The sequence below is a fragment of the Oncorhynchus nerka genome, linkage group LG27, assembly GCF_034236695.1.
Source record: "Oncorhynchus nerka isolate Pitt River linkage group LG27, Oner_Uvic_2.0, whole genome shotgun sequence".
NCBI lineage: Eukaryota > Metazoa > Chordata > Actinopteri > Salmoniformes > Salmonidae > Oncorhynchus > Oncorhynchus nerka.
In genome coordinates this window covers 95,707,029-95,779,117 of record NC_088422.1, presented here as the reverse complement: position 1 = coordinate 95,779,117, position 72,089 = coordinate 95,707,029, and the positions used below count along the sequence as shown (strand labels likewise).

Below are 72,089 nucleotides of genomic sequence, written 5' to 3'. Positions count from 1 at the left end.
AGGTGGCGTTGGGCAGGCAGGTCCTCTGGGGGCTGCCAGTCAGTGTGTAGGGTGGGTGGCACAGGTACTGAACAGCCAGGAGCTCATCCTCCAGGCCGTACACAGAGAGGAGCTCCCCGTTCACGGGCCTCGCTGGCAACACACACACCTGACTCCTAGCAACTGGAAGGCAGAGAGAGTGTTGTCTGTGTAGAAATATTATATCAACCATCCCCAGTTTGGTCTGGACTCCTGAAATGACCCGTAGCCTTTTCCTGCAGTCAGTGACCAATAGCGCCCCCTTTTGGCCTCATGGGTGGAATGTTATATTTTAAATAAAAGATTTACAAAGAAATTTAACTGATGAAAATCTGGTGTTTCTATGTCAAACAGTTTTGTTATATGTCAGTCTCCTGTGCATATAAAGTGCTGACTGACAGACCTGCCTGATTTAAATCATCTTGGCCAAAATGTAACCATATAAGGACATGCAACATCTATGCTAAAGTCTTGTTCATAAGGGCAATAAAACCTGCCTGTAGCTACCTGAGATCTGCTGAAAAGCGGCAAAGAAGCCATCAAAGTTGTTGTAGCCATCTGAGACAAACAGGACGTGCAGCCTGCTTCCAGAGGTTCTGATTGGTGGAGGCAGCTCATTCCCACAAAACCGGCCAATGACGGGGGAGCTCAGGCTGTCACCATCTCGCAGCTCCACGTAGTCATAGTGACAGTTGTGGTCAGGCTCTAGACTAAGCATGGAGAACCTGGGCGGATCCAAACAAGGTCTTTGTTATCATCATGTTTGGCTGTTAAGTAGGATAAGATATTAATCTATATAGTGTCCATACTAGGACATCATCTTACTAAAAAAATTCAGTACGGATCCATGAAAGCTGCGACTGGATTGAGACAGACAACTTCCTCATAGAATAACATTCAACTTCATGAAAGCAAATGAGAGATTCAATGAATTTGACAGTGTGGTACAGTATAATCAATTCAGGGACCCACCTGAGCTCCACGTTCTCCCCTTTCTCTACCTGCACCCTCCACTCACAGTGCGCATTGATGGGGTAACTCTCCAGCATGATGTGGCCCTGGGCTCTACGAATCACTCCTCCACATGCTAGGGACAAGAACACATACTCTGAGCTCCCATAATGCAACACAAAATAACTAGAGATTAGAACATAGATGTTTGTAGCAAGTCATTCAAGTCGATGTGTAATGAACAGCGTTGGGGAAGCTCCTCTGAAAATATAGTTCACCAAGCTACCAATTACATCACATCGGCAGAGGTTGAGCTACACTGAAGTTATAAACACAGCTTTCTTAACTGAACTTACTTTTGATTTGATTTGATACACTGTATAAATATAAAATGTCATAGAATACAAATTGCAAGAACAGATCACACTAGAGTCAGAAGATAACATAGTGTTTAATTTAGCCTATTAAACATACAAACTATGTTTCAAGTGAGAATTAGACAGGTCAGATGAATTTGACAGGTAGGATGCCAAAAAAGTAAGAAAATGATTGCCTACTTCACACATTTTCTTTTAGCAAAAAAAGTAGTGTGTAGTTCCAGTATTTAGATACACCACTATATGGCTAAAAAGTAATTAACTACTGAAATGTTACCAACATTTCAATGTAGTTCACTACTCCCCAACACTGGCAATGAAACAAGTGAAAAACTCCCAAGGACTGTAATTTAGAAAATGCTCTACCCCTGAAACAGCTGACTCACTCTTGCAGTCTCCACCTGCCCAGCCCTGACGACAGTCCGTACAGAATCTCCCTCGGATGAAGAAATCATCCTTGGCCTCCCACGTCCCATTGTGACAGGTTTTACAGTTCTCAAACAGACTGCAGCCTGAGGGAAGAGGAGAAACAGGGGAGCCAGGAGATCAGGTCAGTGTTCTGCAAGCAGCTAAATGACATGTAATTTCAACCAATGTTTAATCACGTTCAATGTTTTGGTTCAGTTAAACGTTAATAAATCTGTAAGAAAAGTGAATCCTTGTAATTACATCTTAACGTTAAAGCATTATCAACATGTGAAGAATAAGAAGACAAATGTCAGTGTGCAAACAGTTTGGGTAAGAAAGCTGGAAGGGAGAAACAGAGAAGCAGTAGAGGGCACAGATTAAATAGAAGGAGACAGATGTCTCACAGGATGTAGAAATCTGAAGCGTCCGTTTACAGCTTCTTCTCACCACCAAATTTGGTGATGGGAGGAAGTCCAGGGGCGGAACGTGGGAGAAAATGGAGCTAAATGAAACTTGGTGTCAATACAGTTCTCTTCCCAAATTACAATCTGTTATGAACAGAGTGAACTAAGTTTTGTGTACTTGACCCTTTACCAAAGTTCCCAAAAATGGTTTTGTTTACAAGGAATGCAACGGCGAATTGAATTATTGCACATGAACACTTCACAAAGAAGGTGTTACCTAGCAGAAATATGCAAATATATGCTAAAACATGACAACAGGATCTCGCTAGGTCGTGCTTGGTTCTGCCCACCTCCATGCCTGTTCTGCCCAACATGCTTAATTTGCTCCCACTGGAAATGACAACGATGAGATATTTGGGGGTTAGTTACCAGTATCTTTGGTAGAGGTCTGATAGGTTGTTTACCAGGGTGGATGATGCAGGGGTCACACTGGTCCAGTTGGTTGCGGCAGCAGGGGACGGAGTAGCCCACCCGTGCCCCCTGGGAAGGACATCTACACTGGATCAGCTGGTACTCACAACAGTCCCTACACATGTGGTTCCACTCTGAGCTGGGACACTTGTCATCCACCACACCTCTGGAATCTAAAATCAATCAATCAGTCAATCAAATGTATTTCCTAAAGCCCATTATAGCGGTGGCAAGTAGCCTAACGGTTAGAGCATTGGGTCATTAACCGAAAGGTTGCTAGATCGAATCCCCGAGCCCGGCAAGTTGAAGAATGTGCCCTTGAGCAAGGCACTGAACCCTAATTGCTCCAAGGTCACTGTTGACAATCGCTGACCCTGGTCGTGACCCCATTCCCTGAGGGTGTCTCAGGGAGAGTTGGGATATGCAAAAAGAAACACATTTCCAATTCACACATGTATTAACACATACCTGCACAACACATGATACCCAGCCTAAACTCAAAACAACAAGCAATGTCGTATCAAGGGAGTTTCACATAGAGAGACTGGCATGTTGTGAATCAAGGTATCCTAGTGGTTAGAGTGTTGGACTTGTAACCAGCAGGTATCCTAGTGGTTAGAGTGTTGGACTTGTAACCAGCAGGTATCCTAGTGGTTAGAGTGTTGGACTTGTAACCAGCAGGTATCCTAGTGGTTAGAGTGTTGGACTTGTAACCAGCAGGTATCCTAGTGGTTAGAGTGTTGGACTTGTAACCAGCAGGTATCCTAGTGGTCAGAGTGTTGGACTTGTAACCAGCAGGTATCCTAGTGGTTAGAGTGTTGGACTTGTAACCAGCAGGTATCCTAGTGGTTAGAGTGTTGGACTTGTAACCAGCAGGTATCCTAGTGGTTAGAGTGTTGGACTTGTAACCAGCAGGTATCCTAGTGGTTAGAGTGTTGGACTTGTAACCAGCAGGTATCCTAGTGGTTAGAGTGTTGGACTTGTAACCAGCAGGTATCCTAGTGGTTAGAGTGTTGGACTTCTAACCAGCAGGTATCCTAGTGGTTAGAGTGTTGGACTTGTAACCAGCAGGTATACTTGCCAAAATAATATTTAGCTACAGTTTGAATGCAACACAAAACAAGGACGCCTCGTCTGTACATACATTTGAAAGCAACACAAAACAAGGACGCCTCGTCTGTACATACATTTGAAAGCAACACAAAACAAGGACGCCTCATCTGTACATACATTTGAATGCAACACAAAACAAGGACGCCTCTTCTGTACATACATTTGAAAGCAACACAAAACAAGGACGCCTCGTCTGTACATACATTTGAAAGCAACACAAAACAAGGACGCCTCATCTGTACATACATTTGAATGCAACACAAAACAAGGACGCCTCGTCTGTACATACATTTGAAAGCAACACAAAACAAGGACGCCTCGTCTGTACATACATTTGAATGCAACACAAAACAAGGACGCCTCCTGTACATACATTTGAATGCAACACAAAACAAGGACGCCTCGTCTGTACATACATTTGAATGCAACACAAAACAAGGACGCCTCCTGTACATACATTTGAAAGCAACACAAAACAAGGACGTCTCGTCTGTAGTCGCAACACAAAACAAGGGACGCCTCGTCTGTACATACATTTGAAAGCAACACAAAACAAGGACGCCTCGTCTGTACATACATTTGAATGCAACACAAAACAAGGACGCCTCGTCTGTACATACATTTGAATGTTTCCTCTCTGTACTGGAATAATGTTTTTTGGGGATGAAGATCTGGTTATCATATTCGTTTGACTAGGGCTCTATAACGCTACGTTAAACCTGGCAGACCAATTCTAATATATATTTTGTCCACTAATGTGTCTTTTGACCAATCAGATCAGCTCTTTTGCCAATGATTAGGGCAAAATATCAGAATTGTGCTCCCTGTGTAAACGCAGCCATAGCTACATTAGCAGTTTGGGTCCTGGATGCTGAAACAGCCTTCTAGCAGTGTGTATAACAGACAATATGCCACGGGTATGATGCAAAACTAATTTGTGTTGGTAAACAGTTTATAATGGCAATATGGCACCTCAGGGGTTTGTGGTATATAGCCAATGTATCACTGCTAAGGGCTGTGTCGTAAGAACAGACTTTAGGTGTGGTATATTGGCCAAGATATAACAACTCCTCGGGCCTTATTGCTTAAGTATAGCATGTGTACACTGGAGGAGGGTTTAGGGTAGCAATCCTCTGTGAGACTATAATTGGTTAGATACCTCTCATCAACTTCCAGATGCCTTGTGGCAAGTTCTATGTGATTCTATGCTGTGATTCTACAGTTCTCTGGTGACTAACTCTGCTGAGTGGGTTCATCCTATTGGAACAGGGCTAATGTGCTTGAATCATAAATTCATGGTTCACAGTTCACATCGTGCTCCCCCAGGGGTCATTACAATAGCAAGAAACCCCCCCAAACCCAATCTGACCTTGTCTCGTGATGGTTCCAAAGGCATGTCTTTAACCCTCTACAGACTAACCCCTGTCTAATCTGGGGTTCTACTATCTATGTGGAATTGTTTTAAAAAGGTCACACCAAGGGTCATTTATCTATTTGATTAGACATTTTAAGACCCCTTGAAGTATAAAATACAATATAAAAACAAATAGTTTATGAAAAAATGTATTTGGCCAAACTGCTCGTACAAACACATCGAATAACAGATTCACTACATGGAACAACAGATGGTCCCCCCCCAAAAAAAAAATCTAAAGGAAGTTTGTTCTGAAGTGTCTGTCATTTGTTGTTGTTTTAGCATTAAGTCTCCATATATACTTCCATTCATTTTTCAACTGTTACCGGGGGACCTTCAGGAAGGTCTTGTGAGGCCTGTGGGGGTCCTAGAGCATAACAACCACATGTACGTGTTCATGGGAGTCTCACATCCTATTAGTGTGTAGCCCAAACTGTTGGGACGCTACAGACAGAAGTCTGGTGTCCTACTTCCGGGTTGGAGCGAGCGGTTGCATCCGCACTTCGGTCCGCAGGTTGTATAACTTTTCATTACATTTCATTACATTTCATTATAGTACAACGGTTTGATTTGTCTAATCTTAGCAATTTCTTCCTAGCTAGCTACATAGCCGTCTTTGTATCAAAGATAATTGCGTAATTATCGTATTTTCGTGCCTAACGTAGTCAACTGCTATCTGCCCAGCAGCTAGCCAGCTAGCCAGCTAGCAAACGCCCATCGTCTACCGAATAGCAGCACTGTAAAAACTATTACACTCAACTGAACGACTTGATTAGTGTAGTGTTAGCTAGCTACATAGTTGTCTTTGCTGTCTTCGTATCAAGATAATTGTGTAGTTTAGAGTGTGTAGTTTTAGAGTGATTATCTTAATTTACAAAGGTTAGCTAGCCAGCTATTTGTCGTCTTAACGTAGGAGGCACTGCTAGCTAGCCAACAGCTAGCCAACGTCTACCGAATAGAACTTCCTCACTCAACAACAAGGATTCCGCTCGCTCCACAGGTAGTATCACATTTTCATTTCATTTCATTACAGTACAACGGTTTGATTTGTTTGATCGTAGCTAGCTACATAGCCGTTTTGTATCAAAGATAATTGTGTAGTCTAGAGCGATTTTCTAGGTTAGCTAGCCAGCTACAGTCGTTCTTTTAACGAACGCAACGTAATCAACACTGCTAGCTAGCCAGCTAGCCCCGAATAGCAGCACTGTAGAAACTATCACACTCAACGGAACGACTTGATTAGTGTAGTGTCAACAACGCAGCCACTGCCAGCTAGCCTACAAAGTCAACAACGCAGCCACTGCCAGCTAGCCTACTTCAGCAGTACTGTATCATTTTAATCATTTTAGTCAATAAGATTCTTGCTACGTAAGCAACTTTCTGAACATTCGAGACGTGTAGTCCACTTGTCATTCCAATCTCCTTTGCATTAGCGTAGCCTCTTCTGTAGCCTGTCAACTATGTGTCTGTCTATCCCTGTTCTCTCCTCTCTGCACAGACCATACAAACGCTCCACACAAAACAAGGCCGCGCCACCCTAATCTGGTGGTCCCAGCGCACGACCCACGTGGAGTTCCAGGTCTCCGGTAGCCTCTGGAACTGCCGATCTGCGGCCAACAAGGCAGAGTTCATCTCAGCCTATGCCTCCCTCCAGTCCCTCGACTTTGGCACTGACGGAAACATGGATCACCAAGACAACACCGCCTCCTACTGCTCTCTCTTCGTTTGCCCATGTTCTCACACACCCCGAGAGCTTCTGGTCTGGTGGCACCGGGATCCTCATCTTCCCAAGTGGTCATTCTCTCTTTCTCCCCTTACCCATCTGTCTATCGCCTCCTTTGAATTCCATGCTGTCACAGTTACCAGCCCTTTCAAGCTTAACATCCTTATCATTTATCACCCTCCAGGTTCCCTCGGAGAGTTCATCAATGAGCTTGATGCCTTGATAAGCTCCTTTCATGAGGACGGCTCACCTCTCACAGTTCTGGGCGACTTTAACCTCCCCCACGTCTACCTTTGACTCATTCCTCTCTGCCTCCTTCTTTCCACTCCTCTCCTCTTTGACCTCACCCTCTCACCTTCCCCCCTACTCACAAGGCAGGCAATTCGACCTCGGCTGACCTCATCTTTACTAGATGCTGTTCTTCCACTAACCTCATTGCAACTCCCCTCCAAGTCTCCGACCACTACCTTGTATCCTTTTCCCTCTCGCTCTCATCCAACACTTCCCACACTGCCCACACTGGATGGTTTCGCGCCGTCCCAACCTTCGCTCTCTCTCCCCGCTACTCTCTCCTCTTCCATCCTATCACCTCTTCCCTCTGCTCAAACCTTCTCCAACCTATCTCCTGATTCTGCCTCCTCAACCCTCCTCTCCTCCCTTTCTGCATCCTTTGACTCTCTATGTCCCCTATCTTCCAGGCCGGCTCGGTCCTCCCCTCCCGCTCCGTGGCTCGACGACTCATTGCGAGCTCACAGAATAGGGCCCGGGCAGCCGAGCGGAAATGGAGGAAAACTCGCCTCCCTGAAAACCTGGCATCCTTTCACTCCCTCCTCTCTACATTTTCCTCTTCTGTCTCTGCTGCTAAAGCCACTTTCTACCACTCTAAATTCCAAGCATCTGCCTCTAACCCTAGGAAGCTCTTTGCCACCTTCTCCTCCCTCCTGAATCCTCCTCCCCCTCCCCCTCCTCCCTCTCTGCAGATGACTAGTCAACCATTTTGAAAAGAAGGTCGACGACATCCAATCCTCGTTTGCTAAGTCAAACGACACCGCTGGTTCTGCTCACACTGCCCTACCCTGTGCTCTGACCTCTTTCTCCCCTCTCTCTCCAGATGAAATCTCGCGTCTTGTGACGGCCGGCCGCCCAACAACCTGCCCGCTTGACCCTATCCCCTCCTCTCTTCTCCAGACCATTTCCGGAGACCTTCTCCCTTACCTCACCTCGCTCATCAACTCATCCCTGACCGCTGGCTACGTCCCTTCCGTCTTCAAGAGAGCGAGAGTTGCACCCTTCTGAAAAAACCTACACTCGATCCCTCCGATGTCAACAACTACAGACCAGTATCCCTCTTTCTTTTCTCTCCAAAACTTTTGAACGTGCCGTCCTGGCCAGCTCTCCTACAGTATCTCTCTCAGAATGACCTTCTTGATCCAAATCAGTCAGGATTCAAGACTAGTCATTCAACTGAGACTGCTCTTCTCTGTATCACAGGCGCTAATGCTAAAGCTAACTCTCTCTCCTCTGCTCTCATCCTTCTAGACCTATCGGCTGCCTTCGTTGTGAACCATCAGATCCTCCTCTCCACCCTCTCCGAGTTGGGCATCTCCCGCGGCCCACGCTTGGATTGCGTCCTTGACAGGTCGCTCCAACCAGGTGGCGTGGCGAGAATCTGTCTCCTCACCACGCGCTCTCACCACTGGCGTCCCCCAGGGCTCTGTTCTAGGCCCTCTCCTATTCTCGCTATACACCAAGTCACTTGGCTCTGTCATAACCTCACATGGTCTCTCCTATCATTGCTATGCAGACGACACACAATTAATCTTCTCCTTTCCCCCTTCTGATGACCAGGTGGCGAATCGCATCTCTGCATGTCTGGCAGACATATCAGTGTGGATGAGGGATCACCACCTCAAGCTGAACCTCGGCAAGACGGAGCTGCTCTTCCTCCCGGGAAGGACTGCCCGATTCCATGATCTCGCCATCACGGTTGACAACTCCATTGTGTCCTCCTCCCAGAGCGCTAAGAACCTTGGCGTGATCCTGGACAACACCCTGTCGTTCTCAACTAACATCAAGGCGGTGGCCCGTGTAGGTTCATGCTCTACAACATCCGCAGAGTACGACCCTGCCTCACACAGGAACACAGGTCCTAATCCAGGCACTTGTCATCTTCCGTCTGGATTACTGCAACTCGCTGTTGGCTGGGCTCCCTGCCTGTGCCATTAAACCCCTACAACTCATCCAGAATGCCGCAGCCCGTCTGGTGTTCAACCTTCCCAAGTTCTCTCACGTCACCCCGCTCCTCCGCTCTCTCCACTGGCTTCCAGTTGAAGCTCGCATCCGCTAAAGACCATGGTGCTTGCCTACGGAGCTGTGAGGGGAACGGCACCTCAGTACCTCCAGGCTCTGATCAGGCCCTACACCCAAACAAGGGCACTGCATTCATCCACCTCTGGCCTGCTCGCCTCCCTACCACTGAGGAAGTCCAGTTCCCGCTCAGCCCAGTCAAAACTGTTCGCTGCTCTGGCCCCCAATGGTGGAACAAACTCCCTCACGACGCCAGGACAGCGGAGTCAATCACCACCTTCCGGAGACACCTGAAACCCCACCTCTTTAAGGAATACCTAGGATAGGATAAAGTAATCCTTCTCACCCCCCTTAAAATATTTAGATGCACTATTGTAAAGTGGCTGTTCCACTGGATGTCATAAGGTGAACGCACCAATTTGTAAGTCGCTCTGGATAAGAGCGTCTGCTAAATGACTTAAATGTAAATGTAAATGTAAGTCGGCAGATCGTCTTTACCGACTTACGACGAGTTCTAATACTTTTGTGGGGGTTGTAGAGCAAAACGGAGAACACCACCGTGTTCGTTAGAGTATCATCTTTCCATAGAGGGGTCAGGCCAAACTCTTCGGATGCTACAGACAATTTTGTGAGAAGACCCATTTTTGGGATGTCTCATGGTCTGACAAATATCTAGCTCTAGCTCTGTCACCTTTCACCTTTCACCTTTCACCTTTCACCGCAGATTCGGAAGTGCAACATTGGCGGATTGAAATATATCTAGGTGAACAGATATCTCTAGTTTAAACTGACGTCTTTTTACAGGGATTATTTTGTTATGCTAATTCGATTTCTAGGGGGTTTAATAGAGTACTACAGTCATACATATTCTCATTACAGTCTGGTCAAAATGAGTGTTACAATACATAGAAAATGTCCTCAGCTTTCTAACAGAAGGAAATCCAGACTTGACTAGGTCAGTGACGAGAGAAGTTAACTCAGACTTGACTAGGTCAGTGGCTAGAGAAGTTAACCCAGACTTGACTAGGTCAGTGACTAGAGAAGTTAACTTAGACTTGACTAGGTCAGTGACTAGAGAAGTTAAAACCCAGACATGACTAGGTCAGTGACTAGAGAAGTTAACTCAGACTTGACTAGGTCAGTGACTAGAGAAGTTAACTCAGACTTGACTAGGTCAGTGGCTAGAGAAGTTAACTCAGACTTGACTAGGTCAGTGACTAGAGAAGTTAACTCAGACTTGACTAGGTATGTGACTATAGAAGTTAACTCAGACATAACTAGGTATGTGACTATAGAAGTTAACTCAGACATGACTAGGTATGTGACTATAGAAGTTAACTCAGACATGACTAGGTATGTGACTATAGAAGTTAACTCAGACATGTCTAGGTATGTGACTATAGAAGTTAACCCAGACATAACTAGGTATGTGACTATAGAAGTTAACTCAGACATAACTAGGTAAGTGACTAGAGAAGTTAACTCAGACTTGACTAGGTCAGTGACTATAGTTAACTCAGACTTGACTAGGTAAGTGACTAGAGAAGTTAAAACCCATACATGACTAGGTCAGTGACTATAGAAGTTAACTCAGACTTGACTAGGTATGTGACTAGAGAAGTTAACTCAGACTTGACTAGGTATGTGACTATAGAAGTTAACTCAGACATGACTAGGTCAGTGACTATAGAAGTTAACTCAGACATGACTAGGTATGTGACTAGAGAAGTTAACTCAGACATAACTAGGTATGTAACTAGAGAAAGACATGACTAGGTCAGTGACTAGATGGAAAACCCAGACATGACTAGGTATGTGACTAGAGAAGTTAAAACCCAGACATAACTAGGTAAGTGACTAGAGAAGTTAACTCAGACATAACTAGGTATGTGACTATAGAAGTTAACCCAGACTTGACTAGGTATGTGACTATAGAAGTTAACTCAGACATAACTAGGTAAGTGACTAGAGAAGTTAACTCAGACATAACTAGGTATGTGACTATAGAAGTTAACTCAGACTTGACTAGGTCAGTGACTATAGAAGTTAACTCAGACTTGACTAGGTCAGTGACTATAGAAGTTAACTCAGACATGACTAGGTAAGTGACTAGAGAAGTTAACTCAGACATAACTAGGTATGTGACTATAGAAGTTAACTCAGACATAACTAGGTATGTGACTATAGAAGTTAACTCAGACATGACTAGGTATGTGACTATAGAAGTTAACTCAGACATGACTAGGTCAGTGACTAGAGAAGTTAACTCAGACATGACTAGGTCAGTGACTAGAGAAGTTAAAACCCAGACATGACTAGGTATGTGACTAGAGAAGTTAAAACCCAGACATAACTAGGTAAGTGACTAGAGAAGTTAACTCAGACATAACTAGGTATGTGACTATAGAAGTTAACCCAGACTTGACTAGGTATGTGACTATAGAAGTTAACTCAGACATAACTAGGTAAGTGACTAGAGAAGTTAACTCAGACATAACTAGGTATGTGACTATAGAAGTTAACTCAGACTTGACTAGGTCAGTGACTATATAAGTTAACTCAGACTTGACTAGGTCAGTGACTATAGAAGTTAACTCAGACATGACTAGGTAAGTGACTAGAGAAGTTAACTCAGACATGACTAGGTAAGTGACTAGAGAAGTTAACTCAGACATGACTAGGTATGTGACTAGAGAAGTTAAAACCCAGACATAACTAGATAAGTGACTATAGAAGTTAACTCAGACATAACTAGGTATGTGACTATAGAAGTTAACTCAGACATAACTAGGTATGTGACTATAGAAGTTAAAACCCAGACTTGACTAGGTCAGTAACTATAGAAGTTAACTCAGACTTGACTAGGTATGTGACTATAGAAGTTAACTCAGACATAACTAGGTATGTGACTATAGAAGTTAACTCAGACATATCTAGGTATGTGACTATAGAAGTTAACTCAGACATGACTAGGTATGTGACTATAGAAGTTAAAACCCAGACTTGACTAGGTATGTGACTATAGAAGTTAACTCAGACATAACTAGGTATGTGACTATAGAAGTTAACTCAGACATAACTAGGTATGTGACTATAGAAGTTAACTCAGACATGACTAGGTATGTGACTATAGAAGTTAACTCAGACTTGACTAGGTCAGTGACTATAGAAGTTAACTCAGACATGACTAGGTAAGTGACTAGAGAAGTTAACTCAGACATAACTAGGTATGTGACTATAGAAGTTAACTCAGACATAACTAGGTATGTGACTATCGTTAACTCAGACATGACTAGGTATGTGACTATAGAAGTTAAAACCCAGACTTGACTAGGTATGTGACTATAGAAGTTAACTCAGACATAACTAGGTATGTGACTAGAGAAGTTAACTCAGACTTGACTAGGTATGTGACTAGAGAAGTTAACTCAGACTTGACTAGGTAAGTTACTAGAGAAGTTAACTCAGACATAACTAGGTATGTGACTATAGAAGTTAACTCAGACTTGACTAGGTATGTGACTATAGAAGTTAACTCAGACATGACTAGGTCAGTGACTATAGAAGTTAACTCAGACATGACTAGGTATGTGACTAGAGAAGTTAACTCAGACATAACTAGGTATGTAACTAGAGAAGTTAACTCAGACATGACTAGGTCAGTGACTAGAGAAGTTAACTCAGACATGACTAGGTCAGTGACTAGAGAAGTTAAAACCCAGACATGACTAGGTATGTGACTAGAGAAGTTAAAACCCAGACATAACTAGGTAAGTGACTAGAGAAGTTAACTCAGACATAACTAGGTATGTGACTAGAGAAGTTAAAACCCAGACATGACTAGGTATGTGACTAGAGAAGTTAAAACCCAGACATAACTAGGTAAGTGACTAGAGAAGTTAACTCAGACATAACTAGGTATGTGACTATAGAAGTTAACCCAGACTTGACTAGGTATGTGACTATAGAAGTTAACTCAGACATAACTAGGTAAGTGACTAGAGAAGTTAACTCAGACATAACTAGGTATGTGACTATAGAAGTTAACTCAGACTTGACTAGGTCAGTGACTATAGAAGTTAACTCAGACATGACTAGGTAAGTGACTAGAGAAGTTAACTCAGACATGACTAGGTATGTGACTAGAGAAGTTAAAACCCAGACATAACTAGGTAAGTGACTATAGAAGTTAACTCAGACATGACTAGGTATGTGACTATAGAAGTTAACTCAGACATAACTAGGTATGTGACTATAGAAGTTAACTCAGACATAACTAGGTATGTGACTATAGAAGTTAACTCAGACATGACTAGGTATGTGACTAGAGAAGTTAAAACCCAGACATAACTAGGTAAGTGACTAAGAAGTTAACTCAGACATGACTAGGTATGTGACTATAGAAGTTAACTCAGACTTGACTAGGTAAGTGACTAGAGAAGTTAACTCAGACTTGACTAGGTCAGTGACTATAGTTAACTCAGACTTGACTAGGTAAGTGACTAGAGAAGTTAAAACCCATACATGACTAGGTCAGTGACTATAGAAGTTAACTCAGACTTGACTAGGTATGTGACTAGAGAAGTTCAAACCCAGACATGACTAGGTATGTGACTAGAGAAGTTAACTCAGACTTGACTAGGTATGTGACTAGAGAAGTTAACTCAGACTTGACTAGGTATGTGACTATAGAAGTTAACTCAGACATGACTAGGTCAGTGACTATAGAAGTTAACTCAGACATGACTAGGTATGTGACTAGAGAAGTTAACTCAGACATAACTAGGTATGTAACTAGAGAAGTTAACTCAGACATGACTAGGTCAGTGACTAGAGAAGTTAACTCAGACATGACTAGGTCAGTGACTAGAGAAGTTAAAACCCAGACATGACTAGGTATGTGACTAGAGAAGTTAAAACCCAGACATAACTAGGTAAGTGACTAGAGAAGTTAACTCAGACATAACTAGGTATGTGACTATAGAAGTTAACCCAGACTTGACTAGGTATGTGACTATAGAAGTTAACTCAGACATAACTAGGTATGTGACTATAGAAGTTAACTCAGACTTGACTAGGTCAGTGACTATAGAAGTTAACTCAGACTTGACTAGGTCAGTGACTATAGAAGTTAACTCAGACATGACTAGGTAAGTGACTAGAGAAGTTAACTCAGACATGACTAGGTAAGTGACTAGAGAAGTTAACTCAGACATGACTAGGTATGTGACTAGAGAAGTTAAAACCCAGACATAACTAGATAAGTGACTATAGAAGTTAACTCAGACATAACTAGGTATGTGACTATAGAAGTTAACTCAGACATAACTAGGTATGTGACTATAGAAGTTAAAACCCAGACTTGACTAGGTCAGTGACTATAGAAGTTAACTCAGACTTGACTAGGTATGTGACTATAGAAGTTAACTCAGACATAACTAGGTATGTGACTATAGAAGTTAACTCAGACATATCTAGGTATGTGACTATAGAAGTTAACTCAGACATGACTAGGTCAGTGACTAGAGAAGAAAAATGACTAGGTATGTGACTAGAGAAGTTAAAACCCAGACATAACTAGGTAAGTGACTAGAGAAGTTAACTCAGACATAACTAGGTATGTGACTAAAAGACTTGACTAGGTATGTGACTATAGAAGTCAACTCAGACATAACTAGGTAAGTGACTAGAGAAGTTAACTCAGACATAACTAGGTATGTGACTATAGAAGTAACTCAGACTTGACTAGGTCAGTGACTATAGAAATTAACTCAGACTTGACTAGGTAAACTATAGAAGTTAACTCAGACATGACTAGGTAAGTGACTAGAGAAGTTAACTCAGACATGACTAAAGTGATGAGTAGTTAACTCAGACATGACTAGGTATGTGACTAGAGAAGTTAAAACCCAGACATAACTAGATAAGTGACTATAGAAGTTAACTCAGACATAACTAGGTATGTGACTATAGAAGTTAACTCAGACATAACTAGGTATGTGACTATAGAAGTTAAAAAGACTTGACTAGTCAGTCTATAGAAGTTAACTCAGACTTGACTAGGTATGTGACTATAGATAAATAACTAGGTATGTGACTATAGAAGTTAACTCAGACATATCTAGGGTGAGTATAGAAGTTAACTCAGACATGACTAGGTATGTGACTATAGAAGTAAAACCCAGACTTGACTAGGTATGTGACATAGAAGTTAACTCAGACATAACTAGGTATGTGACTATAGAAAGAACTAAAATGACTAGGTATGTGACTATAGAAGTTAAAACCCAGACTTGACTAGGTATGTGACTATAGAAAACTCAGATAAAATGTGACTATAGAAGTTAACTCAGACATAACTAGGTATGGACTATAGAAGTAAAATAACTCAGACATGACTAGGTATGTGACTATAGAAGTTAAAACCCAGACATGAAGGTAACTATAGAGTTAACTCAGACTTGACTAGGTATGTGACTAGAAGTTAAAACCCAGAAACTAGGTAAAATAGAAGTTAACTCAGACATAACTAGGTATGTGACTATAGAAGTTAACTCAGACATGACTAGGAGAAGAAAGTTAAAACATAACTAGGTATGTGACTATAGAAGTTAACTCAGACATGACTAGGTATGTGACTAGAAAGTTCAAAATGACATGACTAGGTATGTGACTAGAGTAGTTCAAACCCAGACATGACTAGGTATGTGACTAGATAAAGACTTGACTAGGTATGTGACTAGAGAAGTTAACTCAGACTTGACTAGGTAAGAAGAAAGATAAAACATGACTAGGTCAGTGACTATAGAAGTTAACTCAGACATGACTAGGTATGTGACTAGAGAGGTTAACTCAGACATAACTAGGTATGTAACTAGAGAAGTTAACTCAGACATGACTAGGTCAGTGACTATGAGTTAACTCAGACTTGACTAGGTATGTGACTATAGAGAAAACCCAGACATGACTAGGTAAAATAGAAGTTAACTCAGACATAACTAGGTATGTGACTATAGAAGTTAACTCAGACATGACTAGGTAAAATAGAGTAGTCAGACATAACTAGGTATGTGACTATAGAAGTTAACTCAGACATGACTAGGTAAGTTACTAGAGAAGTTAACTCAGACATAACTAGGTATGTGACTATAGAAGTTAACTCAGACATGACTAGGTATGTGACTAGAGAAGTTCAAACCCAGACATGACTAGGTATGTGACTAGAGAAGTTCAAACCCAGACATGACTAGGTATGTGACTAGAGAAGTTAACTCAGACTTGACTAGGTAAGTTACTAGAGAAGTTAACTCAGACATGACTAGGTCAGTGACTATAGAAGTTAACTCAGACATGACTAGGTATGTGACTAGAGAGGTTAACTCAGACATAACTAGGTATGTAACTAGAGAAGTTAACTCAGACATGACTAGGTCAGTGACTAGAGAAGTTAACTCAGACATGACTAGGTCAGTGACTAGAAGTTAAAACCCAGACATGACTAGGTAACTAGAGAAGTTAAAACCCAGACATAACTAGGTAAGTGACTAGAGAAGTTAACTCAGACATAACTAGGTATGTGACTATAGAAGTTAACCCAGACTTGACTAGGTATGTGACTAGAGAAGTTAACTCAGACATAACTAGGTATGTGACTATAGAAGTTAACTCAGACATAACTAGGTATGTGACTATAGAAGTTAAAACCCAGACTTGACTAGGTCAGTGACTATAGAAGTTAACTCAGACTTGACTAGGTATGTGACTATAGAAGTTAACTCAGACATAACTAGGTATGTGACTATAGAAGTTAACTCAGACATAACTAGGTATGTGACTATAGAAGTTAACTCAGACATGACTAGGTATGTGACTATAGAAGTTAAAACCCAGACTTGACTAGGTATGTGACTATAGAAGTTAACTCAGACATAACTAGGTATGTGACTATAGAAGTTAACTCAGACATAACTAGGTATGTGACTATAGAAGTTAAAACCCAGACTTGACTAGGTCAGTGACTATAGAAGTTAACTCAGACATAACTAGGTATGTGACTATAGAAGTTAACTCAGACAGTTATGCCCATATGACTCAGAGAGGAAATAAATGACTCAGCAAGTGCAAAAGAAAAACTCTAACAATGGAAGTTGTGTGAACAGTTCAGAATAGGGAGGCTAATACAAGTTACAGCAGGCTTCGTAGAGTCATACATCTGAATGAAATGAGTTGTCGCCAGTATATGATGGAATCATGGCTCTAGCTCTTACCGTGGGGCCAGGCAGTTGCATGAAGGCAGAGTAGAATGACATGGAGAAGAAGAGGCAGGAGGTGTCTGGGTTGCAGATGAGGGGGCATTGTCGTCCTCCCAGTGGGCTGCACCCTCTGGCACACAAGGACCATAGAACTAGGAACCAGAACACACATGATGTCACTGAGGAGTGACAGGAGTCTGGAATCTAAAGTGTTCCTGTTCAGAACACTCCACATCAATCCCACTATCCTCTCGTTCTCTGGGCTCTAGATGCAAAGCAGCTGTTGAGGAGAACACACACTCACCACACTAAAGAGAGAGATTTAACCCTTTCTTTTCACCAGGAGTCACACTGGCATTCTGCTCTCTCTCTCTCTCTCTCTCTCTCTCTCTCTCTGTGTGATGATGGACAAGCTCCATGCATACTCACCATGCATCTGAACTCTCCAGCTTCTGTTTTTACAGACGTGCCATGTTGAGTTCTGGAAGTCCAAAGGAAAAGGGGAGTGGCTGCATATTGGCATGTCGAGAGTGTTGCAGGGAAAAACACTGTCACTTTTAATGGAGAGAACAGAGATGGCGAGTTGATGATACTCCAGGGAAAGATGTTTTCTGTCTGTGTTTGTATGGCGAGGGAATTCAGGGAAGCCTGAATCAGGACGTCATTGTACTGTAAAACCCCCTCAGGCTCTGGCCTGCGAGATCTGCGGGGAGGCCATGCCAACAAACAGTGATAAGCAGAAATAATGTCATTCCTGTTCCTGTTCATAGTTGTCTATAGGAGCGAACCTGGGCAAAGCTTCTATACAGTGTATTCTCTACAAAAGGGCCCCAGGCAATGGGGCGGACAGGCACTGCACAGCTCATTGCAAATCACTGTTTGTTTTTCATTACCTGGCTTGAATACAGTTTCCATGTAAAAAGAAAAACTATTTTTCCAGGCATTGCATCCAGATGGGACTCGGAGTTAAGATTTTAACTGACCATAGGGACCAGACCCATTAGGTTTAATGGACATTTGCCTCCTAGTTCCAGTGAAGGTTGAAAAGAAACCAAAGAAAACCCCCCTATACTTTATGTACTATATATTACAAACCCTAGCCAGTAACCCTTCCACCCTTGTGTACATCTAAGGAATACAGACTTATCAAATGCCTTATCCAAAATCACGTAGATTTTATTTTGAGTGGACCATCCCTTTAAGCAATATGGTAATAGCTTAACATCCCTTTCTGAAGACTAGAGACACCTGGTGGTTACGTATAGAAACAGCATTTAATTAGGAAAAACATATTTTACATTTTACAAATGAAGTCAAAGCACAAATTGATTTAGAATACATCCATTTAAAGAAAGATAAAATGAGTAGTCATGAGGGGTAGGAGAAGAAAGATAAAATGAGTAGTCATGAGGGGTAGGAGAAGAAAGATAAAATGAGTAGTCATGAGGGGTAGGAGAAGAAAGATAAAATGAGTAGTCATGAGGGGTAGGAGAAGAAAGATAAAATGAGTAGTCATGAGGGGTAGGCAAAGAAAGATAAAATGAGTAGTCATGAGGGGTAGGAGAAGAAAGATAAAATGAGTAGTCATGAGGGGTAGGAGAAGAAAGATAAAATGAGTAGTCATGAGGGGTAGGAGAAGAAAGATAAAATGAGTAGTCATGAAGGGTAGGAGAAGAAAGATAAAATGAGTAGTCATGAGGGGTAGGAGAAGAAAGATAAAATGAGTAGTCATGAGGGGTAGGAGAAGAAAGATAAAATGAGTAGTCATGAGGGGTAGGAGAAGAAAGATAAAATGAGTAGTCATGAGGGGTAGGAGAAGAAATATAAAATGAGTAGTCATGAGGGGTAGGAGAAGAAAGATAAAATGAGTAGTCATGAGGGGTAGGAGAAGAAAGATAAAATGAGTAGTCATGAGGGGTAGGAGAAGAAAGATAAAATATGACAGAGTGACTTGGGGAAAGATTACATGAGGGGTAGGACAACACATTGACATGGGTCCAGAAGAAAGCTAAAATGAGACTCATGAGGGGTAGTTTTGAAAGATTTGTCATGCAAACACAGTGACTCTTTAGGAGAAGAAGCAAAATGATGGAACCAGGAGACATATCTAAAATGGTAGTTTATTATAGCAAATAAAATGATATAATAAACTCTATAAAATGAGTCTCATGTGAAGATCCATAAAATGATATCATTCAAAGAATTAAAATTGTATGAGGGGTAGGAAGAATAAAATGTGCTATTTGAGAGATCAATAAACAAATAATTTCAGGATCAGAAGTTAAAATGATAGAACTTGTAGATCAATTTAAAATGAGTTAGTAAAACACAGATGAAAATGAGTAATATGGTTTATATTTGACCCTTTCCTTCATTTATACTGCAGGGGTAGGAATAGCAGATTACCTCTATCATGGGACTGGGAACAACAGCAAAATGTTAGTCATGGGGGTTCAGAAGAAAGATAAAATGAGTAGTCATGGGCCCAGACCAAGAAAGCTGTAATGAGCTGGCCTGGTCATGAACACACCAGATTTGATGGTCACCATGCTGAAAAGGACAAAATGTGTTAGAGCCAGCAGTTTGGGTCATGGGGGTTTCTTTGTTACTGGTTCACACTGCTTCATGGTGAACAGAAAACTCTGTGCTGAGTCAGCACAGATACTCACACCCTGCCACAGATACTCACACCAACAAGTCTGTTTTCAACAAGTAGTGGTGATGGAACATGTAATAAAGTGCTTTATGCAGACTTAAAGTGACAGTTCACCGCCAAAATATAACTTTGTGAGATGTTATTTTGACAAACAAGGAAGTGAGTCAAATACTCTAAGTGCAAACTGAGGCACGCGACAGGGGTGTCACATATTACCCATTAGGTTTCCCTTCATATGCTTTGTCAAAGATACACAGCTGCAGGGTGAGGCTTCCCCTAGTCCCAAACCACACCAGTACAGAATATAACACACACACACACACACACACACACACACACACACACACACACACACACACACACACACACACACACACACACACACACACACACACCTTGGAGACTGAACTGATCACACTTATCAATATGAAAATGGTTACTGATTGTCTAAATAAAACACAGCAGGAAAATGTCAGCAGTACTGAGAGAAACAGCTTGATCAACAGCCTATATAGCACTGAAGCCTTGGTGACAGGTTCATATGGTATTGTGGGCATCGTTCTACTGCAGATCTAACTACCAACTGAGGTTTGTTTCGCTGCCTGGGTTGTTTCTGCAGGTTTTGATGGCGGCTACTGACAGTCGATGGACCTGTGGATGAGGTGAAACGGGGAATGACGCAAGGCTGTGTGTGGAGGGCTCTCCCTCCAATCAGCGTTGAGTCCAGGTGCGTCAACAGTCTGGGGAAAAAAAGATGTGTAGGTGAATACCAAACAGGTTTCCTGATGCAATTCACGGTCAACACTCCAATCTTATCCTCTTCTGTCAAACATCAATGCCTCCCATTTTCTAAACTGCATCACTTTTCAACAGAGTATCTGATAAATCTCTGGTTTCTCCCAACCTGCAATCACCTTAGCACTAGATCAAATGACCCCCTTGGAATCGTAACATTAAGTTCTAATGGGCATTCTGTCAGGTCCGGTTTAAATAAATCACACAGAGTCTTGCTTTGTGACCCACAGGCTCATCAAGGCTGGGACAACAGCTGGAGTTCTGCCTGATCCAACACCTCACACAAAGCCCAATGGTTTAGAAATGCACCATGCAACACACTTTACCACACAAGGCTCTCTGCTGGGTTGGCTGTCAGCTCCAGGAGCTGCAGCCATGGACAACAGCAGGTTGGGGCTTTACCCACAGGCTCTTGCTGCTGGGTTAACCACAAGGGCTGGCCTATTGAGATGCACCATTCAACACACTTTACCCACAGGCTCTCCGCTGCTGGGTTGCACCATGCAACACACTTTACCCACAGGCTCTCTGCTGGGTTAGGATGCACCATGCAACACACACCCACAGGCTCTCTGCTGGGTTAACTGGCTAGGATGCACCATGCAACACACTTTACCCACAGGCTCTCCGCTGGGTTAGCTGGCTAGGATGCACCATGCACCACTACCCACAGGCTGGCTGGCTAGGATGCACCATGCAACACACTTTACCCACCATGCAACACACTTTACCCACAGGCTCTCCGCTGGGTTAGCTGGCTAGGATGCACCATGCAACACACTTTACCCACAGGCTCTCCGCTGGGTTAGCTGGCTAGGATGCACCATGCAACACACTTTACCCACAGGCTCTCCGCTGGGTTAGCTGGCTAGGATGCACCATGCAAATAAATCACACTTTACCCACAGGCTCTCCGCTGGGTTAGCTGGCTAGGATGCACCATGCAACACACTTTACCCACAGGCTCTCCGGTCAGTTACATGCAACACACTTTACCCACAGGCTCTCCGCTGGGTTCTGGCTTGCAACACACTTTACCCACAGGCTCTCCGCTGGGTTAGCTGGCTAGGATGCACCATGCAACACACTTACCCATTTGGGTTAAGTGCATTTAGCCAGAGGCTCTTATCCAGATGCACCATGCAACACACTTTACCCACAGGCTCTCTGCTGATTTAGCTGGCTATTCATGCAACACACTTTACCCACAGGCTCTCAGCTGGGTTACAGGATGTGCATCTAAATCTTTTACAGGCTCTCCGCTGGGTTAGCTGGCTAGGATGGCATTACTTTATCCTAGGCTCTCTGCTGGGTTAGGGCTATTGCATCTTAAAGGCTCTCTGCTGGGTGGGGTTTTTACAGGTGTCTCCGGAAGGTGGTGATTGACTCCGCTGTCCTGGCGTCACTGTGAGGGAGTTTGTTCCACCATTGGGGGCCAGAGCAGCGAACAGTTTTGACTGGGCTGAGGATGGAACTGTACTTCCTCAGTGGTAGGGAGGCGAGCAGGCCAGAGGTGGATGAACGCAGTGCCCTTGTTTGGGTGTAGGGCCTGGAGGTACTGAGGTGCCGTTCCCCTCACAGCTCTCACAGGGTTCAGAAATTAAATGACTGCAGGTTAGTTACAGTTTAGTGGCCTGGGTTCAGAAATGAAATGAATTACTTTTAGAATAGATCCTTGGTAATAACATAAAACAATGTTTCTGCCAAAGTTACTTTTAGAATAGATCCTTGGTAATAACATAAAACAATGTTACTGCCAGAGTTACTTTTAGAATAGATCCTTGGTAATAACATAAAACAATGTTACTGCCAAAGTTACTTTTAGAATAGATCCTTGGTAATAACATAAAACAATGTTTCTGCCAAAGTTACTTTTAGGATAGATCCTTGGTAATAACATAAAATAATGTTACTGCCAGAGTTACTTCTAGAATAGATCCTTGGTAATAACATAAAACATGGCTGAATCAGAGAAGCGTGAGTGGGTCTTGACACACACACATTGATGTTAGATGTTGCATGAGGGATAAAGCTGACTGTTACGCTACCAGCCATGTAATTACATGACGTTACACAACCATAAACTAGCTCAAGGGGAGAGCAATGCAACACAGAGCAATTCATATCACCGCCTGTCAGTCGACCGATGGGAAAAACATCTAGCCGTCAAAGAGTTTCCCAACCAGGTGAATCTGACTGACGTCCTGGCAGCTCTGCTCGGGTGTTCAACGAGAGAATCTGTCAAGTACACTACTGTAGAGGGGCATGTGGGGATTGGACAGCCTGTGTGTGCGCTCTGTGTGTACCTAATGTAGTCTCCGCTGGGGTCAGTCCTCCGGCCGAAGCCTACAGGACAGTAGCAGTGGAAGAACTGCTGGAAGAAGGAGCTGCAGGAGAGCCCACATCCAGCTGCCTGCGTTCACACTCCAGTCTGCATCCAGGAGCAGCTCCTCAAACACCTGCAATACATCACATATAGAAATATAACGCTAATAAACCAGTCACCTGCTTGTCCAGAAGGGATACAGCTTTTGTCAAAATTGACTCTTCCTAGCAGGTAAGGAGAATTAGGTTAAGGTTAGGAGAATTAGGTTAAGGTAAGGAGAATTAGGTTAAGGTTAGGAAAAGGGTAAGGGTTAGCTAAAATGCAAAAAAAAGTCTGTTCCTGTAAGGAAGGGGACAGACCAGAGTCTGTTCCTGTAAGGAGGGGGACAGACCAGAGTCTGTTCCTGTAAGGAAGGGGACAGACCAGAGTCTGTTCCTGTAAGGAGGGGGACAGACCAGAGTCTGTTCCTGTAAGGAGGGGGACAGACCAGAGTCTGTTCCTGTAAGGAGGGGGACAGACCAGAGTCTGTTCCTGTAAGGAGGGGGACAGACCAGAGTCTGTTCCTGTAAGGAAGGGGACAGACCAGAGACTGTTCCTGTAAGGAAGGGGACAGACCAGAGTCTGTTCCTGTAAGGAGGGGGACAGACCAGACTCTGTTCCTGTAAGGAAGGGGACAGACCAGAGACTGTTCCTGTAAGGAAGGGGACAGACCAGAGTCTGTTCCTGTAAGGAGGGGGACAGACCAGAGTCTGTTCCTGTAAGGAAGGGGACAGACCAGAGTCTGTTCCTGTAAGGAGGGGGACAGACCAGAGTCTGTTCCTGTAAGGAGGGGGACAGACCAGAGTCTGTTCCTGTAAGGAGGGGGACAGACCAGAGTCTGTTCCTGTAAGGAAGGGGACAGACCAGAGACTGTTCCTGTAAGGAGGGGGACAGACCAGAGTCTGTTCCTGTAAGGAAGGGGACAGACCAGAGTCTGTTCCTGTAAGGAGGGGGACAGACCAGAGACTGTTCCTGTAAGGAGGGGGACAGACCAGAGTCTGTTCCTGTAAGGAAGGGGACAGACCAGAGTCTGTTCCTGTAAGGAGGGGGACAGACCAGAGTCTGTTCCTGTAAGGAGGGGGACAGACCAGAGTCTGTTCCTGTAAGGAAGGGGACAGACCAGAGACTGTTCCTGTAAGGAAGGGGACAGACCAGAGACTGTTCCTGTAGAGTCTGTTCCTGTAAGGAAGGGGACAGACCAGAGTCTGTTCCTGTAAGGAAGGGGACAGACCAGAGTCTGTTAGTGTAAGGAGGGGGACAGACCAGAGTCTGTTCCTGTAAGGAAGGGGACAGACCAGAGTCTGTTCCTGTAAGGAGGGGGACAGACCAGAGTCTGTTAGTGTAAGGAGGGGGACAGACCAGAGTCTGTTCCAGTCTTCCCCAAAATGTACACCTACTCATTCCAGGGTTCTTCTTTATTTTTTTACTATTTTCTACATTGTAGAATAATAATGAATACATCAAACTATGAATTCATGTAGTACCCAAAAAAAGTGTTAAACAAATCAAAATATATTTTAGATTCTTCAAAGTAGCCACCCTTTGCGTTGATGACAGCTTTGCACGCTCTTGGCATTCTCTCAACCAGCTTCACCTGGAATGCTTTTCCAACAGTCTTGAAGGAGTTCCCACATATGCCGAGCACTTGTTGACTGCTTTTCCTTCACTCTGCGGACCAACTCATCCCAAACCATCTCAATTGGGTTGAGGTCGGGTGATTGTGGAGGTCAGGTCATCTGATGCAGCACTCCATCACTCTCCTTCTTGGTAAAATAGCCCTTACAAAGCCTGGAGTTGGGTTGGGTTTATTGTCCTGTTGAAAAACAAATGATAGTCCCACTAAGCCCAAACCAGATGGGATGGCGTACCGCTGCAGAATGCTGTGGTAGCCACACTAGTTAAGTGTGTCATGAATTCTAAATAAATCACCAACAGTGTCACCAGCAAAGCACCCCCACACCATCACACCTCCTCCTCCATGCTTCACGGTGGGAGCCACACATGCAGAGATCATCCGTTTACCTACTAGGTGTCTCACAAAGACACAGCGAATGGAACCAAACATCTCAAATTTGGACTCCTCAGACCAATGGACAGATTTCCACCCATCTAATGTCCATTGCTCATGTTTCTTTGACCAAGCACGTCTCTTCTTATTATTGGTGTCCTTTAGTAGTGGTTTCTTTGCAGAAATTCAACCATGAAGGCCTGATTCACACAGTCTCCAATGAACAGAGACTGTTGAGATGTGTCTGTTACTTGAACTCCATGAAGCATTTATTTGGACTGAAATCTGAGGTGCAGTTAACTATAATAAACTTATCCTCTGCAGCAGAGGTAACTCTCGGTCTTGCTTTCCTGTGGCGGTCCTCATGAGAGACAGTTTCATCATAGCGCTTGATGGTTTTTGCGACTGCAATTGAAGAAACTTTCAAACTTCTTGAAATTTTCCAGATTGACTGACTGACCTTCATGTCTTAAAGTAATGGACTGTCATTTCTCTTTGCTTCTTTGAGCTGTTCTTGCCATAATATGGAATTGGTCTTTTACCAAATAGGGACATCTTCTGTATACCACCACTACCTTGTCACAACACAACACGATAGGCTCACATGCATTAAAGGAGGAAAGAAATTCCACAAATGAACTTTTAACAATGCACACCTGTTAATTGAAATGCATTCCAGGTGACTACCTGATTGAGCTGGTTGAGAGGATTCCAAGAGTGTGCAAAGCTGTCATCAAGGCAAAGGGTGGTTACTTGGAAGAATCTCAAATCAAAAATACATTTTGATTTGTTTAACACTTCTTTGGTTACTACATGATTCCATGTGTTATTTCATAGCTTGGAAGTCTACACAATTATTCTACAATGTAGAAAATAGTAAAAAATAAAGAAAAACCCTGGAATGAGTAGGTGTGCCCATACTTTTGACTGGTACTGTAGATAAACAGTCATTTTAAGAGTATTTCCTGGCATCTGGCATCTCAGCCCTTGGAAACATCTTCATTCCTTCACACAGCCACAATGGCAGCCAAGGGTTATAATGAAACACAGAGGGAACCTTTTGTAAACAGACAGTCCTGTTCTGAGGACAGGAAGTTTGGGGCAGGGAATCAAGCCTGCACACAGACACACACACAGGAGAGGGAAACGTTTTGAACCAATTTGTTGTTTACCTCAGTACAACAGATGCAGCATGTGCTGTGCCAGAGTGTAATCACAGTTAATACCCAAGTCTGCATCACTGAAGGTCACAGTTTTTTAATGAGCCCAGCGGCACGGCTGCAGTAGCAGACTAGCATTTACAAGTCAACATAATTCAGGACATTCAGATTACTAACGTGCCTGGGACATCTAAAAAGCTTTCCAAGGAAATGTAATCCTGGTAAACTATTGTAGGTGTTTTGGGGGGACTCGGATGGCTTGTAGGCTTTCTGCAAGGTACGTGATGAATGACTGATGTTCTGGGACGCGAACAGGAAAAAAACACTTTTGAAAAACGACAGTTTGAGCAGTGTGTATTTATGAGAGCCTTTGCATGGTCAATCAGACGTCTTCAATGGCTATGCAACATTTACTGTGATATAAGCCTCTGCAGAAGTCAGGGCATTCATACTTCTTGGGCATTGCTGAGCAGCGCAGAGCTGTCGTGAAGGATGTTGTCAAGGAAGTGAGTTTGTGTTAAAACAGGACCTGCCACCCTCGCCTACCGTCAACCAATCATGTCAATGCGGAGCAATACAGGAGCTCTCTACATTGTTACAACATTTGGGAGGTGTACAGCATGTGGTATGGAACTAGATTGGGCCTTTTCATGCCTCCGGAGGCTCCACCATTGTGTCAAACGATCCATAGTACGGCGCCTCTGACCACATTTTCAGATCGAACATAAATTGGCTCTTAAGAACTCCAAACCTTGTCCTTTATAACGGTTATAGACTGTGTTTAATTTAATGGAGGAGGGAGGGTCAACCTTTACTGCCTCAGCCCTTATACAACAGTATCAGTAATGCAGACTGGCTCTACCCCTCCCTTCTCCATTATATTAAACACAGTCTATAAATGAGAAGCTTTGGAGTTCTTAAGAGCCAATTTATACTCGATCTGAAGAGAGAGAGAGCGAAAGACTCAAATGCAGAGAATGAGAAAGAGAGAGAGCAATGGAAGTCATCAGATATACAGAGCAGAGAATAGCTCAGACTAAACAAATCTTTTTCAGAAGTCCTATTGCAGTAAGAAAAACAGACTGAAAGATATTGTGCTGTAGACAGATAGAGCAGGAACACTGGGCACCACTCTAACAGGACAGAGACGCCTTGTCTGGCGCTAGGCAGGCACATGCTGTCCACCATGGCTGACTGCTGCAGAGCTCCCCTCAGCACATGCTGTCCACCATGGCTGACTGCTGCAGAGCTCCCCTCAGCACATGCTGTCCACCATGGCTGACTGCTGCAGAGCTCCCCTCAGCACATGCTGTCCACCATGGCTGACTGCTGCAGAGCTCCCTCAGCACATGCTGTCCACCATGGCTGACTGCTGCAGAGCTCCCCTCAGCACATGCTGTCCACCATGGCTGACTGCTGCAGACATGCTCCCCCAGCACATGCTGTCCACCATGGCTGACTGCTGCAGAGCTCCCCTCAGCACATGCTGGCTGACCACCATGACTGCTGCAGAGCTCCCCTCAGCACATGCTGTCCACCATGGCTGACTGCTGCCTCCCCTCAGCACATGCTGTCCACCATGGCTGACTGCTGCAGAGCTCCCCTCAGCACATGCTGTCCACCATGGCTGACTGCTGCAGAGCTCCCCTCAGCACATGCTGTCCACCATGGCTGACTGCTGCAGAGCTCCCCTCAGCACATGCTGTCCACCATGGCTGACTGCTGCAGAGCTCCCCTCAGCACATGCTGTCCACCATGGCTGACTGCTGCAGAGCTCCCCTCAGCACATGCTGTCCACCATGGCTGACTGCTGCAGAGCTCCCCTCAGCACATGCTGTCCACCATGGCTGACTGCTGCAGAGCTCCCCTCAGCACATGCTGTCCACCAGACTGCTCCCCTCAGCACATGCTGTCCACCATGGCCACCATGGCTGACTCCCCTCAGCTGCTGTCCAGAGAGCTCCCCTCAGCACCTGTCCACCATGGCTGACTGCTGCAGAGCTCCCCTCAGCACATGCTGTCCACCATGGCTGACTGCTGCAGAGCTCCCCTCAGCACATGCTGTCCACCATGGCTGACTGCTGCAGAGCTCCCCTCAGCACATGCTGTCTACCATGGCTGACTGCTGCAGAGCTCCCCTCGGCACATGTTGTGTAGTGTGTCATCCTCTCTCACAACCAGTAAGGGGAGATTATCAGGCTGGGTATGAGACTGTGTAATTGACAGTGTGTGTAGCTTGTTCTTGTTGACTTTGTTGTTGTTGTTGTTGCAGGGTCTCCCTTCATGTCAACAAGAGAAGTACAACTTCCCCTCTCCCTACATCTTCTCTCATCTAACCTAGCCTTTCCCATTAGGACTGGGAATTGCCATGGATCTCACGATATTATACGATAGTGTAGACATACCTGTAGACATACCTGTCTACACATACCTGTCATACAGTTGACAGTGCATGTCAGAGCAAAAACCACACCATGAGGTCGAAGGAATTATCCGTAGAGCTCAAAGACAGGATTGTGTCGAGGCACAGATCTGAGAAAGGCTACCAAAACATGTCTGCAGCATTGAAGGTCCCCAAGAACACAGTAGCCTCCATAATTCTTAAATGGCAGAAGTTTGGAACCACGAAGACTCTTCCTAGAGCTGGCCGCCCGGCCCTACTGAGCAATTGGAGGAGAAGGGCCTTCGTCAGGGAGGTGACCAAGAACCCGATGGTTACTCTGACAGAGCTCTAGAGTTCCTCTGTGGAGATGGGAGAACCTTCCAGAAGGACAACCATCTATGCAGCACTGCACCAATAAAAGGCACATGACGGCCCGCTTGGAGTTTGCCAAAAGGCACCTAAAGACTCTCAGACCATGAGAAACAAGATTCTCTGGTCTGATGAAACCAAGATTGAACTCTTTGGCCTGAATCATAACGTCTGGAGGAAACCTGGCACCATCTCTACAGTGAAGCATGGTGGTGGTGGTAGCACCATGCTGTGGGGAGACGAGTCAGGATCGAGGCAAAGATGAACGGAGAAAAGTACAGAGAGATCCTTAACGAAAACCTGTTCTAGACCGCTCAGAACCTCAGACTGGGGCGAGGGTTCACCTTCCAACAGGACAACTACCCTAAGCACACATCCACGACAACCCAGGAGTGGCTTTGGGACAAGTCTCTGAATGTCCTTGAGTGGCCAAGCCAGAGCCCGGACTTGAAGCCTATCTAACATCTTGAGAGACCTGAAAATAGCTGTGCAGCGACTCCCCATCCAACCTGAAAGAGATTGAGAGGATCTGCAGAGAAGAATGGGAGAAACTCCCCGAATACAGGTCTGCCAAGCTTGTAGTATCATACCCAAGAAGACTCGAGGCTGTAATCGCTGCCAAAGGTGCTTCAACAAAGTACTGAGTAAAGGGTCTGAATACTTATGTAAATGTGATATTTCCGTTTCTAAAACTTGTTTTTGCTTTGTCATTATGGGGAATTGTCTGTAGATTGATGAGGGGAAAAAATATGTAATCTATTTTAGAATAAGGCTGTAACACAACAAAATGTGGAAAAAGTCAAGGGGTCTGAATGCTTTCCCAATGCACTGTAACTATCGATTTCTTCCCCATCATCATTTCCTATAGTACTCTTCCTCCTCGCACTTCCTCCTCTTCCTCGCTCTTCCTTCTCTCCACCAGACCCACTATCAGCCTGAATATCCCCTCATCACCAGACCCACTATCAGCCTGAATCTCCCCTCATCACCAGACCCACTATCAGCCTGAATCTCCCCTCATCACCAGACCCACTATCAGCCTGAATCTCCCCTCAGCCTGAATCTCCCCTCATCACCAGACCCACTCTCCCCTCATCACCAGACCCACTATCAGCCTGAATCTCCCTCATCACCAGAAATCTCCCCTCATCACCAGACCCACTATCAGCCTGAATCTCCCCTCATCACCAGACACACTATCAGCCTGAATCTCCTCTCAACACCAGCCCCACCAATACAGGTGTGCAAAGCTCTTATACACGTACCCAGAAAGACTCACAGCTGTAATCAATTCCAAAGGTGATTCTAACATGTATTGACTCAGGGATATGAATACTTATGTAAATGCCCATGTCATATCGCCGACACCGGTTGGACTTACTCTCATGTGGCAGTATGCATCTCTGAGAGAAACATGCCACTCCACTCAACCATCCAGACACACTGTTTCTTTTTGAGTCACAATCCACTGGAGACACTGGAGGCAACAGAGATGTCAATACAAAAGACTTGCCTGCAATTCAAATCAAATCAAATGTATTTATATAGCCCTTCGTACATCAGCTGATATCTCAAAGTGCTGTACAGAAACCCAGCCTAAAACCCCAAACAGCAAGCAATGCAGGTGTAGAAGCACGGTGGCTAGGAAAAACTCCCTAGAAAGGCCAAAACTTAGGAATAAACCTAGAGAGGAACCAGGCTATGTGGGGTGGCCAGTCCTCTTCTGGCTGTGCCGGGTGGAGATTATAACAGAATATTCAGACCTTGTCAGCTTGTATTGCATCCATCTTTTCTCAGTAGAAGGAAACGCGATACCAGCAGATAGAGAGCCCAGGAAATGATGCAGTGAGGAGCACAGCTGTGCAAAACTGTCAGTCACTCAATGAGGCCAACTGTTACTTTTACAAACTCCATCCCAAAGAAGTGAACCGAGTGAATCAGACATATTAAGGCCATTTCTATCCCTGTAGTTCTCTGTTTTTGGCTTGGATAAATGCTGAAGCGATATTCGTTAATTCTGTCCTGCATTTCAAAGTGCCAGACCAATAATTCATATTGATCTGTGTTTATAAACATCAACAACAAAATGGCAGACCTCGTTGGAGGCAAACACCACTACAGACAAACAGTCAACTAATATCAGATGAGAGCAGCCCCTCAGACAGCACTGGTGGATTAAAAAAGTTGCTCCTAAACACTGATCTGAGGTCAGTCTAGCATTCCCCTCAAATGGTTACAGTTAAGTTGTGGGGATGGTAAGATGATCCTAGATCTGTGTCTAATGGGGAACTTTAACCCAGAGCTCTGCCACTAAGCTGGTGGTGCGGTGCTAAGTGGTGTCATGAGGAGATAAAATGAACTCTGACCTGGCCAGTTTGTAGAGTGTGTGGGAATTTCTGACGCGGGTCTCCACGCCAAACTCCTGTGCCATCTTCAGGATGGTGGTGTCTTTGGCTGTTTTCAAATAGGGCTCTGAGTCAGTGTATAAAACCAGAAAATCTGACATTCTCACTGGAGGGGCAAAGCGGGGGTCATTTTGGTGGTGGGGTAGAGCGTGGTCTTAGATCAGGTGTTTTCTGTAATGACCTTAGTGATCACTGTTTTACAGCCTGTGTTCGTAATGGCTGCTCAGTGAAATGACCTGTCCTGATTTGTCATAGACGCTTGCTAAAAAACTTTAATGAGCAAGCCTTCCTTCATGAACTGGCCTCTGTAAACTGGTATAGAATCAGCTGGATACCCTTTGTTGAAGACGCTTGGACCTTCTTTTTTGATATTTTCAGTGGTATTGATAACAGACACGCCCCCATGAAGAAAATGAGAGTTAAAAACAGGTTCAGCTCCTGGTTCGACTCTGATCTTGCAGAGTTACTCCACCTCAAGAATTGCATTTTGAAAAAGGCTCGGCACATGCATACTCAAGCTGACTGGCTCTCGTTCAGGCAAATTAGAAACAAGTGCATTCAAGCTATCCAGAAGGCCAAAGTTAGTTACTTTAAGGAGCAGTTCTCTCTCTGTGGGTCTAACCCCAAGAAGTTCTGGAAAACGGTTAAAGACCTGGAGAATAAACCCTCCTCATCACAGCTGCCCATGTCCCTTAATGTTGATAATGTGGTTGTTACTGACAAGAAGCACATGGCTGAGCTCTTTAATCACCACTTCATTAAGTCAGGATTCCTATTTGACTCAGCCATGCCTCCTTGCCCGTCTAACATTTCCTCATCTCCCACCCCTTCTAATGCGACTATCACCGATGCTTTTCCCTCTTTTTCCCCCTGTCCTGCTAGAAAGTTTCCACCTGCAGGCAGTCACTGAGTCCGAGGTGCTAAAGGAGCTACTTAAACTTGACCCCCAAAAAACATCTGGGTCAGATGGTTTAGACCCATTCTTCTTTAGGGTTGCAAACCCCTATCATCTAATAAGCAGATGTCTCTCCTTTCTGGGGAGGTTCCCATTGTGGAAGACAGCAACAGTTTGTCCTTTAAAACTGATCTGAGGATCCCAACTGTTATATTCCCTATTTCTAAAATTTGCCCTGTTCAACAAAAGTGTTGGAGAAACTTGTCAATAATCAACTGACTGGCTTTCTTGATTCTCTCAGGTATGCAATCTGGTTTCGACTCAGGTTATGGATGTGTCACTGCAAACTTAAAGGTCCTCAATGATGTCAACATTGCCCTTGATACTAAGCAATATTGTGCTGCTATTTTTATTGACTTGGCCAAAGCTTTTGATACGGTAGACCATTCCATTCTTGTGGGAAGGCTAAGGAGTATTGGTGTCTCTGATGGTCTTTGGCCTGGTTTTCTAACTAACTCTCTCAAAGAGTGCAGTGTATAAAGTCAGAAAATCTGCTGTCTCAGCCACTGCCTGTCATCAAGGGAGTACCCCAAGGCTCAATCCTAGGCCCCACGCTCTTCTCAATTTACATCAACAACATAGCTCAGGTAGTAGGAAGCTCTCTCATCCATTTATATGCAGATGATACAGTCTTATACTCAGCTGGCCCCTCCCCAGATGTTGTGCTAAATGCTCTACAACAAAGCTTTCTTAGTGTCCAACAAGCTTTCTCTTCCCTTAACCTTGTTCTGAAACCTCCAAAACAAAGGTCATGTGGTTTGGTAAGAAGAATGCCCCTCTTCCCACAGGTGTTATTACTACCTCTGAGGGTTTAGAGCAAGTCACCTCATACAAGTACTTTCAGAGTATGGCTTGACGGTGCACTGTCCTTCTCTCAGCACATATCAATGCTGCAGGCTAAAGTTAAATATATACTTTTTCTCCTCTATCGAATTCACTCCCCTTTCCCCCAGCTGCCAAACTAACCCTGGTTCAGATGACCATCCTACCCATGCTAGATTACGGAGACATCATTTATAGATCGGCAGGTATGGGTGCTCTCGAGCGTCTAGACGTTCTTTAACATTCGGCCATCAGGTTTGCTAGAACAGTATCTAAGACTAGTGGTGACTGTTTTAAGAGTTTGATGTGTGTGTGTCTCTCGTGTGTGTACCCGTGTGTGTGTGTGTGTGTGTGTGTGTGTGTGTGTGTGTGTGTGTGTGTGTGTGTGTGTGTGTGTGTGTGTGTGTGTGTTTGTGCACTCTGTACACGACCCGAGGCACCCAGTTACTGCTCTTGCATAATTCATGCCCTTTCAAAAACAGGTCAATGACCCTACCGGAATATTTTATGCAAATATGCGTCTGAATAAAATGCTGAAAAAAACACCTAGACTAGGAGGAGCATCACCAACATTTATCCATTAACTATTGAGTCAGAACCCCGATCCGGACTACTGCAACAGTGGTGTCTGTCTGGGTGTTACCAGGTAGCGGTTCACAGAAGACATGCACAAACACAACTGCCTTGTAGTTCATCTCATTTGGACTGACATGGTTGTGTATCATATGAACACTAATGGCGTTGCCTAGGTGCACAGTGAGGGCAAGAAAGTGTACATGAATTACGGCAGGCAGCCTGTGCCTTTTATTTAGAGTTTAATACCATTTAATCTGGGTGTCATAAGCAATCTGACATATTGAAGTGGTGTGTGAACTGATTGCCAAAGCAGTTAGAAAGGCTATAGCTCAGCGAGCAAGTGCAGCACTGCGAATGAGACAAAGGGCGATGTGGAGATCTGTGTATGTGTCTGTCTGAGTGCTTTTCAGCCTATCTACACATACCACATTTGTCATCCTAGCTGATTTGGTCATTGATTTGACATTTCCTCACCTTGAAAAGTCTTGGAAAGACATCTGTGCGCTGGCCTCGTACTACGAATAGCCTCGAATTTAGTGTCCGCAGGCTTGTGTCGAGGTACTCCAAGGCTTCCAGTAGAAATCTGCATGAGAAGGATAAGGTGACAGATGTGACCTTAACAGAAGTGTAGTTCTTATCAGTATGAGAGTTTGTTTCCTCCTTACCAACAGATATGTTATGTTCTTCTGTACAGTTAGAATGTTAAGCAACATGTAGAGGAATGACCTAACATGACATGGGCTAACTCTGCTAACTCGTGTCTATTTTCAAAGGATAAAGCTATGAACATTATCAACTTCATAGTTAAGAACACTATAATAATATAGAAGAGAAGGAAACATATTCTACATGAACCAGTATCACTCCCTAAAAACACAACCATATGGAACAACTCTTGGATAGCTTTTCAGAATTCACTGATAAATTGGTCCACGTGGAAAACTAAAGGCATAGAAAAGACAACATGGTAACAGGAAATGCATGTATTTCCATGAGGGAATTAAAAAGTAATTTTGGACTGACCAATGCAGATAGTACATGCGACTTACATATCACAAAATGTTGATTCGATCCGAGCAAGCTTGGGGAAATCTTATTTGAATCAGAAAAGGATGTTCATATTATAGGTAAGCCTTACAGAGAGCATATCTAACTGACTATCTCTTAGAAAAAAATATAAATTATTGGAACCAAGATTTAAAAACAACTGATGTTGGCACAAGATGGAGGGAAAGTTGAAGCATAACTAGTTAAACAAAATGTAACAAAAATGTAGGCTTCATCCAATATAAACAAATGTATAGAATGTATTATACAAGAAACAAAATTCACACATTCTACAGCACAAAGGCAGTGTCATGCCTTAAAGCTAACAGTGATTCAATAACCCATGCGTTCTGGGAATGCTATAGTCCAAGAATTATGGGCGGAGCTACAAGAATGTCTGTCAGAATTATTACAATGTAAAGTGATGTTTCATCCACCTGTCTGCATATTTCAATGACATGTGGGAGTGTAGTGAGATAATCATCCAGCCGGTTGGGTCTCTTCTCATCTTGACATGTGGGAGTGTAGTGAGATAATCATCCAGCCAGTTGGGTCTCTTCTCATCTTGACATGTGGGAGTGTAGTGAGATAATCATCCAGCCAGTTGGGTCTCTTCTCATCTTGACATGTGGGAGTGTAGTGAGATAATCATCCAGCCAGTTGGGTCTCTTCTCATCTTGACATGTGGGAGTGTAGTGAGATAATCATCCAGCCAGTTGGGTCTCTTCTCATCTTGACATGTGGGAGTGTAGTGAGATAATCATCCAGCCAGTTGGGTCTCTTCTCATCTTGACATGTGGGAGTGTAGTGAGATAATCATCCAGCCAGTTGGGTCTCTTCTCATCTTGACATGTGGGAGTGTAGTGAGATAATCATCCAGCCAGTTGGGTCTCTTCTCATCTTGACATGTGGGAGTGTAGTGAGATAATCATCCAGCCAGTTGGGTCTCTTCTCATCTTGACATGTGGGAGTGTAGTGAGATAATCATCCAGCCAGTTGGGTCTCTTCTCATCTTGACATGTGGGAGTGTAGTGAGATAATCATCCAGCCAGTTGGGTCTCTTCTCATCTTGACATGTGGGAGTGTAGTGAGATAATCATCCAGCCGGTTGGGTCTCTTCTCATCTTGACATGTGGGAGTGTAGTGAGATAATCATCCAGCCGGTTGGGTCTCTTCTCATCTTGACATGTGGGAGTGTAGTGAGATAATCATCCAGCCGGTTGGGTCTCTTCTCATCTTGACATGTGGGAGTGTAGTGAGATAATCATCCAGCCGGTTGGGTCTCTTCTCATCTTGACATGTGGGAGTGTAGTGAGATAATCATCCAGCCGGTTGGGTCTCTTCTCATCTTGACATGTGGGAGTGTAGTGAGATAATCATCCAGCCAGTTGGGTCTCTTCTCATCTTGACATGTGGGAGTGTAGTGAGATAATCATCCAGCCGGTTGGGTCTCTTCTCATCTTGACATGTGGGAGTGTAGTGAGATAATCATCCAGCCGGTTGGGTCTCTTCTCATCTTGACATGTGGGAGTGTAGTGAGATAATCATCCAGCCAGTTGGGTCTCTTCTCATCTTGACATGTGGGAGTGTAGTGAGATAATCATCCAGCCAGTTGGGTCTCTTCTCATCTTGACATGTGGGAGTGTAGTGAGATAATCATCCAGCCTTCTCATCTTGACATGTTGGGTCTCTTCTCATCTTGACATGTGGGAGTGTAGTGAGATAATCATCCAGCCAGTTGGGTCTCTTCTCATCTTGACATGTGGGAGTGTAGTGAGATAATCATCCAGCCAGTTGGGTCTCTTCTCATCTTGACATGTGGGAGTGTAGTGAGATAATCATCCAGCCAGTTGGGTCTCTTCTCATCTTGACATGTGGGAGTGTAGTGAGATAATCATCCAGCCAGTCTCTTCTCATCTTGACATGGTCTCTTCTCATCTTGACATGTGGGAGTGTAGTGAGATAATCATCCAGCCAGTTGGGTCTCTTCTCATCTTGACATGTGGGAGTGTAGTGAGATAATCATCCCAGTTGGGTCTCTTCTCATCTTGACATGTTGGGTCATCCAGCCAGTTCTCATCTTGACATGTGGGAGTGTAGTGAGATAATCATCCAGCCAGTTGGGTCTCTTCTCATCTTGACATGTGGGAGTGTAGTGAGATAATCATCCAGCCAGTTGGGTCTCTTCTCATCTTGACATGTGGGAGTGTAGTGAGATAATCATCCAGCCAGTTGGGTCTCTTCTCATCTTGACATGTGGGAGTGTAGTGAGATAATCATCCAGCCAGTTGGGTCTCTTCTCATCTTGACATGTGGGAGTGTAGTGAGATAATCATCCAGCCAGTTGGGTCTCTTCTCATCTTGACATGTGGGAGTGTAGTGAGATAATCATCCAGCCAGTTGGGTCTCTTCTCATCTTGACATGTGGGAGTGTAGTGAGATAATCATCCAGCCGGTTGGGTCTCTTCTCATCTTGACATGTGGGAGTGTAGTGAGATAATCATCCAGCCGGTTGGGTCTCTTTTCATCTTGACATGTGGGAGTGTAGTGAGATAATCATCCAGCCGGTTGGGTCTCTTCTCATCTTGACATGTGGGAGTGTAGTGAGATAATCATCCAGCCAGTTGGGTCTCTTCTCATCTTGACATGTGGGAGTGTAGTGAGATAATCATCCAGCCGGTTGGGTCTCTTCTCATCTTGACATGTGGGAGTGTAGTGAGATAATCATCCAGCCATCTTGTTGGGTCTCTTCTCATCTTGACATGTGGGAGTGTAGTGAGATAATCATCCAGCCAGTTGGGTCTCTTCTCATCTTGACATGTGGGAGTGTAGTGAGATAATCATCCAGCCAGTTGGGTCTCTTCTCATCTTGACATGTGGGAGTGTAGTGAGATAATCATCCAGCCAGTTGGGTCTCTTCTCATCTTGACATGTGGGAGTGTAGTGAGATAATCATCCAGCCGGTTGGGTCTCTTCTCATCTTGACATGTGGGAGTGTAGTGAGATAATCATCCAGCCAGTTGGGTCTCTTCTCATCTTGACATGTGGGAGTGTAGTGAGATAATCATCCAGCCAGTTGGGTCTCTTCTCATCTTGACATGTGGGAGTGTAGTGAGATAATCATCCAGCCAGTTGGTTGGGTCTCTTCTCATCTTGACATGTGGGAGTGTAGTGAGATAATCATCCAGCCAGTTGGGTCTCTTCTCATCTTGACATGTGGGAGTGTAGTGAGATAATCATCCAGCCAGTTGGGTCTCTTCTCATCTTGACATGTGGGAGTGTAGTGAGATAATCATCCAGCCAGTTGGGTCTCTTCTCATCTTGACATGTGGGAGTGTAGTGAGATAATCATCCAGCCAGTTGGGTCTCTTCTCATCTTGACATGGGGAGTGTAGTGAGATAATCATCCAGCCAGTTGGGTCTCTTCTCATCTTGACATGTGGGAGTGTAGTGAGATAATCATCCAGCCAGTTGGGTCTCTTCTCATCTTGACATGTGGGAGTGTAGTGAGATAATCATCCAGCCAGTTGGGTCTCTTCTCATCTTGACATGTGGGAGTGTAGTGAGATAATCATCCAGCCAGTTGGGTCTCTTCTCATCTTGACATGTGGGAGTGTAGTGAGATAATCATCCAGCCAGTTGGGTCTCTTCTCATCTTGACATGTGGGAGTGTAGTGAGATAATCATCCAGCCAGTTGGGTCTCTTCTCATCTTGACATGTGGGAGTGTAGTGAGATAATCATCCAGCCAGTTGGGTCTCTTCTCATCTTGACATGTGGGAGTGTAGTGAGATAATCATCCAGCCGGTTGGGTCTCTTCTCATCTTGACATGTGGGAGTGTAGTGAGATAATCATCCAGCCAGTTGGGTCTCTTCTCATCTTGAAAAAAAAACATATATTAAAAACTTGAAATCAATTAATCCAGCCACCATTAACAGAATGGAAAAAAATGTAATGATTTATTATTAAAATAGCGTGGGAGTGACCGAGAAATCATCCAAACCGGTACAATTGAATGCCATGTGACAAACAATAACGCGGCACTAGGGACGGGGCGTGAGCAGAGATGTAGTGGTTGGTTGGGTGCGTCTGTACATTCTTGTTCCTATGTTTGTTTTTGGTGTGAAAAATGTAAATGAAAAGTAGTACTGGTTCTCGTTTAACTTGCTTTAATGATAACGGATAATCATACAGGCCTGATAGTTCACAGCCGTTCTAGTAATGACTTCATTCTTATGAACAAGTAGGGAATCTCACAATATAATTTAGTCTAATCAACTACAGTGCTCAAATCATTAACCATTACTGGCTTGGAGAGAATGGATATTTCCCAGCCAACTGGGCACAGTTTTATAATTGGAATGTGAACCAATTAAGGCCAACAGAGTGCTTTAGGACCATGCTGATGCCTCTGAGAGGTCGGGTGGGCTGTTTCATCTTGACACTGGACTCCACAGAGCGGCTGACAGGCTGTGTGAAGGAAAAGCTTCTGGAAGGCTGTCTGGGACAGCACCGTAGAGATGAGCATAGTGCAGTGATCTTGACATGTGGGGTGTAGTGACGCGTTGTGCTCTTTCACCGAGTTTTAAAATGAATAGAAACGGTCTACTTTAGTTGTGTGATATAGCTGACATGGTAACTGCTGTTTAACTTAAACAGAAAATAACCTGAACTAGTGTTTATTCACAGTGCTGAGCTAGTATTGTAACTGACATAAACGTTAGCTAATATTTCATCCCATCTCGACTGAAGTGAATGAATAAACTACGCTAGTGAGTAACTACCACAGACAGGTCAGCGCCAGCCTCTAGTTATCTGTCAGTTAGCGATATGAGGTGGCTATTATTACTCATATCTGACAGCAGTAGTTTGTATGGACATGTTTTGTAGCCTTTGTTTTGTCACGTTTCAGAAGTAAATTAACTTGGCAAGCTTTCACCAGGTTGATGTACCGCTAGAGAGAGCTGGCCAAAAGTTGGCTTACATGATCTATTCTTTTTTGCCTCAATCAAACTAGATCTGAATCAAACGATGAAACCATCGGCCAATCGATTGAAGATTGATATTCTGACATTGATATTTTCAGTGCAATGTGAGTTGTATTAGTCAGTATGTCAAAGTAACGTTATTGATCTGTCAGTTTCCCTAGCTAATTCCCTAATTTTCCCACACGGATACAGTAATAAAACAGCTTCTGACGTTACAGGCTTCACTGTCATGGTGCACAGTAGAGGTCTGAGCGAAATGAAGAATCCCGCTGGTTTTCTGTCCAACTCCCAGCCGCTACTGCTAGAACTGGTCCCAAACCAAACCAGTTGTCCCATAATGTTATTTTAAGCGTATGTGGCGCAGCTCACTTGCCAGTCATGGTCCCAGCAATTTTGCACCCTATATAGGTCATATCAAAATGCGCCAAAATAATTTAAGAAATAGGTTAAATTACCAGAGATTCTCTTCTCATCCCTTACATTGTATTACTGGGCTATTACAGCCAATATACTAATGTAGATTGAAGAGCGCAGAGACGCAGATACTTGCACTTTCTGTTGAGCTATTTTTATAGCCTACCTTTTAACAGTGGGAAGACGGAGAAAAAGCCAGTTGGTGATCTTCTATTTAGGACTATTTCTAGGCAATGTAGTAAACTATAACCAATCAGTAGGCCTATTTATCTTGACATGTCCTTGTAAAGATAACTGTCCTGTGCTTCTCCATCCAGCCTATTTAATTGAGACCACATGTGCACCTGATCTGGCAGGTATGGCTACTTGAACTGGAGGCAGCCAGAATGAACAGCGACACCTGCTACGTTTTGACAGAGTCCTATATAATACAGCCTACCCTTTCATCTTGACATATGTCAGAGATAATCATCCAGGCCCGTTGGGTCTCTTCCATCCCGACAAGAAGGTTTTTGAGATAATCATCCAGCCTGGGATGATCTTGACATTATTATTAGAACCGGCCCGCAGGGTCTCTTCAGCCCGACAGATGTAGTAATCACGCACCAATTGGGTCTTTCCCACAATGCAAAGGTGAGATAATCATCCAGCAGTAGGCTCTTCATTTGAATATTTATTGGATAATCACAGCAGTCGGGTCAGCATCACAGTAAAATTAACTTTCAGATACCCATCAAAAATAAAAATCCAAGGTGGATTGAGAACCGGGGTTCTCAAACAAGGTGGAGTGTAGTGAGATAATCATCCAGCTGGAAAACCTGTGTCTCTTCTCATCTTGAAATGTGGGAGTGAAAGAGATAATCTCCAGCGTTGGGTCTCTTCTCATCTTGAAACACGCGGACAAAAACAAGAATATGGACATGGAACAAATCTTGACAAAAGGCAGAGATAATCAAAAGCCAAATCTCATCTTGACATGTCTGTTCAAAAATCATCCAAATCACAAGGGTCTCTTCTCATCTTGGCATGTGGGAAGGCATCAGTTTTATTTCTCATCTTGACAGAAGAGATAAAATCCAGCCAGTTGGGTCTCTTCTCATCTTGACATGTGGGAGGGGTGAGATAATCATCAAAAACTGCATGATTAACATTTGTGAGTGTAGTTTGATAATCAGATCCAGCCAGTTGGGTCTCTTTCTTGAATGTGAGTCTGAGCAGAAACACCAGTTGCCTTCTCATCTTGACATGAGTGTAGTGAGATAGCCAGTTGAGTGAGATAATCCAGTTGTCCATCAATCTAAAAGAGCAGCTTGTGAAAAATCAAAAGATTTTATTGCATATTCCTTGGCTGTGGATGAGAGATAATCACCAGCCATTTCTGACATTGCCCAGTTGTGAATAATCATCCAGCCGGTGGGTCAACCTAAGCGTGACAGAGGAGTGTTTGGATTTATCATCCTAGCATGGCACTTCTCATCTTGACATGGGGATGATTTGTATGAAGAGGTGTCAAGATGTTGAATGAGATGGAGCTGCCTTGGAGAAAAAGCCGTTGGGTTTGACTTCTCATCTTGACACCTGCGATGTGGACACAGGAGCGGACTGGTGGCTCTTCTATCTTGAAATGATGGGAGAGTGAGAAATCACCAGCCGTGAGCTGACTCATCTTATCATTGGGAGTGTAGTGATAATCACCAGGAAGCGTTGGGTCTCTAAAGCATCTTGACAATGGAGCATGTAATGAGCAATCATCACGCCACAGTTAACTTTATCTTGAGCCAAATTTTGAATCAATTAATCCGCCAGTTCAAGGCATTTCTGACGGAGTTAGAAACGGAGCATGGTGATTTGCCTTATCACACAGAGGTGCGATGGCTAAGCCAGGGAAAGGTGCTTGAAAGATGTTGTAGTGAGAGGAGATTTGTCTGTTTGTTTTGGAAAAATGCAAATGGGAAAGACACAACACAATGAAACGGATAATGTTTGATGTTCACAGCCGAAATGGCTTTTCTGTGAACAAGTGAATTCACAATATAATTTAGTGCAATAAACTACAGTGCAGCTGCCATTACTGGTTGGAGAGAATGGATCGTGTCATCTCTGAGCACAGTTTTACATTGGAAGTGAACCAATTAAAACCAAACTGAGTCTGTTGGAGACGCTGATGCCTCTGAAGGTCTGGCTGTTTGAGCCACTTTCCCAGCTGCCAGACTGAAAGTGAAGAATCTCTACCAAGTGCTTCCAGCACACAGTTGGCTGATAAAATAGGTATGTGAACGCGTTGACTTTTCGCCGATTTGCTGAAATTGAAGCACAAAAAGCAGGTTGTGTGAACTGCTGGTAACCCATTTGCTGTTGACGTGGAAAGCTAACCACTAGTGTTTAAACCTCCACATGGAGTTGATTGACCTCCAATGCAATGATGCATCTGAGGGCAAAATGAATGCGGCAGTGGGTGCTACCAGTTCAGCGCCAGCCTTCCTCCCCGGCACAATGCCCCAGATGCGATCCAGGCTGCTCAAACGTTGTCTGACATGTAGTTTGTATGGCATGATACCTGTGTGAACAACTGTTTTCTTTCATGAACCTGAACAAAACATCACACAGAAGTCAAGAACTGTACTGCTGAACACCTCCACTCAATTCTGATTTTCCTTCAGCTCAGATCTTAATCAACATTGATGAACTTGTGGAAAAGATGGGACACCACCAAGTATTCACCCTCAACCTTTTCAAACAAGTGAACATTACTGTGCAATCACATATTGATCTAGAGTTTTTACTCAGTTCAAACCAAAAGTAAAATTTAATATTTGTTTTCACGTTGTTACTTCTCACTTAAACAAAGTGTTGTTTTTGAATCCCGATTTTTGCACTTTATTTTTGTATTTCAATCCAATTATATTTTAAAAATATTTCAGTTGAGTGGATGATAGAAAATTGCTATTATTGTTTTTTCTTTGAAGTAAACCAAACCCACTCCCATTGCTATTTTAAGAAAATATGGCGCAGCTACTGATGGTGCCTTGAATACCAGTTTTTTGCATTTAATGTTCATGTTAAAATGCGCCAAAATAATTTATAAATAGGTTAAATTTGTCTTTTGTGTCTGTTGAAAATTAAAGATTATACTAATGTAGATTGAAGAGCCAGAGAAAATATTGCACTTTCTGTTGAGCTATTTTTGAGCCTACCTTTTAACAGTGGGAAGACGGAGAAAAAATTGGTGATCAATATTTAGGACTATTTCTAGGCAATGTAGTAAACTATAACCTAATCATAGGCCTATTTAAAAATTTTTCAAAGATAACTGTCCTGTGCTTCTCCGTCCAGCCTATTTAATAGACCACATGATTTCTTTGGCTATGAACTGGAGGCAGCCAGAATGAGGACAGCGACACCTGCTACGTTTTGCAGAGTCCTATATGATACAGCCTACCCTTTAGCAGGACGATTTACAGGCAAATAAATGGGTAATCCATATTTATTGAAAATGAAAAGGCGCACTTGAACTCAAATGCCAAACTTGGAGAGGTAGGTTACTGAATTTGAAGCAGCGAATTCTGAGTGAATAATGGGAAGACTATGTGATTTTAATACAATAGGTAGGCGAACGCATACAAAGCAGAGAGGACCGTTTCAAAATAATCTGTGGGACAACAAAAATATTTTCATCCCAAAATCGTCTGTCTGACAGCCCGCTCCCGCCTGCAGCATGAACAATGCTGACAGTTCCGCAATGATCTCTGTCGCGACCGCAGACATCCCGCAGGAATTCAGCCTTCTAGTGCTCATCATGTTTTAACAGGATCAGATGATGTCAGGGGTCCCAGCAGGGTCAAACAGCCAGGGAAGACCAGTCTATGGAGCTCAGTGAATTTTGCAGTATATTCAGTGAATAATTCAACGTTCCGTCTTGAATTGATGGGTAGACCTACAGTAGGTACAGGACAGCAGGTTAAGCTTAAAGCTACAGTCTGGGATCTGGGAACAACAGTCATTTCAATTATTGCACCATTGATTCTATTCTTGGATAATATAATGTATAAATGTACACCAAGGTAATTCTTTGTCATGCCTCATTTTAGGAGGATCGGATGGTGACAGGGATCTCAGCAGAGTCAGGCAGCCAGGGAAGACCAGTCTGATGGAGGTGAAGTGAATTTTTGAGTGTGCAAAGCTCTCATGGCAAATGGTGGCTACTTTGAAGAATCTCAAATATATTTGGATTTGTTTAACACTGTTTTGGTTACTACATGATTCCAACTATTTCATAGTTTTGAAATCCTCAAAGAAACCACTACTAAAGGACACCAATAATAAGAAGACTTGCTTGGGCCAAGAAACATGAGCAATGGTCATTAGACTGGTGGAAATCTGTCCTTGGTCTGATGAGTCCAAATTTGAGATTTTTGGTTCCAACCTCTGTGTCTTTGTGAGACACAGAGCAGGTGATCTATCTCTGCATGTGTGGTTCCTACCGCGAAGCATGGAGGAGGAAGTGTGATGGTGACATCGTCTGATTTATTTAGAATTCATGGCACACTTAACCAGCATGGCTACCACAGCATTCTGCAGCAATACATCATCCCATCTGGTTTTTCAACAGGACAATGACTCAACACACTTCCAGGCTGTGTAAGGGCTATTTGACCAAGGAGAGTAATGGAGTGCTGCATCAGATAACCTGGCCTCCACAATCACCTGACCTCAACCCAATTGAGATCGTTAGGGATGAGTTGGACCGCAGAGTGAAGGAAAAGCAACCAACAAGTGCTCAGCATATGTGGGAACTCCTTCAATACTTTTTGAAAAGTATTCCAGGTGAAGCTGGTTGAGACAATGCCAAGTGTGCAAAGCTGTCATCGAGGCAAAGGGTGGCTACTTTGAAGAACCTCCACTATAAAACATATTTGGATTTGTTTACTACATGATTCCATGTGTGTTATTTCATAGTTTTGATGTCTTCACTATCATTCTACAATGTAGAAAATAGTAAAAATAAAGAAAAACCCTTGAATGAGTAGGTGTGTCCAAACTTTTGACTGGTACTGTATATCTTTACAGAAAAATAAATGGGGGATTGAAACTTATGCAGACAATTACATTGATGGAATATTATCGGCAGGTAGCCTAGTGTTTAGAGCGTTGGACTAGTAACAGAAAGGTTGCAAGATCAAATCCTGAGGTAAAAATCTGTCATTCTGCCCCTGAACAAGGCAGTTAACCCACTGTTCCTAGGCTGTTCCTCATTGTAAATAAGAATTTGTTCTTAACTGACTTGCCTATTTAAATAAAGGTTAAATAAAAATAACAAAAATCTGCAATATTAAAGCTGATATACCCCCTAAACATTAATTAGGTAAGGTAAGTCAATTTAGCTTGGAAACAACATACCCTTGCCATGCTACAATGTAACGTTAGCCAAGCTGAATAGAAAACTATGCAGTTAGCTACAGGTTCACTGGCAAGTCAAGTGGGTCCTTCAAATCTTAGTGGGGGGCCAGATAACGTTGCAGGCAGCCATGTTTGACAAGGTTTGTGATTCAATCTCATGTTGTATTTGTCGCTATTGCATTATATTTGACAAATTAACAAACATCTTATGTAAGCTGAATATCATTAACACTTTGGTGGAAAGATACTAAGATAGTGTTCTTATGTGCCAGCATGTTTCCAACATCAAACGTGAGATCAGACGTTCACATAGACAGACAGATGTTTTAGTTTGAGATAGATTTTCTGTAGGAATTTAAGCCAACGAGTTAGCTGTGTCATTGCCCATTGGAACTGTGTGTTGATGTCATGTTAGTTAACTAACTAACTGTAGCTGTCCAAAAAACGATGACAACAAGGCAAGTAACAGTTATTGCCTGGCTATCTTCTTGCAAGGCTTGTCAGCCCTGCCAAATCAAGTCTAGCTCGTAGCTGGCGTATAACATTCAACTCTCTGATCTAAAAGATGTGTAGCTAGCTATATGGTCCCTTACCTCCATCGATTGACTCCAACATTAGCAGAACCAGCAAACCAAGGGTTCAAAATTGTTAAGAGAATTATGTCCTCAATGTTCATAAACCAATTCAAGTATACTACTCAGTCTGCGACCTAGAATTTGTAAGATACTGGTCGAATGAAACAGGCCCAGCTAAAATAGTCAAAAAGGATTATTCACGGGAACGTTCTGGCGTGCACAGTACAAAGACCTTCATTTTATTAGCAACACACATACTTCCACACAAAACATTAGGTATCCTACGCCCACACTGTCCTGCTACCCAGCCGACAGAGATTAGGGGAGTCCGTGAGAATAACTTCTTCCCGCCCTCCCTCGAGATAGAGAGAGACCCTGGGAAGTTCTCAGTGCCCCCAGCCAAGGTTGGCACCAAATCTTGCTCGGCACCAAATCTTGCTCGGCACCGAATCTTGCTCAGACAGTCTGTTATCAAGATACTAGACATATTGTCACCAAAACATTAATTCTGACTAAGAACTACACTACCGGATATATAATTCTACTGACTAAAACCACACACAGCATTACAATAATCTAATGATTCTAATCAATTTCATACAATCATATGGTTTCAGAGTGTAATATTCTAATCATTGATTAAAACGTATCCCACAACACAAGGCACTGTGTCAGCACCGCCCAATGCTTCTTGTAACACTGGATTATCATACAGTCTCAAACCTTTACGAAACCAATGGACAGAATTCACAGACATGATTGAAATAAAATCCCTTCAAAAAGTAACAAAGTTTAATTTAATTATGGCGAAACTATTCCCATATTTTGTGACGAAACTCTTGGCATCCACCACGTTACGTATCAACCTAGTTGTGGAACATTCAACAACACTGGACATGATCCACCCCTTCCCTCTCGTCTTCCATTGGCTGTTGGCATCCACCACGTTACGTATCAACCTAGTTGTGGTACATTCAACAACACTGGACATGATCCACCCCTTCCCTCTCGTCTTCCATTGGCTGTTGGCATCCACCACGTTACGTATCAACCTAGTTGTGGTACATTCAACAACACTGGACATGATCCGCCCCTTCCCTCTCGTCTTCCATTGGCTGTCGGCATCCACCACGTTACGTATCAACCTAGTTGTGGTACATTCAACAACACTGGACATGATCCGCCCCTTCCCTCTCGTCTTCCATTGGCTGTTGGCATCCACCACGTTACGTATCAACCTAGTTGTGGAACATTCAACAACACTGGACATGATCCACCCCTTCCCTCTCGTCTTCCATTGGCTGTTGGCATCCACCACGTTACGTATCAACCTAGTTGTGGAACATTCAACAACACTGGACATGATCCGCCCCTTCCCTCTCGTCTTCCATTGGCTGTTGGCATCCACCACGTTACGTATCAACCTAGTTGTGGAACATTCAACAACACTGGACATGATCCACCCCTTCCCTCTCGTCTTCCATTGGCTGTTGGCATCCACCACGTTACGTATCAACCTAGTTGTGGAACATTCAACAACACTGGACATGATCCACCCCTTCCCTCTCGTCTTCCATTGGCTGTTGGCATCCACCACGTTACGTATCAACCTAGTTGTGGTACATTCAACAACACTGGACATGATCCACCCCTTCCCTCTCGTCTTCCATTGGCTGTTGGCATCCACCACGTTACGTATCAACCTAGTTGTGGCACATTCAACAACACTGGACATGATCCGCCCCTTCCCTCTCGTCTTCCATTGGCTGTTGGCATCCACCACGTTACGTATCAACCTAGTTGTGGAACATTCAACAACACTGGACATGATCCACCCCTTCCCTCTCGTCTTCCATTGGCTGTTGGCATCCACCACGTTACGTATCAACCTAGTTGTGGTACATTCAACAACACTGGACATGATCCGCCCCTTCCCTCTCGTCTTCCATTGGCTGTTGTTCCCACATGTACTTCCTGTATTGGTTTGTTGTTAATAAAAAAAATAAACATAAAAAAATTAAAACAGGCACGCCACCATAAACATTCCAAAATAACCACGGCTGTTAGGATTGAGAGACAGGCACACCACCATAAACATTCCAAAATAACCACGGCTGTTAGGATTGAGAGACAGGCACACCACCATAAACATTCCAAAATAACCATTGAGAGACAGGCACACCACCATAAACATTCCAAAATAACCACGGCTGTTAGGATTGAGAGACAGGCACACCACCATAAACATTCCAAAATAACCTTGGGTGTTGGGATTGAGAGACAGGTCCACCACCATCAACATTCCAAAATAACCTTGGGTGTTGGGATTGAGAGACAGGTCTACCACCATCAACATTCCAAAATAACCTTGGGTGTTGGGATTGAGAGACAGGTCTACCACCATCAACATTCCAAAATAACCTTGGGTGTTGGGATTGAGAGACAGGTCCACCACCATCAACATTCCAAAATAACCTTGGGTGTTGGGATTGAGAGACAGGTCCACCACCATCAACATTCCAAAATAACCTTGGGTGTTGGGATTGAGAGACAGGTCTACCACCATCAACATTCCAAAATAACCTTGGTTGTTGGGATTGAGAGACAGGTCTACCACCATCAACATTCCAAAATAACCTTGGGTGTTGGGATTGAGAGACAGGTCCACCACCATCAACATTCCAAAATAACCTTGGGTGTTGGGATTGAGAGACATGTCTACCACCATCAACATTCCAAAATAACCTTGGGTGTTGGGATTGAGAGACAGGTCTACCACCATCAACATTCCAAAATAACCTTGGGTGTTGGGATTGAGAGACAGGTCTACCACCATCAACATTCCAAAATAACCTTGGGTGTTGGGATGACCGTGAGAAAGCAACTTCAGCCAGATGGTACTTGGACACTATTAGTGTGAGGTACTAATGCTGCTTAGGCAACTAACTACAGCCAGATGGCACCCTCTGACCATACCAGTGTGAGGGACTGACAGGTACTCATTCCTTTATACTGGTGCCATCTAGTGTTAGCTTTGTGTTTAGTAGCTTCTGGACTAAGTCTTCACGGACCGATTCCAATTGGTTTAACTGCGTAGGTCTGACACCATTAACTACCTCAGCTCTTCTCAGTTGACCTAACCCCTAGAAGAGGTGGTTTCTGCTAAGGTTTCTGCTCAGGCATAAGCAAGTGAAGTATTGTTCTGTGTAAAAAATACATCTAAAAAGGAAGATTTATGCTTGATCATGAATACAGATAAAATAACACATTTACAAGAGGCGAGTAACACGTTATGATTAACAGAATGTCCATTTATTTTTCTGAAGTACACATAAAAAAGTCACATTCACTGAATAACTTCATATTTTCTAAAATAAATCTGTATCTTTTCTTAAAAACGCAATCTGGAGAATACCCGTCTATGTCAGCTAACCAGCTTTGAAATCCCATGTACGGTATCTTCCAACGCACTACAAACCCCGAGCAACAAATATATAGAAGAAAAACTGACTTTGTATCAAGTGGACGCAGAAGCAAAACCTGAAATCTGAGAGACCCACATTTTAGGATCTCTCAGATCACCAGCCTTGAGTCTTTCTATGTAAATTCCTTTTCTCGTGTCCCATTTCCTTATTCTGATTGGTCTGAAATGATGACACTACAGAAGAGGACAAGCAGAGAGGACTTTAGGATAGGAGGGTGTTTTAGAGTGCAGGGTCTCAACCCAGCACTGAGACAGGAAGGAGTTATGACATCATAATGATGATGCTCCCGCAGGCCACTTGGCCGGTTACCCAACAGTCTTCCTTAATGATTGAAGTTTCATGACACAGACATTATCTTTAACATTCCTTCTATAATCCGTTACTTTTCAAGACAAAACACACTAAATAAACAGCCATAGAAAATCTCCATCTCAGGGCATAAACAGTTCAGATTACATCCTTTGTTGTCAATTATTCAAAATTGTAGTGCAGAGAGAATCAACCATCTCTTTGACGGTTTTCACTTTTATCACCTACAGTGTCACTGCTTCAAAGATATAACGTAAAGCTGTCCATAAAACCAGCACTGGCTTAATTACTTATTAACTAAGGTGAGCGATTGTAACCTTACAGTCGGTCTCCACCCTCCATATGCAAACTGTATACCCAACATAAGAGCCCCACTTGCCAGAAAACTGTCATATTGCAGTTTTGCGTCACATTACTGATGACACATACAGGCTAACAGGAAAGTCACTTGATTTAGATACTATCCTACGGACATATGAATAATGTTCTGAAAGAAGAGACAGGAATGATTTAGGTTATAATTCATGACCCTCCATACACTGAATAATTAACAGAATTGGACAAAATAACCTTCTAAGGAAATTATAAAACAATAAAAGGTCCCACTGAGTAACAAAACAACCCCGTAGCCTTCCTACACCTCTGTTTGTGTTACTATAGTAACGTTCATTTATATTGACAGCACACAGCCCAACTGTTCCAACAGAACATCCCTGTAGAAACAACTCCATGGTTAGGCCTTAGTGTTTACATTGTCTTCTGTCACCAGCGGGTCACCACCACGGCAGAAGGTCATCCTCATCCCGCTATACCCCCGGGTCACCACCACCACGATGATGATGGAAGGTCATCCTAGTCCCACTATACCCCCGGGTCACCACCACCACCATGATGATGATGGAAGGTCATCCTAGTCCCACTATACCCCCGGGTCACCACCACCACCACAGTGGAAGGTCATCCTCATCCCACAAAACCCCCTGGTCACCACCACCGCGGTGGAAGGTCATCCTAGTCCCACTATACCCCGGCATCACTCTTCTCCCCTAGCAGTTTCTCTTTGGACTCCTCCTGGGGAATATGGACCTTCTTCATCTCCATGCCTTTGACCCAGGTGTAGGCAGAAGACCCACCAAGGACCATCAGGTTACTAGTCCACCACAGGAAACTTTTACTGGACTGGTTATAGACCACAGCGATGACCGTCTGAGCGCAGGCCTTGGCCGTCCCCGACACGTTGTGTGTCAGCGGACTCGTGAACTTGATTTGGAGGCCCGTCACGTAGCCGATGGCGAAACCGAACACGCCGCCCAGCGTCATCATGCCCCAGAACGTAGGGTCACCCAGGCGGCTGAAATGGACGAGGTGGCCGACCTCACCGAAGACGAGGATGAGTGGGAGGAAGAGGATGCAGGCGTTGATGTTGTTGTAGAAGGAGAGCTTCCAGATGTTTCCGTCTACCGCCGGCATGACCCGCTTGGTGAAGATGGCGTTGAGGGAGACGCAGGCGCTGGCCAGCACACCGAAAAACACACCCGTCCACGACAGGGAGCCCGCCACACCTTCCTGGTCCACACCCAACCAGAATCCACCTAATGGGAGGGACAAAGAAAGAAGCATTAACATGGTCCTTCAGCAGCAATACCTTATGTTCAATATATGGCCAATACAGGTGTGGCCCATGTAGGACTGTATTAACCTGTGGTGCAATTATAGAGAAGCGTGAGGTTACTTATTATCGGTTACCTGGGAGGAAGGACGTTATCTAACCAGCCTGGCTTGGGTATATGCCTTAGACATGAGAACTTTCTAGAAAGTCAAAGTACTCGCATTAGGCCAGATATAGGTTAGTTATTATTACCACCTACCTAGAATAATTCCACAACACAGGATGGCGTAGAAGGACGTGGTCTGCTTGAGGATCACGTAGGAGAGTAGAACGTTGAAGACTGTGCTGAGTGACCTGCCGACAGTGTAGAAGGCCACCCCTACATTCTTCAGGCACAAGTTGTTGAAGGTTATCATTCCAATGAACACGATGGACAGGGGTAGAACCTCCCGGCATACCTTTAGGTCGAACTTGACGGAGGGGAAGTCGATGACACCCGGACATAAGTGGGATAGCAAGTGCATGCCATAGCACAGTCCGACAGTCACAAGGCACTGGTAAAATGTCACAAATAGCGGCGCGTCCAAATCTTTACTGTCTAGCAAGTAGTTATTTAAGAACACCATGGTTATTGAAATGAACCAATAAAGTACGACCACACCACCTATTTTGATGGCTTTAAGTAGAAACGTCTCGCCTTTTCCTTCTTCCATGGAGTCCGAGCCTGCTAGAGCCATTCTCAAGATGTTCGAGCGTTTCAACTGCACCCTGTTCATGATTGAAATCATGGAGGAAGGATATAGAATAGGTTAAAGTAAGATAATTGCAACACTCTGCTACAAAGTAACAGTATACCTATTACCTTCGACCTATCGGATACAAACAATGAACGCCGTCCTCCGATTACATGACAACTTCCTGGACAATATGAGGTACATTTTTTTTAAAGAGACAGTGCTACATTAATCCTGCAATGAGAAACAATTCAACTTGAAGCCCGAACGCAATATGCACATGTGAGTTCAGTCAGACAGAGTGTAGCCTAATATCGACTGAACAATACTATCAGAATGACCGGATATGTTTATGCTACATGACACTCCTAGGACACACGTAGCAGCCCATCAATATCAATCGGCCCACATTCCTAGATCACATTCAGACACCTTTTAAATAATGATGAGTTACTGATTTCTCTATATTTGTCTCTACAATATTACGATTCCCATCTCAATTATGCCTTACCTTAGTTGCCGTCAATATCTTTAAAATGTTCACCAGCTGGAGACGTGACTTTTGCCACTATAGGACGAGGAACGAGGAAGTAAACGAATCATACAATATTTCTCGTCTAGTTTACTCCTCCCACAGGTCCGGGTTGAAACACCCCTTTCTTGCTTTTCCTGATTTTCCACCAGTGTGACAGAGACACCTGTGTCTCTATACTACAGCCTAGTCCAGGTATGGGGAGCTCACTCACCCAATTCTCTGTCATTCATGCCTCTCCCTATGGTCATTCACTTCATCCACACACATAAACCCAGTAGGCTATTGTTACGGGAATTCCAGGTTAAGAGATAAAGTCGATCTAATGCAACAATCCAGGGAGACGCCTCCAGAACAGAATCAGAGAATATGTCTATGCCTCTTCACAATAGCACCGAATGTTCTGTAAACACCAGCCCGAGAGGCTTGTAGGGAGCTTTAAGTCACAACATCACCTGCTACGGAATCACAGTGTCACAGACTCACGGATACATTATCAGCGTGTCCTCGAATCCAGTCTGGTATCAACTTTAACAATAACATTCAACCCTGGGAGACGTGATAAGGGCAGTTGTACAGGTCAACGGTAGAACATCAGTAATTAGTTACAACAGATTATTATAGACTAACAAGTAAACAACTACTTTATTACTAAATATGGTATCAATCCATATCTACAGTAAATCAAATACAGGAAAATAATTTATCAAATGATTGCCCATTACAGCTATAAAAAAAAATATGTTGGTGCTTGCTTGACGAAAACGCTAAAACCACAATATTTCCAGATTTAAAAAAGCCTAATGAAATATTACCCGTTAATATTGAATAATGGTATTAATAAAAATGTCTCATCCTAATTATAACACAATGGGGTGTGGCCCCAACCCTCCGTCAGGAGATCCAAACCTCTAAGAGGTTGAATCAAATCAAATTGAATTGGTCACATTCACACGGTTAGTACATGTTAATGCGAGTGTAGCGAAATGCTTGTGCTGCTAGTTCCGACAGTGCAGCAATATCTAACATGTAATCTAACAATTCCACAACAACTACATAGATGTTGGGTTAAGAAAGTCCTTACCCTACCCCCTTCCTTCGGGAGAACGAGCGTGTCCACTCGCTTCTCTATACCAAGTCTCTCACGTATCTCCGATCAACTCGTGGAGCCATCCTACTTCTGAGACCGATGTAGAGAATTCAGGGGTAGTCCCAACAGAGCCTCAAACCAGGCTACTGCGACTGTCAACTCAACACCATAGCCGCTATGCCAAGAGATCTGAACATCTTGATGAAGTCGCTCGGTGTTTCTTTATGTACAGTACAGTATCACATACATTATTACATGACCATTATTTAGCTTGTGAAATGTGATTATCGCTATTTGGCGAAGAGGTCCATTATCAGATGAACTAGTGGAGACCATTTTTATATATCTGCGTGTAGTTTTAAGGAAGTCGCTAACTAAACTAACATATGGAGAGATGCAGGAGGAAGCTTTCAATCGGTCAGTAGTAGAGTAATATGAGAAGAATACCATTTCTGATATATATTTTTTGATGTTCTAAACTAAGTGTTTTGATAACTTTTAAATGTAGTAACAGGTCCATGAGGAATAAACAACTCTTTACATAATACCATAGAAGCCGTGTTCTGCCAATAGAACAATGTGTTCCTTTCATCTTTCATTGTCTTTCCCAGCTGATACAGATACTGTGTCTATCTGCATTTTGTCAGGTGGTAATGAGGCTACCTTGGTAAACATGTCAGAGTGGTCATACCTTCCTGTGTGGTGTCCTGTATACAACAGGAAGTCTCTGGTCCTGGTGCAGAATACACAGTGTTTCCCCCTCCCCATATTGACTGATACCATTACGTGTAATAATAAAAAATACAATTAAAGATTTGACATCAGTATCAAGCCCGTCTGTCAGTCTGGACAACATCACATCATCGTGCAAGTCTCCATGTCCTGGCTCCATACATGTTTCTGTGAACACATACACACATAGTCACTGTTCTAATACCAATGGCAGTTAGAATAGGTGATATCTGACACACAAACAGACTCTATGTTGAAGTATGAACAGGTCAGATGAAACCTACCCAATTGAGGACTCCCCATCAAACGACAGAGGCAGACAACGCATCTCCAGTCCTTCTGTAGAAATAGGCAGAGTTTATAACGTTGTGGATGTGTTGAGTGTCAGGTCTCCTATCTAATTCTGTTCTTCCCATCAATAAATAATCTGTCTAACTCTTCCCACATGTGAACACACCCACATCAAACTACATCCCGAAACCAACTCACATTTGAATTCAGTCAAAGCCGCTAGCATTTCTTAATGAACCAAATCTAAAACTAGGGCAAATCGGGAAGTGCAGTCGCTCTTTATGTAGTGTCTGGGGGCAGCACTATGTGCTTCTACACAATGGTAAACATCTGTCAGTTCAATACAGAAACTTCAGCCATAATGTGGCTTCATCCCTCATCCCTCATCCCTCTCCATCAGCCCCTCAGACAGTATGCAATACTCCTTTATGACCAGTAGATGAGGATATAGTCATGAGCTGGTTTACAAAGTTGTTGTAGGATGACTGAAGCAATGGTTACATGTTGAATACATAGCAGGGCAAGAAAATGATCCCTTTGACACACTTATCAAGAGAGCATCCCTGGTCATCACCTGCCTCTGGTCTGGCAGACTGACTAAACAGAGAGCATCCCTGGTCATCACCTGCCTCTGGTCTGGCGGACTCACTAAACAGAGAGCATCCCTGGTCATCACCTGCCTCTGGTCTGGCGGACTCACTAAACAGAGAGCATCCCTGGTCATCACTACTGCCTCTGGTCTGGCGGACTCACTAAACAGAGAGCATCCCTGGTCATCACTACTGCCTCTGGTCTGGCGGACTCACTAAACAGAGAGCATCCCTGGTCATCACTACTGCCTCTGGTCTGGCGGACTCACTAAACAGAGAGCATCCCTGGTCATCACTACTGCCTCTGGTCTGGCGGACTCACTAAACAGAGAACATCCCTGGTCATCACTACTGCCTCTGGTCTGGCGGACTCACTAAACAGAGAGCATCCCTGGTCATCACTACTGCCTCTGGTCTGGCGGACTCACTAAACAGAGAACATCCCTGGTCATCACTACTGCCTCTGGTCTGGCGGGCTCACTAAACAGAGAACATCCTTGGTCATCACTACTGCCTCTGGTCTGGCGGACTCACTAAACACAAATGCTTTGTTTGTAAACTATGTCTGAGTGTTGGAGTGTGCCCCTGGCTATCCGTTAAATAAAAACTAGAAAATCTTGCAATCTGGTTTGATTATTATAAGTAATTTGAAATAATTTATACTTTTACTTTTGATACTTAAGTATATTTAAAACCAAATATTTTTTTACTTTTACTCAAGTAGTATTTTAAGGGGTGACTTTCACTTGAGTCATTTTCTATTAAGGTATCCTTACTTTTACTCAAGTATGAAGATTGGGTAGTTTTTCCACCACTGTCTTGAACCATGTTTACCAACCCATCCACTCTATCCCCTACTCCAGCACCATGGTTACCAACCCATCCACTCTATCCCCTACTCCAGCACCATGGTTACCAACCCATCCACTCTATCCCCTACTCCAGCACCATGGTTACCAACCCATCCACTCTATCCCCTACTCCAGCACCATGGTTACCAAACCATCCACTCTGTCCCCTACTCCAGCACCATGGTTACCAACCCATCCACTCTGTCCCCTACTCCAGCACCATGGTTACCAACCCATCCACTCTGTCCCCTACTCCAGCACCATGGTTACCAACCCATCCACTCTATCCCCTACTCCAGCACCATGGTTACCAACCCATCCACTCTATCCCCTACTCCAGCACCATGGTTACCAACCCATCCACTCTATCCCCTACTCCAGCACCATGGTTACCAACCCATCCACTCTATCCCCTACTCCAGCACCATGGTTACCAACCCATCCACTCTATCCCCTACTCCAGCACCATGGTTACCAACCCATCCACTCTATCCCCTACTCCAGCACCATGGTTACCAACCCATCCACTCTGTCCCCTACTCCAGCACCATGGTTACCAACCCATCCACTCTATCCCCTACTCCAAAACCATGGTTACCAACCCATCCACTCTGTCCCCTACTCCAGAACCATGGTTACCAACCCATCCACTCTGTCCCCTACTCCAGAACCATGGTTACCAACCCATCCACTCTGTCCCCTACTCCAGAACCATGGTTACCAACCCATCCACTCTATCCCCTACTCCAGAACCATGGTTACCAACCCATCCATTCTATCCCCTACTCCAGCACCATGGTTACCAACACACCACCACTTAATAATGAGGAGTGAAAGTCTCACTTGTGTTTTATTATGACCTGGAATGACATGGCGAGTCATAATGATGATGTCATAATCAAGCTCAAGATAACATCTAATCAAATCAAACACACATATTTAGCAGATGTTATTGCGGGTGTAGCGAAATGTTCCTTTTGCTTCCGTTTGAGAAAGGTTTTGTAACAGTGTAATGAATACACCCCTGGACAAAACCCTCGCTCACAGCAGCTGAAATTCAGTTCAGTACAGCCTTGCTACAATAATCACACCCTGTTGTTGAATTTTCTTGTTTGCGATTCTTTATTTGGCCACTGGGGGTCGCTGTGGTTATATATTTCAGCTGGTTTTAGATTCTATTGTAATTGTTTATATTTAGTGTTGTTGTTTATGTTCTTCCTATGATAGAGATAATCTTTACAACAACTAGTAGCACACCATAACCAGACAAATGTCAACCCGTATCTATGTGGCTGTAATAAACAGGAAATATAAGTGTCCTACATATTCCTGCTGGGGAGATGGCCAGCGTCTTCTGAATAGTTAACCTCTAAGGACTGGCACCTTTTTCATTTTTTTTTAGACTAAAATTACATACCAAAATATAACTGCCTGTAGCTCAGGCCCTGAAGCAAGGATATGCATTTTCTTGGTACCATTTGAAAGGAAACACTTTAACGTTTGTGGAAATGGGAAAGGAATGTAGGAGAATATAACACATTACATCTGGTAAAAGATAATACGAAGAAAAAAAAAATCATATTTTTTTTTGTACCATCATCTTTGAAATGCAAGAGAAAGGCCATAATGTATTATTCCAGCCCAGGTGCAATTTAGATATCGGCCAGCAGTGTATGTGCAAAGTTTTTATCTGATCCAATGAACCATTGCATTTCTATTCAAAATGTTGTATCAAGACTGCCGAAATGTGCCTAATATGTTTATTAATAACTTTTCATGTATCAAAACTGTGCACTCTCCTCAAACAATAGCATGGCATTCTTTCACTGTAATAGCTACTGTAAATTGAACAGTGCAGTTAAATTAACAAGAATGTAAGCTTTCTGCCAATATCAGATATGTCTATGTTCTGGGAAATGTTCTTGTTACTATAACCTCATGCTAATCACATTAGCCTACGTTAGCTCAACTACGTTAGCTCGACCCACCAATACTGAAAAAGTTGTTTAAAGAACTTACTCTTAATAGCTCTGCTCTGCTATTTAATTCTGAAGGGATAGCTCATTCATCTTTTATGGTTTTTACTTCTGCAAGGGAGATGCTAAGAAGAAAGATTAACTTAGGTCTGAGTTTTTGTCACAGTGTAATAGGAAATGCAGTTCTGTCTCTACCTCTCCCCTGGAGCAGAGTGAGCACAGCCTTTCCTCTCTGGGCAGCCAGGTTTGCCTGTGACAACCGGTCTCTATAGCCAGACTGTGCTCCCTGAGTCTGTACCTAGTCAGTGTTTTCCTCAGTTTCTATCAGTCACGGTGGTCAGATAGTCTGCCACCATGTTACTGTCTGTTTAGAGCCAAATAACATTGATGTTTACTTAGATTTTTGGTGGTGTCTTTCCAAAAGGTGATATATTTAGCTTTTTGCTTTCTGATGATGGCTGGGTGCTGAGTGCTGTTTTGAGGCTCTATGGGGTTGGTTTGGGTTAGTGAACTGAGCCTCAGAACCAGCTGGCTGAGTGCTGTCCTGAGGCTCTATGGGGTTGGTTTGGGTTAGTGAACTGAGCCTGAGAACCAGCTGGCTGAGTGCTGTCCTGAGGCTCTATGGGGTTGGTTTGGGTTAGTGAACTGAGCCTCAGAACCAGCTGGCTGAGTGCTGTCCTGAGGCTCTATGGGGTTGGTTTGGGTTAGTGAACTGAGCCTCAGAACCAGCTGGCTGAGTGCTGTCCTGAGGCTCTATGGGGTTGGTTTGGGTTAGTGAACTGAGCCTCAGAACCAGCTGGCTGAGTGCTGTACTGAGGCTCTATGGGGTTGGTTTGGGTTAGTTAACTGAGCCTCAGAACCAGCTGGCTGAGGGGAGTCTTGTCTTGTTTCATCTCTTGACATTGTAGAGCTGTGTGATGGAATGTTTTGGGGTCACTTGTTTTTAGATGGTTGTAAAATGTGATGTCTCATTTTTCTATTTGGATGAGGAGGGGGTAATGGCCCAATTCTGCTCTACATTCCTAATTTAGAGGTTTTCTTTGCGCTTGCAATACAGTCTGGCAAAACTCTGCGTGCAGTATTTCTACTGGATGTTTGTCCCATTTGGTAAATTCATAATTAGAGAGGGACCTCTGAGCGGCAGGTAGCCTAGAGGTTAGAGCGTTAGACTTATAACCGAAAGGTTGCAAGATCAAATCCCTGAGCTGACAAGGTAAAAATCGGTCGTTCTGCCCCTGAACAAGGCAGTTTTATATTTTATTTCACCTTTATTTAACCAGGTAGGCTAGTTGAGAACAAGTTCTCATTTGCAACTGCGACCTGGCCAAGATAAAGCAAAGCAGTTTGACACATACAACAATACAGAGTTACACATGGAATGAACAAACATACATACAATAATATAGTAGAATAATCTATATACAGCATGTGCAAATGAGGTAGGATAAGAGAGGTAAGGCAATAAATAGGCCATGGTGGCAAAGTAATTACAATATAGCAATTAAACACTGTAATGGTAGGGTGTGCAGAAGATGAATGTGCAAGTTGAGATACTGGGGTGCAAGATAAATAAATAAACTATAGGGATGAGGAAGATTGGATGGGCTATTTACAGATGAGCTATGTACAATTGCAGTGATCTGTGAGCTGCTCTGACAGCTGGTGCTTAAAGCTAGTGAGGGAGGTAAGAGTCTCCAGCTTCAGAGATTTTTGCAGTTAGTTCCAGTCATTGGCAGCAGAGAACTGGAAGGAGAGGCGGCCAAAGGAAGAATTGTCTTTGGGGGTAACCAGTGAGATATACCTGCTGGAGCGCGTGCTACGGGTGGGTGCTGCTATGGTAACCAGTGAGCTGAGATAAGGCGGGGCTTTACCTAGCAGAGACTTGTAGTTGACCTGGAGCCAGTGGGTTTGGCGACGAGTATGAAGCGAGGGCCAGCCAACGAGATCATACAAGTCGCAGTGGTGGGTAGTATATGGCACTGTGATAGACGGCATCCAATTTGTTGAGTAGAGTGTTGGAGGCTATTTTGTAAATGACATCGCTGAAGTCGAGGATCGGTAGGATGGTCAATTTTACGAGGGTATGTTTGGCAGCATGAGTAAAGGATGCTTTGTTGCGAAATAGGAAGCTGATTATAGATTTAGTTTTGGATTGGAGATGTGTAATGTGAGTCTGGAAGGAGAGTTTACAGTCTAACCAGACACCTAGGTATTTGTAGTTGTCCACATATTCTAAGTCAGAACCGTCCAGAGTAGTGATGCTGGACATGCGGGCAGTTGCTGGCAGCGATCGGTTGAAGAGCATGCATTTAGTTTTACTTACATTTAAGAGCAGTTGGAGGCCACGGAAGGGGAGTTGTATGGCATTGAAGCTCATCTGCAGGTTAGTTAACACAGAGTCCAACGAAGGGCCAGAGGTATACAGAATGGTGTCGTCTGCGTAGAGGTGGATCAAAGAATCACCAGCACGAGAGTGACATCATTGATGTATACAGAGAAGAGAGTCGTCCCGGGAATTGAATCATGTGGCACCCACATAGAGACTGCCTGAGGTCCGGACAACAGGCCCTCCGATTTTACATACTGAAATCTATCGGAGAAGTAGTTGGTGAACCAAGCGAGGCAATCATTTGACAAACCAAGGCTGTTGAGTCTGCCAATAAGAATGTGATTGTGATTGGCAGAGTCGAAAGCCTTCGCCAGGTCGATGAATACGGCTGCACAGTAATGTCTCTTATCTATGGCGGTTATGATATCGTTTAGGACCTTGAGCGGGGCTGAGGTGCACCCATGACCAGCTCTGAAACCAGATTGCATAGTGGAGAATGTACGGTGAGATTAGAAATGGTCAGTAATCTGTTTGCCTTAGAAAGGCAGGTTAGAAGAGATATAGGCCTGTAGCAGTTTGGGTCTAGAGTGGGTCTAGAGTGTCTCCCCCAGCTTTCCAATCTATGTTAATCTCAGACGATACGAAAGAGAGGTTGAACAGGCTAGTAATAGGGGTTGCAATAATTTTGGCAGATAACTTTAGAAAGAGAGGGTCCAGATTGTCTAGCTCGGCTGATTTGTAGGGGTCCAGATTTTGCAGCTCTTTTAGAACAGAAGGAGAAATGGGGAGGCTTGGGCGGGATGCTGTGGAGGGTGCCTGGCAGTTGACCGGGCTAGGGGTAGCCAGGTGGAAAGCATGGCCAGCCGGTAGAAAAATGATTATTGAAATTCTCAATTATTGTGGATTTATCGGTAGTGACAGTGTTTCCTAGCCTCAGTGCAGTGGGCAGCTGGGAGGAGGTGCTCTTATTCTCCATAGGCTTTACAGTGTCCCAGAACATTTTTGAGTTTGTACTACAGGATGCAAATTTCTGCTTGAAAAAGCTAGCCATAGCTTTCCTAACTTCCCTAAAAAGTTGCATATCACAGGGGCTATTCGATGCTAATGCAGAACGCCACAGGATGGTTTTGTGCTGGTCAAGGGCAGACAGGTCTGGAGTGAACCAAGGGCTATATCTATTCCTTGTTCTAATTTTTTTGAATGGAGCATGCTTATTTAAGATGGTGAGGAAGTCACTTTTAAAGAATAACCAGGCATCCTCTACTGACGAGGTCAATGTCATTCCAGGATACCCAGCTAGGTCAATTAGAAAGGCCTGTTCGCAGAAGTGTTTTAGGGAGCGTTTGACAGTGATGAGGGGTGGTCATTTGACTGCAGACCCATTACGGATGCAGGCAATGAGGCAGTGATCGCTGAGATCTTGGTTGAAAACAGCAGAGGTGTATTTGGAGGGCGAGTTAGTTAGGATGATATCTATGAGGGTGCCCGTGTTCACGGATTTGGGGTTGAACCTGGTAGGTTCATTGATAATTTGTGTGAGATTGAGTGCATCAAGCTTAGATTGTAGGATGGCCAGGGTGTTATTAAGCATGTCCCAGTTTAGGTCACCTAGCAGCACGAGCTCAGAAGATAGATGGGGGGCAATCAATTCACATATGGTGTCCAGGGCACAGCTGGCGGCAGAGGGTGATCTATAGCAAGCGGCAACAGTGAGAGACTTGTTTCTGGAAAGGTGAATTTTTAGAAGTAGAAGCTCAAATTGTTTTGGTACAGACCTGGAAATTAAGATAAAACTCTGCAGGCTATCTCTGCAGTAGATTGCAACACCGCCCCCTTTAGCAGTTCTATCTTGGCGGAAAATGTTATAGTTAGGTATGGAAATTTCAAGGTTTTTGGTGGTTTTCCTAAGCCAGGATTCAGACATGGCAAAGACATCCGGGTTGGCAGAATGTGCTAAAGCAGTGAATAAAGCAACTTAGGGGGTAGTCTTCTAATGTTAACATGCATGAAACCAAGGCTTTTACGGTTACAGAAGTCACCAAATGAGAGCACCTGGGGAGTAGGAGTGGAGCTAGGCACTGCAGGACCTGGATTAACCTCTACATCACCAGAAGAACAGAGGAGAAGTAGGATAAGGGTACTGCTAAATGCTATACGAACTGGCCGTCTTGCACGTTCGGAACAGAGAGTATAAGGAGCAGGTTTCTGGGTGAAAGGCATAGTGTACAGACAAACGTAAGGTGGGATGTGAGTACATTGGAGGTAAACTAAGGCACTGAGTAATGAAGAGAGAGATATAGTCTCTAGAGATGTTTAAACCAGGTGATGCCATTGCATATGTGGGAGGTGGAACAACATGGTTGGTTAAGGAATATTGAGCAGGGCTATAGGCTCTACGGTGAAATAAGACAGTAATCACTAACCTGGACAGTAATGGACAAGGCATATTGATATTAGGGAGAGGCATGCGTGAGCGTATGGGTCCAGTGAGTGGTTGGGCTGGCTGGGGACATGGTGATTCAGACAGTTATCAGGCCGGGGATAGCAAGCAAGCAGTTAGCAGGCCGGGGCTAGCAAGCTAGCATAAGGGCCTTAGAGGGACGTCGCGATGGGGGAAAAGTCTGTTTTTGCCTCCTCGTGCGGTGACGTCGACAGACCGGTCGTGGAATTAGTAGGGTTCCAAGTAGCAGAGGGGTCCAAGTCTAATTGGCAAAATGGGTATAGTGGTCCAAGAAACTGGCCGGTGGATCAGCAGTCCAATATGCTACAGATAGCTAGCAGGCGGTCAGCAGAATGGTCCTTCAGGGGATGTCGCGCCTGAGGGGCCTGTTGGGATCCTCGGGCAGATTATGTCGGTATTCCAGTCGTGAAGGATCGGCGGGGTTCCGTGCCCAGTACCGGCAGTAGAAGGATATTGTAGCCGAGGAGTGAGCTTCAGGAGTAGCCCAGGAGCCCTAGCCGGGAGCTGGGTCAAGCATGGGCTAGCACCAGGCTAGATGGTGCTTGCTCCGGGACGGTAATGTTAGCCAAGAGTAGTCAACCCGGGTTGCGGTTAGCTAGCTGCCACGATCCAGATGAAAGGGTTCAGAGTTTGCGGTAGGAATCCGGGAATATGGAGAGAAAAATAGGCACGGTATGCTCTGGTTTGAAACGCGTTGTACGAACTGGCAAGAGCTTTCAGAGCTAAAGGTTAGCTGACTGATAGCTGGTAGCTAGTTAGCTAGCTAGCTTCAGTTGAGGTATTCCATTTCGGAGGTAAATAGAAATACGTTAGGAGAAAAAAACAGATCCACACCACATTGGGGGAGGCGAGTTGCAAGAGAGTATTTTGAAGTTGAGGTTTAGGAAAAATATTCAAATGGATGTGAAGAAAAGTAAATAAAAAGGTATATACGGTATGCTCTGACAACACAAGACAAAGGTATATACGGTATGCTCTGACAACACAAGACAAAGGTATATACGGTATGCTCTGACAACACAAGACAAAGGTATATACGGTATGCTCTGACAACATAAGACAAAGGTATATACGGTATGCTCCGACAACACAAGACAAAGGTATATACGGTATGCTCTGACAACACAAGACAAAGGTATATACGGTATGCTCCAACAACACAAGACAAAGGTATATACGGTATGCTCCGACAACACAAGACAAAGGTATATACGGTATGCTCTGACAACACAAGACAAAGGTATATACGGTATGCTCTGACAACACAAGACAAAGGTATATACGGTATGCTCTGACAACACAAGACAAAGGTATATACGGTATGCTCTGACAACACAAGACAAAGGTATATACGGTATGCTCTGACAACACAAGACAAAGGTATATACGGTATGCTCTGACAACACAAGACAAAGGTATATACGGTATGCTCCGACAACACAAGACAAAGGTATATACGGTATGCTCTGACAACACAAGACAAAGGTATATACGGTATGCTCCAACAACACAAGACAAAGGTATATACATGGGACGAGACAACACAAGACAAAGGTATATACGGTATGCTCTGACAACACAAGACAAAGGTATATACGGTATGCTCTGACAACACAAGACAAAGGTATATACGGTATGCTCTGACAACACAAGACAAAGGTATATACGGTATGCTCTGACAACACAAGACAAAGGTATATACATGGGACGAGACAACACAAGACAAAGGTATATACGGTATGCTCTGACAACACAAGACAAAGGTATATACAGTATGCTCTGACAACACAAGACAAAGGTATATACGGTATGCTCTGACAACACAAGACAAAGGTATATACGGTATGCTCTGACAACACAAGACAAAGGTATATACATGGGACGAGACAACACAAGACAAAGGTATATACGGTATGCTCTGACAACACAAGACAAAGGTATATACGGTATGCTCTGACAACACAAAAGGTATATACGACAAACACAAGACAAAGTATATACGGTATGCTCTGACAACACAAGACAAAGGTATATACGGTATGCTCTGACAACACAAGACAAAGGTATATACGGTATGCTCTGACAACACAAGACAAAGGTATATATGGTATGCTCTGACAACACAAGACAAAGGTATATACATGGGACGAGACAACACAAGACAACGGTATATACATGGGACGAGACAACACAAGACAAAGGAATATACATGGGACGAGACAACACACGACAAAGGTATATACATGGAACGAGACAACACAAGACAAAGGTATATACATGGAACGAGACAACACAAGACAAAGGTATATACATGGAACGAGACAACACAAGACAAAGGTATATACATGAGACGAGACAACACAAGACAAAGGTATATACATGGGACGAGACAACACAAGACAAAGGTATATACATGGGACGAGACAACACAAGACAAAGGTATATACATGGGACGAGATAACACAAGACAAAGGTATATACATGGGACGAGACAACACAAGACAAAGGTATATACATGGGACGAGACAACACAAGACAAAGGTATATACATGGGACGAGACAACACAAGACAAAGGTATATACATGGAACGAGACAACTGATTGGAAAACATTGAGCCAGATTCTATTTAGAATTTTAATGTTCCTTTTATTGGTATAGAATGATGTGAAAGCTACCTCTGTTTCTGATACTTAGTCCTAGATACTGTATGTGTAGTTTATCTATCTATCTATCTATCTATCTATCTATCTATCTATCTATCTATCTATCTATCTATCTATCTATCTATCTATCTATCTATCTATCTATCTCTTCCCTCTCTCTCTCGCTCTCTCTCTCTCACACACTCTCTCTCTCACTCTCTCTCTCACACACACTCTCTCTCTCACTCTCTCTCTCTCACACACACTCTCTCTCTCACTCTCTCTCTCTCACACACACTCTCTCCCTCTCTCTCCCTCATATCGCTCTCTTTCTTTCTCTCTCACACTCTCTCTCACTCAATTCAATTCAATTCAAGGGGCTTCATTGGCATGGGAAACATGTGTTACGTAACATTGCCAAAGCAAGTGAGGTAGATAATATACAAAAGTGAAATAAACAATACAAATTAACAGTAAACATTACACATACAGACATTTCAAAACAATAAAGACATTACAAATGTCATATTATATATATACATATATATACAGTGTTTTAACAATGTACAAATGGTTAAAGGACACAAGATAAAATAAATAAGCATAAATATGGGTTGTATTTACAATGGTGTTTGTTCTTCACTGGTTGCCCTTTTCTCGTGGCAACAGGTCACAAATCTTGCTGCTGTGATGGCACACGGTGGAATTTCACCCAGTAGATATGGGAGTTTATCAAAATTGGATTTGTTTTCGAATTCTTTGTGGATCTGTGTAATCTGAGGGAAATATGTGTCCCTAATATGGTCATACATTGGGCAGGAGGTTAGGAAGTGCAGCGCAGTTTCCACCTCATTTTGTGGTCAGTGAGCACATAGCCTGTCTTCTCTTGAGAGCCATGTCTGCCTACGGCGGCCTTTCTCAATAGCAAGGCTATGCTCACTGAGTCTGTACATAGTCAAAGCTTTCCTTAATTTTGGGTCAGTCACAGTAATCAGGTATTCTGTCGCTGTGTACTCTCTCTCTCTCTCTCTCTTTCTCTCTCTCTCTCTCTCTCTCTCTCTCTCTCTCTCTCTCTCTCTCTCTCTCTCTCTCTCTCATCTATCTACCCCCCCCTCTCTCTCTCTATATATATATATATATATATATATCTTTCTCTCATCTATCTCTCCCTCTCTGAGGGCTTGAGTCTGAGGGGATGAGCCTCAAGACCAGGAATGGTCAACTCTGGTTCTCGGGGCCTATATCCTGGGTTTTGTTTTTGACACACTCACATCAGTGACTGATTTAGATGGTGATTGTAGAGTTGGCTCTGCCTGCGCTAGTGCGGCCCGCTGGCCCATGAAACACAGGGGTCCAGTTGAACCAATCCTAATACAGCATACAATTACCTCCACAACAGGACGTTCCACTCTAAAACATTCAGAACATTTCAGCGCTCCTACACATAACCTCTCCAACTCCTTCCCTCTCTCCCCAGGAGATGACTGCACCCTTCCTGACTCACTGGTTGCCACTGTAGAGCTAATGAAGGAAAATGAGTGAGCTTCAGTTTCCACTGCTGTGCACCACCGCAGCCTGAGGCCTATTTAATTATGCTGGTTGTTTAAAAGCTTTATCACAAAGGTTGTGGAGGCGGGCCCAAGCCAGTGGATGGAGTGTTTGTGTGCTTGATCAATAACATGCCTCCAACCGAGAGACGAGCACACTGTTTCTGTTTCCACGGCTCTCTCTCTCTCTCTCTCTCTCTCTCTCTCTCTCTCTCTCTCTCTCTCTCTCTCTCCCTCTCTCTCTCTCTCTCCCTCTCTCTCTCTCTCTCTCTCTCTCCTCTCTCTCTCTCTCTCTCTCTCTCTCTCTCTCTCTCTCTCTGATTGTCTCCTTTCATCTCTCTCTCAATTCAGTTGATTCAAAGGGCTAAGCGTTACCATAAACATTACACTTACAAGCGTTTCAAAGGAATATAGACATTTCAAATGTCATGTTATGGCTATGTACAGTGTTATAACAATGTGCAAATAGTTAAAGTACCAAAGGAAAAATAAATAAACATAAATATGGGTTGTATTTACAATGGTGTTTGTTCTTCACTGGTAGCCCTTTTCTTGTGGCAGCAGGTCACAAATCTTGCTGCTGTGATGGCACACTGTGTGGTATTTCACCCAATAGATATGGGAGTTTATCAAAATTTGATTTGTGGGTCTGTGTAATCTGAGGGAAATATGTGTCTCTAATATGGTCATATTTTTGGCAGGAGATGAACATAGCATGTCTTCTCTTGAGAGTCAGATCTGCCTACGGGTTCCGTGGGGTTTGTGAACAGAGCCCCAGGACCAGCTTGTTTAGGGGACTCTTCTCCAGGGCCCTCATTTATCAATGTTGCATAGAAAAGCTTCTAAATGAACGCGTACGAAGAAAATGTATAATGTTCGCAAGTACAAAAAGTTGGTATTTATCAATTGCTCGTACACTTGATTTACACACACCTGTAAGTATTTTGCCTTGATAAATCAGACACGTTCTAAACCACTGCGCTAGTGCACGTGAAGTCTCATTTACATAAAGAACTGCCCTAAATTACCATTTCTGGTCACAAACCTTCCCTTTAAAGCTGCAAGAAATGTCACTATTTTCTGTCCACCAACATGGAGAAATCAAAGAAGACAAAGAAAAACACTTTTTGGACACAGAAATATAACTTTAGGTCACCGAAGTGGAAGCAAAACAAGTCCTACTTTTTCGGAGCCCTCAGCAATGTCTTGATAAAAAAGATACAAAATATTTATTTGGTTAGCCGGTTAGAGCTGTGGTAGATTCTGTCTCATCTGAGTGCAGAACAGTACATTAAATTAAAAATAAATGGTTTGATTTGAAAACATATGCAAAAAAATAACAATTATGTGATACACAAAATGGATATAAGTGCAACAGGAGGAGGACAGAGTGACTCTTCACTGTCTGCTATAGACCAGAGCACTGGCAGCACAACTGTAGAGACCTCAGACACACCAACTGATGGTGATACTGAGGACCCTCTCCCAGACCCTGAAGGACTACCAGACACACCAACTGATGGTGATACCGAGGACCCTCTCCCAGAACCTGAAGGACTACCAGACACACCAACTGATGGTGATACAGAGGACCCTCTCCCAGACCCTGAAGGACTACCAGACACACCAACTGATGGTGATACCGAGGACCCTCTCCCAGAACCTGAAGGACTACCAGACACACCAACTGATGGTGATACTGAGGACCCTCTCCCAGACCCTGAAGGACTACCAGACACACCAACTGATGGTGATACTGAGGACCCTCTCCCAGACCCTGAAGGAATACCAGACACACCAACTGATGGTGATACCGAGGACCCTCTCCCAGACCCTGAAGGACTACCAGACACACCAACTGATGGTGACAACTGATGGTGACACTGAGGACCCTCTCCCAGACCCTGAAGGACTACCAGACACACCAACTGATGGTAAGTCAAGCTTTTAATTTTCAGACATGGGACCACATCAAAAAAAAAATTATTGGCAATAAATATAACAAAGATATATAACAAAATGAATATAACAACAATAACAAAACATGAAATCTTGACAGATGTGGGTGATTTGCCTGACCCTTCATCCCCAGGCCTACAAGAAGGGTGTCCTCTTTGGTCGAGCGCTTCAGGACTGACGCAGTCCTGAAACAACAAGAAGAGATCAACACATCAATTATTGGACTCAAACAGCAGCTGGAGGTGTCACGTCCTGACCTTAGTTCCTTTTTTATGTCTCTATTTTAGTTTGGTCAGGGCGTGAGTTGGGGTGGGCATTCTATGTTTTGTGTTCTATGTTTTCTATTTCTATGTGTTTGGCCTGGTATGGTTCCCAATCAGAGGCAGCTGGCAATCGTTGTCTCTGATTGAGAACCATACCTAGGCAGCCTGTTTTCCCACTATGGGTTGTGGGTAGTTATTTTCTGTTTAGTGTTTTTGTTGCACCTTGCAGAACTGTTTGTTTGTAGGTTTGTTGTTTTTGTTTGAGTATTCATCTTTATTAAAATGTATTATGAATACGTACCACGCTGCACTTTGGTCCTCTTCTCCTTCTCCCGACGACAATCGTTACAGGAGGATGTATGCAACGGCCTGAACGAGATACATCAATCGTTGAAAGAACTTGTTGATTGTGTCAAACATGTGAGACAACAAATTCTGGTGGAATGTAAATGTGTTTTCCTTGTCGATTTGATTACAATATTTGGACGAACAGATACCTGGAACCGTTGTATGATATTGACTCTTGTCCTCAGTGCCAGGGCTATGGGTGGTGGGAAACACTCCCTGTCAGACATGGGCTCATCAGCCTGGGTGGATCATTCAGTGGAATGCCATTTTTGATTGCAATGTTGTGGATCACACTGCAAGACTTGACAATGTAGCAAACCTAAAAAGGAACTTGCACATTGTATTACATTCATGTAATGGAGATTGAAGAATGTAATTTCAGAGGTAAACCTTTCTAGGCTGGTATTCCAGTGTGCCTCCTGTCCCATACAGGCACAACATCCTTTCAGCAGGCCTATGGTGCGCTCCACTGTTGTTCTGGTGCGTGCGTGGGCTTGGTTGTACTTTGCCTCATGAAGGACTGCAGGCAATATTCGGCTCCTGGTTGGTTGTGAAACGCCAGTCCGATCCGCAATCTCCCGTTGGAATGTTCTAGTGGACAAAAGTCCCAGGGTGGAGAAGACTTGGGTTTGCACTGGGATGGCGTTGGTGCGTTTCATCTCCCTTTCTAAAACTGGAGAGAGTCGGTTGCAGAGATACAATAAAATATGCCTTGGAAAACAAAATAAGCCAAGCGTCGCTCTCAGAAAACCAATCTGCTCATTGAAAACACGTTGCGTAATGCAGCTTGTGTCAGATCCTCCAGCAACGTAACATTTGTCATTTTGGACAAGTCACAACACCTCAGTATTATTTAACTGGTTTAACTCAATTGCCTCCAACCTTACATTCCACTCTCTTTCTAATTAACTTTATTATTCAATTAGGCTTAAATGGTTTCATGTTTATGAATTCGATAGTATACTGAGAAAACTATTAGTAGCTTAAGTGTCTATAAAATAAATGCATGAATAAACTATTAATGTATTCCATTTTTTCTTCGTAGTTGATGATTTGGTCCAGAATGCCAATCCTTTCTCCATTTGGTGGATGGTATTTCACTAACAGATTGACTTTTCTACCACAAGGTGTTGTGGGTACGCACAGTCAGAGGTGTGCTTCAATTTACCCACATTCTCAAGTATAAGTACAAATGGATAAATCCAAACACTTTGCTTAGAAATGATCTCACGCACGGTTTACAGACATTTCTGTTCGTACGCAACATTGATAAATGAGGGCCCAGGTTCATCTCTCTGTAGGTGATGGCTTCGTTATGGAAGGTGTCGTGTCTTTGGCTATGCCGGATTAAGTGATATGATATGCTATTCTATAAAATAATTTCTCTGTAAATAATATTACCTGATTAAATTAATCATGTAAATGTAATTAACTAGAAAGTCAGGGCACCACAAAATAATGTTTATAGAGCTGTTACCTTCCGAATAAACTCTTAAAGACCTGGTAATCTTTTACATCAATAGCAGTCAATATTTAATCGTCACCTTGTTTCAGTCTCATCTGAAAGTTGTCAATTCTTGGTTATCTTCACGAACCCTGGCTAACAAGTTGAATCAGCAATACAAAACCTTGCTTTAATTATTTATTTACTAAATACCTAAATAATCACACAGAATTACATAAACAGAATGGATCTAACATTGATTACTAATTATGTCTTACAAGAAAATGTCCCTGGGGGACGGAACCTGTATGACGGCTGTTTACACAGAGGGGGTTGGGCTTGAATGAAAGCGCGGGAAGACTGAAGAACAAAGGGAGAAGCTATGCTATCGTAACATCTTAAACATTCTATATAACCGCCCATTTGGAAAAGGAAAATGCAATAAATATTTACTCTGAGCTGCGCTGAAATAGGTTGGTTGTAGATGGAAGGCCGTGTTGCCCAACAGAGATCTTCCTTGTCCTTTGAAGAGTGTCTCTGGTG

General features: G+C 43.6%; 2 protein-coding genes across 6 annotated transcripts in view; both read right to left on the bottom strand.

Annotated features, from left to right (window-relative positions):
• The window catches only part of pamr1a (peptidase domain containing associated with muscle regeneration 1a), a 24,354-nt gene extending 6,662 nt beyond the window's left edge, over positions 1 to 17,692 (bottom strand). The window contains exons 1-6 of one of the 2 annotated variants that reach the window (XM_065012374.1): positions 17,454 to 17,692; positions 2,623 to 2,802; positions 1,733 to 1,858; positions 991 to 1,105; positions 526 to 743; positions 1 to 162 (exon numbers count right to left, since the gene is read on the bottom strand). The exon at positions 1 to 162 is cut by the window's left edge and continues 39 nt beyond it. In XM_065012374.1, the coding sequence (XP_064868446.1) occupies positions 1 to 162; positions 526 to 743; positions 991 to 1,105; positions 1,733 to 1,858; positions 2,623 to 2,802; positions 17,454 to 17,673 (1,021 nt within the window). In that variant the 5' untranslated portion in view covers positions 17,674 to 17,692. The remainder of the gene's footprint in view (positions 163 to 525; positions 744 to 990; positions 1,106 to 1,732; positions 1,859 to 2,622; positions 2,803 to 17,453) is intronic. The other variant, XM_065012375.1, reaches the window with a different exon arrangement.
• A 31,951-nt stretch (positions 17,693 to 49,643) lies between these two features.
• On the bottom strand, positions 49,644 to 54,172 carry slc35c1 (solute carrier family 35 member C1). Of its 4 annotated transcripts, none has more exons than XM_029643476.2 (3): positions 54,107 to 54,172; positions 52,016 to 52,524; positions 49,644 to 51,739 (listed from the first exon to the last, which is right to left on the bottom strand). In XM_029643476.2, the coding sequence occupies exons 2-3, from the start codon at positions 52,491 to 52,493 to the stop codon at positions 51,168 to 51,170; spliced, it is 1,050 nt and encodes a 349-aa protein (XP_029499336.2). In that variant the 5' UTR covers positions 52,494 to 52,524; positions 54,107 to 54,172; the 3' UTR covers positions 49,644 to 51,167. The 4 variants fall into 4 exon arrangements, with proteins under 4 accessions (XP_029499336.2, XP_029499334.2, XP_029499335.2 ...); XM_029643474.2 differs by lacking the exon at positions 54,107 to 54,172 and adding an exon at positions 53,002 to 53,591; XM_029643475.2 differs by lacking the exon at positions 54,107 to 54,172 and adding an exon at positions 52,619 to 52,995.
• Between the last annotated feature and the right edge of the window lie 17,917 nt (positions 54,173 to 72,089).

Excerpts from the sequence above, each read along its gene's own strand:
- slc35c1 (XM_029643473.2), bottom strand. The coding sequence starts at position 52,544 with ATGATTTCAATCATGAACAGGGTGCAGTTGAAACGCTCGAACATCTTG. Across the intron at positions 51,740-52,015 it reads GTGTTGTGGAATTATTCTAG|GTGGATTCTGGTTGGGTGTG; the intron begins GTAGGTGGTAAT and ends CCCTCCCATTAG.